At 45.9% G+C, this 72,089-nt stretch overlaps 1 protein-coding gene across 1 annotated transcript; it reads left to right on the top strand.

Annotated features, from left to right (window-relative positions):
• Positions 1 to 56,014: 56,014 nt before the first annotated feature.
• On the top strand, positions 56,015 to 70,792 carry LOC309567419 (uncharacterized protein; the record flags this gene model as incomplete). The annotated part of the gene is made up of 2 exons (XM_082272819.1): positions 56,015 to 56,516; positions 70,197 to 70,792. 2 exons carry the CDS (start codon positions 56,015 to 56,017, stop codon positions 70,790 to 70,792), a joined length of 1,098 nt encoding a protein of 365 aa, XP_082128945.1.
• Between the last annotated feature and the right edge of the window lie 1,297 nt (positions 70,793 to 72,089).

Here is a 72,089-nt window from a genome sequence, read left to right as displayed (position 1 = left end):
TAAAACAGAATGGAATAGAACATCAAAAGACAGTCCCATATACACCAGAACAAAATGGAGTAATTGAAAGAAAGAACAGAACTCTGACTGAAATGATCAGATGTATGCTGACAGACTCTGGACTACCTCAAAAATACTGGGGTGAAGCAGCTATGACAGCTACATATTTGCAGAACAGACTTCTTTCCAGAACAATAGAGAAAACTCCATATGAACTTTGGCACAATGAGAAGCCAAATGTAAAACACCTAAGAGTTTTTGGATGCAAAGCATTTATCTACATACCTGAAGAAAAACGCACCAAACTCCAAAACAGAGCATTTGAAGGTATCTTTGTTGGATACAGTGACAATGTCAAAGGTTACAGAATCCTTGATTCCAAAACAGACAAGGTTACCGTTAGCAACAGCATAACTTTTGTTGAAGATTTCAGAGACAATGTAATGACAACAGTAGAAGCAAGAATAGAAGAGAAAACTGACAATGACCAGCCCATCTCTGTAACTTCTGAACAAACAGTTGAAGTGAGTGCAGACTCTACCAGTACTGAAGAGCAGACACTAGAAGGCTCAGACACAAAACCGAGACGTTCAACAAGAGAAAACATAGGTAAACCACCTGTACGTCTCTCATACAAAGCAAGTACTGCCAGTATCAACAAACCTGCAACCTGGGAAGAAATATCTCAGCTTTCAGAACAAGAAGCAAGTAAATGGATAATGGCTGCTGATGAAGAGATAAAATCCATGCATGACACTAAAACATGGACACTTACAGAACTACCACCCGGAAGGAAAGCCATAGGCTGTAAATGGACTTTTAAAGTGAAATACAATGCAGATGGCACAATTGAGCGATACCAAGCAAGGCTAGTAGCCAAGGGCTATTCTCAAAAATACAGAGAGGACTATGACGAGACATTTGCACCAGTAGTCAAGCACGCTATAATACGGACTTTACTGGCAGTAGCCGTCACAAGGAAAATGCAAGTGAAACATTTTGATGTGAAAACCGCGTTTCTACATGGCGAGCTAACAGAAGAAATTTACATGGAAGAGCCGCCAGGGTTCAAAGATGAACAAAGGCCAGACCTAGTGTGCAAACTTCGCAGGAGTATATATGGTCTAAAGCAAGCAGCCAGAGCGTGGAATATAAAAATAAATGAAGTGCTTACACATCAAAACTTTCTGAGGAGTAAAGCAGACCCCTGCTTATACACAGAGAAATTGGGAGACAGATGGGTCTATATGCTTATTTATGGGGATGATATCCTGATTTGCTTTGAGCAAGAAGGGGATGAATCAGAAATACTAGAAAAATTAAATCAGAACTTCAACACCAAAGATCTTGGCAACATAAAGAATTACCTCGGCATCCAGATCGAGAGAGAGGAAGATGGCAGCTTTCTTCTGAACCAAAGACACAAAATACAAGAAATAATTGAAACATTTGGAATGGAAGATGCCAAACCAGTAAAGTCTCCTATGGAAACCAACTACCTAAAGGAGATGAATTGCCAAGATAACCCATTACCTACTAATACTCAATACAGGAAGGCAATAGGGAAATTGCTATATCTTACCACTGCTACAAGGCCGGACATTGCAGCAACTGTTGGAATCCTATGCAGAAAGGTTTCGATGCCAAGTCAAAAGGACTGGAATGCTGTAAAGCGAATCATTCGCTATCTTAAAGGGACTTTGCATTACAAGTTAAAGTTACCAGCAAGCGATGAAAGCACCTTGACAGGATATGTGGATGCTGACTGGGCAGGAGACACCAGCGACAGGAAATCTACCAGTGGATACTTATTTTTTCTGTCCGGAGGTGCCATCAGTTGGACTAGTAAAAAGCAACTCTCTGTTTCACTGTCGTCTACTGAAGCAGAATACGTTGCTGCAGCACAGGCAAGCCAAGAAGTTATATGGCTGAGACAGCTATTAACAGACTTGGGTCAACCACAGTTGGGACCAACAGAAATCTATGAGGACAATCAAGGATGCATGCGCACATGGAAGGAGTTAATTCAAGAACCAAGCACATTGATGTGAAGTTCCACTTTCTAAGGGATCTTCAAGAGCAAGGTCTTCTTGAGTTACTTTATTGCCCAACCGAGGATATGGCAGCAGATATCCTTACAAAGCCTCTGACCGCTGAAAGACACTCAAGGCTTACAAAGAAGATGGGTTTAATAGACTAAGTCTTAGCTGTTGAGAAGGGTTGTTGGAGATACAACAACTTTAAGCTTAGTCTATTGCAGTTCATAAATAGGACAGTAGATGTCGCTAATGCTAAGTGATATGCTATGCATTCTCTATGATGTGTTGTCATTTCCTGTTCACTGTACTGAACTTGTTGGTTATCTCTTCCTGTCTGTTGTTCTTATTACAATGAGAAAGTGACATCTTTGATTTCTGTGTTATGTTCCAATAAAGAAGCCAGTTCCTGTTTACTCCACAATGACTGATCTGAATGGACTCCGCTGCACCCAGTGATCGCACTCTGCAACAATGTTGTGTTTTATAAAATGTTGCGTTAATATCCTGTGAAAAAAAACTTGGAAATTCCAGTATTTTATTCTCGAGGGTCTCGGCTTTCAGTAAATATTTAGTGTTTGGGGGTTATAACGAATCCTCAGGTTTTCTAAATGTGTGTAAAAAAAAAACACAAAACCGGCTCTGGCGGTGAAAGGGTTAAAGCATCACCTAGTGATCATTTTGGGAGACTTCATTCTCTGCTATTTTATGGGAGCACACACCGTTTTGAGGATTGACATACTTGGTTTATATTTACTTGATACGGCAGCAACTTTTTAAATATTTTTAAATCTGCAGCCTGATGATCCTGAAATGTAGATCCTTGTTCAGGCATCTTCTGTTATATGGTAACATCTCTCAGTATATTTGGCTACCCATGGTCCCGAGAGGGCAGCAAGACCCTCCCTAGGCTATGTCTGTAAAGAACACAAAAAGGAAGGCGCAAGACTGTTATTCCAACAAGGATATACCTACAGAAACAAAGTGAAATATGCTGTAGTAGTCTATATGGGGAGACTAAACTAATCTCCAATCAATAGTCCAGGTAACAGAGATGTTATGATGTAACAGTCTGTATTGCTAAAAGTCCGTTCACTAAGGGCAGCCACCAACATGGATACAGAAGCAGGTTCCAGCAAAAGCTGAGAATGAAACAAAAAAGAAGAGGTGCCTCTACAGTATCTTACAAAAGTGAGTACACCCCTCACGTTTTTGTAAATATTATATTACATCTTTTCATGTGACAACACTGAAGAAATGACACTTATAACTCAACACACAGCCATTAATGTGTAAACTGGCAACAAAGTGAGTACACCCCTAAGTGACAATGTCCAAAGTGGGCATAAAGTGTCAATATTTTGTGTGGCCACCATTATTTTCCAGCACTGCCTTAACCCTCTTGGGCATGGAATTTATCAGAGCTTCACAGGGTGCCACTGGAGTCCTCTTCCACTCCTCCATGATGACATCACGGAGCTGGTGGAGGTTGGAGACCTTGCGCTCCTCCAACTTCTGATTGAGGATGCCCCACAGAAGCTCAATTGGGTTTAGGTCCATCACCTTTTCCTCTGGTTTTTTAGCAAGGCAGTGGTCCTCTTGAAGGTGTGTTTGGGGTCGTTATCATGTTGGAATACTGCTCTTTGGCTCAGTCTCTGAAGGGAGGGGATCATACTCTGCTTCATTATGTCACAGTACATGTAGATGTAAATAACCGCGCTGGAGCAATAGTAGTGGAAGCTGCAGCTATAGTGGGAAACACTAGAGGCAAATATATATTGGAAAGCTGCGCTAACAAATGATAAAGCAAATGTAAGAACACTGGGAATTTGAATACAGTCCAAGTTCATAAGAGAGTATCAAGGTCAAGTGTAATAGTCCAAGGAAGCCTCCAACAGACTCCGAGTTAAAGAAAGTCCACCACCAGAGAGCACTCGGTCAACCGCTGTGAAGCATGCATAAGGGGTATGCGCTTACCAGAAGGATACAGGTTTTAAGCATGGCTATACACCAAATAGCCTCAGAGCCAGCTCCAGCGTAAGTCACTTCTCCCACCGAATGCAATAGGAATATGAACAGCACCAGCTACCTCGTCCTCATCAGAGCCAAGCAAACATATGCAAGAGAAGAGTGGGGCCACAATAGTGTAGATGGTATGCACAGTTTATTGGAAAAACAAATGAAATAACACTCACAATATGTCGAAGGATAAAAAGCATTGAGCAGGATCACAGCCGCCGCCGCCCGACTTCCGGCCGCACAGTAGTGACGTCAGCACGCCTTCCCAAGGCCAAGGGAAGGCGTGCTGACGTCACTACTGTGCGGCCGGAAGTCGGGCGGCGGCGGCTGTGATCCTGCTCAATGCTTTTTATCCTTCGACATATTGTGAGTGTTATTTCATTTGTTTTTCCAATAAACTGTGCATACCATCTACACTATTGTGGCCCCACTCTTCTCTTGCATATGTTTGCTTGGCTCTGATGAGGACGAGGTAGCTGGTGCTGTTCATATTCCTATTGCATTCGGTGGAAGAGGTGACTTACGCTGGAGCTGGCTCTGAGGCTATTTGGTGTATACCCATGCTTAAAACCTGTATCCTTCTGGTAAGCGCATACCCCTTATGCATGCTTCACAGCGGTTGATCGAGTGCTCTCTGGTGGTGGACTTTCTTTAACTCGGAGTCTGTTGGAGGCTTCCTTGGACTATTACACTTGACCTTGATACTCTCTTATGAACTTGGACTGTATTCAAATTCCCAGTGTTCATACATTTGCTTTATCATTTGTTAGCGCAGCTTTCCAATATATATATGTCACAGTACATGTTGGCATTCATGATTTTCTCAATGAACTGTTGCTCCCCAGTGCCGGCAGCACTCATGCAGCTCCAGACCATGACACTCCCACCACCATATAGAAAAATAAGTCGCGCTGAGTGATGTGGAAAAAACAAATAAATGTCCAAACAATCAAATGTCCCAAAATGTCAACTTGAAATGATGTTGAAAAAATGAACAAACTCCAAGGTCTATTAGGAAATGTGCTTACCAAACGACCACTAAAAATCTGCAAGATTCATATGTCGAAGTGTATTCACAGGCCAGGGAGATTAACTGGAGTTCATATGCCAGGATTCTCAACGAGTGGTGTCATAAATTGAACATGAAAGAAAAAATCTCCATAGTGTGATACCGTACAAATAATAAATGTAGTGATCAACTATAAGGATCAAATTAGATTCCACCACCAATCAGTGAAGAATCCTTGACCAAATGTGCAGCAGCTTACCAAATAAAGGAATTAAGCCAGTGAATAACCCAGTGCTGGGAGAAAAAAGATGAAGAGGAAAACCACCACCAATTGTGAAGCCTCTTACCAAATAACAAATAAAGTGAGCAAAACACGGTTATTCCAGATGCACCAAGAAGCCACCACGCCACTCAAGAGCACTGCAAGCCTCTTACCAGATGATATATGATATACACAGTAAGATCACTTGTTGCGCTTCCCCATCATAGGCAGATAGCTCCGGGACCAAATGGTATCAATAGGGATTGCTGTAGAGATCTCAGTACCAGGGTATTACACCGGCCCAAGTAGAAAAGAAAGCGCCAATAGTGTAATAAATTCTAACAAAATTCATTGTATAAAAGAAAGGCACTTACAAACATAAGTAGTATAAGTCACGAAGGATGAGAAGCCGCCGGCCGGACGGCAAAGCGCATCCGCTCCTAAGATAAACTTCCGGGAATGACGTCAGCACGCCGCGACCACCACCATGCTTGACTGTAGGCAAGGCACACTTGTCTTTGTACTCCTCACCTGGTTTTCGCCACACATGCTTGATTCCATCTGAACCAAATACGTTTATCTTGGTCTCATCAGACCACAGAACATGGTTGCAGTAATCCATGTCCTTACTAGTCTGCTTGTCTTCAGCAAACTGTTTGCGGGATTTCTTGTGCATCATCTTTAGAAGAGGCTTCCTTCTGGGATGACAGCCATGCAGACCAATTTGATACATTGTGCGGCGTATGGTCTGAGCACTGACAAACTGACCCCCCCACCCCTTCAACCTCTGCAGCAATGCTGGCAGCACTCATACATCTATTTCCCAAAGACAACCTCTGGATATGACACTGAGCAAGTGCACTCAGTTTCCTTGGTCGGCCATGGCGAGGCCTGTTCTGAGTGGAACCTGTCCTTTTAAACCGCTGTATGGTCTTAACCACAGTGCTGAAGCTCAGTTTTAAGGTCTTGGAAATGTTCTTATAGCCTAGGCCATCATTATGTAGAGTAACAATTCTTTTTTTCAGATCCTCAGAGAGTTCTTTGCCATGAGGTGCCATGTTGAACTTCCAGTGACCAGTATGACAGAGTGAGAGCGATAACACCAATTTTTAACACACCTGCTCCCCATTCACACCTGAGACCTTGTAACACTAATGAGTCACATGACACCGGGGGGGGGGGAAATGGCTAATTGGGCCCAATTTGGACATTTTCACTTAGGGGTGTACTCACTCTTGTTGCCAGCGGTTTAGACATTAATGGCTGTGTGTTGAGTTATTTTGAGGGGACAGCAAATTTACACTGTTATACAAGCTGTACACTCACTACTTTACATTGTAACAAAGTGTAATTTCTTCAGTGTTGTCACATGAAAAGATATAATAAAATATTTACAAAAATATGAGGGGTGTACTCACTTTTGTGAGATACTGTAAGTGTAGGTGAAAATTATGGTTTAATAGGAATAGTAAATGGCAATACACAAGGGTAAGAGTAAATCAGTCACATCTATGTGGAGTAGTATTATCCCAGTGAGCTCTCATCAGTGACGTTTCACTGTCATTCCTCGCTTGTAGGAAGTCGGCCATAAGGTGGAATCAGTTCCAAAACGAGGCTTGGCGGGCATATGGAGGGCAGTGTAAAGTGATGATGTTACTGGGGTGCGACGCGTTTCTGACCTGGTGAACTGTGAATGACCTGACAGTGGCGCTCCTTTTTCCAAGTTATAGTGCAGGGGTGTGGAATCGACTATATATAGCACCAAGGGGAGTTGCCAACAATACAAACAAACAAATCCTAAAGCTATATACTACGAAAATGATTACACACATCTGTATATACACTGAATGAATAAGGATTAATCACACCTTTTCCCCTCGAGCATAACACATATGTGCAGGAGAGTTACATTTTTATCATCGCTCTGTCCCTGTCTCTCATTTGTGTTTCAAAGGCCCCTTTCACACTTGTGCAACTTGTGATGCAAGTTGCACGACATGTCGTTCCCCATGTTTTCCAATTATACCCATTCATATATGCGCAACTTAAAGTTGCAGCAACTTTAAAGTAGTTCATGCACTACTTTGGTCCAACTTTCATCCAACTTGAGGGCCATAGACTTCAATGTTAACCCTCAGAAGTTGCATGAAAGTCATACCAGAATGTTATACAATGCAACTTGTGTGCAACAGTTGTCCATTAAAACTGGTCAAAGCCAAAGTCGTATCCAAGTTGCACCCATCCAAAGTTGCGTCAAAGTTGCACCAAAGTTGCACTCCAAAGTCGGCACAACTTTGAAGTCGTACAAGTGTGAAATAATTGTCACCCTGTCACATGGACTTCTCATTCTTACTAGTATCCATTTCAACATATTTTACACATGCCTTCACCAATACATGTTGTACTGTAACACTTTGATCAGGGTGCTCTGCAGCCTGTTAGGAGCATGCCTTGATTGGCATGAGCCCTGGACTGCAACATGCTGTTCAACCACTTCAGCTCCGGAAGGTTTCATCCCCTTCCTGACCATGCCATTTTTTGCGAATCTGCACTGCACGGCTTTAACTGCCGTCATGCAACGCTGTACCCAAAAAAAATTGATATCCTTTTTTCCCCACAAATAGAACTTTCTTTTGGTGGTATTTGATCACCTGTGTGGTTTTTATTTTTTGCTCTATAACCAAAAAAAGATTTACAATTTTGAAAAAACAAAGATTTTTTTACTTTCTGCTATAAAACACATCCAATAAAAAAATGTAAAAAATCAAATGTTTTCATCAATTTAGGCCAATATGTATTCTGCTACATGTTTTTGGTAAAAAAAAAAATCTCAGTGAGAGTATATTAATTGGTTTATGCAAAAGTTATAGTGTCTACAAACTATGAGATAGGTTTATGGACTTCTTTTCGTTTTGTTTTTACTAGTAATGACTACGATCAGTGATTTTTAGCCGGACTGCGACATTACGGCAGGCAAGTCTAACACTAAAGGCCCGTACACACGTACCGATCGTCGGCATACAAACGTCGGTGGACGAAGGATCTGCCGATTGTACGCGTGTTAGTATGGTGCCTCCGACAGATGTCTGCGCACAATCCGCGGACAAAAGTCTTTCTTGCAAACATGAAAATATTTGTATGCCGACACCAGAACGGACGATTGTTCGCCTGTCAGTACACAATTCTGCCGACACACAGCTACAAATCCCAACACGCATGATCAAACCAAATGAGTTCCCGGAAGAATTTTCTCTAGTAAACTCAACATTTTATTCAGAAAGAACTTTCGGCTCGCGGAAGTCCAAGAAATAGGTGAAATGCGGAGCACATGCTCATCTTGATAAATGTGAGAAGAAGGAAGATGCTGCTCATAATGCCATACTTTTCTAATAAAAAGGCATGTGTTCTGTTATGATGAAGATAATGTTTGTCTATTCTATCTGTTCTATCAAATTTTAGAATTAAATAATTTGAACTCTTCACCATTATTTTTGTATTTTCACACCAAAGATCTAACTATTGATATGACCCTTTATTCTTGTATGAATTAATGTCTAAAACATATTTTTCAGGTTATGCACAATATTAAACATGTTAACAAATTCAGATAGGCCATTTTTTATTTTCAATTTTCTTTATTTTTTGGATCTCAGCAAAAAAAAAACAAAGCAAACATCAATACTTTCCGTATAACTAAACATAAAAAAGGTCCATTTGGACAAAATTAAACTAGAAACTGGCAAACAGGGGTAAAATAAATAATAGGGGGTTACAAAAATTAAAGTTGCTGGTAACTGAAATCAGGTTGCCATGAGGGCAGGTTTGGATCCTGCTGGCCATATTGCCACTGGCCATGTGGCATTTGGCGAGGTGGTGGGTGTTGTGGAGGTGGAGGTGGAGGTGGAGGTGGAGGTGGAGGGCACGGGTGCTCCTGGCATGCATGGCTGTGCTCATTAAGTATGCCGGTTTCAGCCTTTTGCAGCACATCGAGGATGATTTTTCTGGCATACTGACACTGCCTGAGGTCCACCTTATCTAAAATTTTTGCCGTCATGTTGCCGAAGGACTCATTGGCCTCCGGTTTCCGACGTAGGGCTATGGTGGCCTCCTGGATAAACTCGTCGGTGATGTCATCCACGTGCTTCCTCTTTTGCCTCCGTTTGGCAGGAGGAGGTGGTGGTGGAAATAGTTCCACAGGCTCCTCAGGCTCCGCAGGCTCCCCAGGCTCCTGGCTGCAACCTGGCTCCTCCTCAGTGACACTTCCCTGTTGATGAAATGAACAATTGATTAGAATGTTATAGTGAATATAAAAAGTCATGTTTGTTATATTATTGTGAACAAATAGCAGACTTTACATACAGTGGCATATCTAGGGTCTCCAGTGCCCTTGTTGAGGAGCTGTATTTGGCAACAACCCCCCCCCCCCCCAAGATCAATGTAAAACTGTAACCCACCCCCCCAAAAAAAAATTAAAGGGCATTAAAAGTTTCTAATTTGCCCCTTGTTTGCCCAGTGTAGAGCTCTCTAGTGGGCAATCATTGTCTCAGGTGTGAAAAAGAAAGAGAGGGTTGAGAGATAGAGAGAGGGAGAGAAAGAGGGGGTGTGAGAGAGAGAGGAGGGGGTTGCAGAGAGAGAGGGGCCTGAACTTGCAGAGGACTTGATGTAGGGCATTGAGGGTGAAGCAGTACAGGGAAACATGAATAAGGAAGCCACCTGCCTTGCTGACCCAGAGTGAGAGACCAGAGACATGGAAGCAAGGATGGATGGATCATTTGCAGGAGCTGTTAGTTTTGTATTAAAAAAGGTTGAGCCAGAGGAATGCTGAGGCTACAGCAGTGTTTGTTAGGACCAGAGGTGTGCTGGGGATGCAGCAGTGTTTGTAAGACCAGAGGTGTGCTGGGGATGCAGTGAGAGGCAGTCTCAGTCTCCTGGTCTTTTGGCTCAGCTGCTCTCAATGTTTTACACCTGCATGAAGCTGCTCTCAATGTTTTACACCTGCATGAAGCAGCTCTCAATGTTTTACACCTGCATGAAGCTGCTCTCAATGTTTTACACCTGCATGAATCCGCCTGCAAACTGGGGGTTCTGGGGTGTGCAGGCTGAGTGGATTGTTAAAATAAACAATAAAACAATGCCAATGTTTTTGTGACCCACCCCCCTTGGCCTGCGCCCCTGGCGGTTGCCTGTCATGCCAACCTCTTGCTATGCCCGTTTACCTAAAGGGTCAATTATGGTTTAGCTTATAATTTTGTTACATGATTACATTTTAGCAGACAATATATTGTGAAATGCCATACCTGAGTAAAACTCTCCTCCAGGAAATCCTCATCCTGGCTTTGATCTACAGACACTGAGCCCTCTGCCGAAGTCGAAGGCAGCGTAGAAATTGACGGCCTGGATTCCATGGTGTCTGCCAGGAACCGCATGTTATCAAAGTACCACAGCCGTGGTACATATACATTCCGTGCCCCTGCTCCAGACTGGGTGGAATCTTCTATTTTTTTTAACTCCCGCCTGTAGGCAGTGCGAATACTGTTTATTTTTTTGCGGATATAATCAAAATTTGCCCCAGGACAGACGGGCTTGTAGAAGGCCACCAAATGTTCCATGGCCTGTTTTCTGAGTTTTCTATTTTTATAATCTGCGGACTTGACTTGCCACAAACAGGGCAGTTGCCTGAATTCATCAATGAAACTGATGAGAAAGTTGTGGGTGGTGAAATTGTCCACCATATTGCAGGACAGTATATGCCTGCAAGACACAAAACAACACAAAACATATTAAAAGAGCATGTATTTTGGCACATAATAAAGATATTCCTAATAAAAGCTGTATAGGGCCCAAAACACACACTTTCTATTAAAAGAGTCGTACCTTTGTTTGTGGGGAAAAGTCGTGATTCGCCGCTCGATCGTGCTCCAACTCTCGATATGTCCGCTAGCGAATCGTCGGCCGAACGATCTGGCGTCCTTTAAATACAGCGCAGGCGTCAACTCCTCCTCCAGTGGCGGGCTTGTGCAGGGGTGTGTACGTGCCGAAGATCAGGCCTACATGCGACACTCACACCTGAAGCAGAGGAACAATCTTTTAATCAAGAAGAATGTCTGAAAGATCTCAGAGTTCATCAAGTGGGGGCCGAAGTGATTGGGCCACCAGAAAATCAAGGGCTACACCCATGTCAAAGCCAGAAATGGTGGAGATGGTCTCCATTTTAGAAAAAATGGATTATGATGGCAAGTTGGCTAATTACGAGCGGCCCAATGCCAGGAAAGATGGCATCATGGACAAGGTGGTGGCCTGTTTGGTCAAAAAATTCGGTGTCGAGCGATCGAAAGATCAGATTCGGAAACGGTGGTCTGACCTCAAACACCGTGAGCAGGATCAGCTTTCCCAAATCCATCGGATTTTGAAAAAAAGTAAGTTTTATTTTTTCTTTATTTTTTTAATCATGCAATATGTTTTTTATAATTTTGTGTATGTTGTATTAACATGTCTAGATTATAATGTCTATGTAAAAAGTTAGATTACTCATTTTAGTTGTCATGTCGTGATTTGATCGATCTATTGTTGATGTTTTAGTATATGACATTAAAAGTCAGGAAGCCATACTTTAAAATATATGTATTGTGTTGCAACGAACGTTCTTTCCTGCACGAATCTTCTCAGCAAACATTCCTATTAATCACAGATTATTATTCAAACCTTTAAATAGGAGAAAAACGTAAACTCCGTGCCAAACTATGGGAAAGGAGGAGGAGAGGTCTGGCAGCTCCATCGGCAGTTGCCGAACAAGATGAGGACATGGGCACAGAAGGTGGCACAGATTCCACTAAAGGTAATTGGTTCCTATGCACTGTCAAACATTAATGTACCATATTTTTCGTAGATAACCATGTACATGTCTTCATATTTGTTACTAAAAGAGCTATCAAGCAGGGCACCATGTCCTAACAAATGTACCTCTTGTGACTTTTATGATATGGCCAATGTTTTGTATTATGTAGATGAAGACATTATTCCGGAAATAATCCTGGTGGAGCCAACAAGTGATGAGACACCAGAGCAACAAGAAGGTTGGTAGTCACAGATTTTTGTGTAGTGGGATCATAGAAATATGTGTATTTGCAATGATTGTTTAACCTTATATTCTTGTATTCCCTTACAAATTTACATTGCAGATGTTGCATCATGCCAGGATGTGGCATCCCCAGCCAGGTCAGAAGCCCGATCTCCTGGCAACTTGCCAAGCAGCATGGAAGCCAGTTCCGAAACTGTGGAGGAACCAGGACCAAGTGTCCAAGAGCCAATTGTGTGCCCACGTAGGTTTTTGCAGAATGATTTTTATCAGTGTTATTTTTAGCCTCCAATTTACAACACTAGTTCCCTATGGGAGCCTCTTTATTTGAATGGAAGTCGCACCGTAAGTCGGATCAGGATGCTCTGACTTGCGGGGCCACTTGCGTTGTGAAGATTTTTGAGGGGGAACTACACCAAAAAATTGAAGAACCCACCGTGGGTGTCCCCCCAAGTTCACAACCAGGCCTTTTGTGTGTGGTATTGAGTTTGAGGGTATGCCCACAACAAAAAGACAGCGTGGGTTACCCCCAAAACCCCTACCAGACCCTTATACAAGCATGCAGCTTGTCAGGCCAGGAAAGAGAACGAGCAAGCGGACCAAACACCCCCTGGACCACAGCAGGACACATGCCCTCAACATGGGGGGGTTTTGTTGCTTTGGGCCAGGGGGCCTCTGCACCGCACACCCAAAAGCACCTTACTCCCATGTAGAGGAGGACAAGAGCCTCATCCCCACAACCCTGTCTGGTGGTTTTGGGGGGTCATGCGGCCAGGGGGTTCCTAGGACTTTGGAAGCAACCTTTAACAAAGGGTGGCCCCCAGATCCCAGACCCCAATCACTATGTGAATGGGTATGGGGTACATAGTACCCCTACACATTAACCACATAAATGGAAGTGTATGTGAATAACGACAGGAGACGTTTATGAAATGTTCTTAAAGATCTTCATCCGGTCTTCTCCACTCTGCTCTTTGGATCTTCTCCTCTCCAGTCTTCTGCTGTCCAATCTTCTGCTCTTATGTTGTCTGCTCTTTTGCCCTAGGCTCTTCTTCTTCCTCCTGTCCTCCTCCAATGCTGTTGCCGTGCATTCTGCCCGTCTCTGGTCTCTGCATCTTAATATATATACATTACAACCATGCCCTCACAATGACGTCATCATGCGTTCACACCCCTAATGAATATATAGTAAGCTCAGGAGACCGGCAGAATCATCAGCAACAGCATTGGAGGAGGTCAGGAGGAAGATGAAGAGCCTAGGGCAAAAGAGCATAAGAACAGGGTAGGTATTAACTCAAGAGGAATTTAAAGATTACCTGCACACCAAATGTTTCTATATTATGACCTCATGTAGGTGATTCACATTGACTCCGTTGTATTTTATTTTCCAGATCATGTATTACATACTTGCACATTGGCCAAATTGACCCGTGAGGCTCTTCAATGCTGCTCAGACCTCGAGCAAATAAAAGAGACTGCAACGGCATTGCAAGGAAAGATGCGTGATTTTGTGGACATGCTTGCCAAATTTTAAAAAAAATTATTTTAAAATTTTTTACTGTTTGTATTGGGATGTTCCCATTTTTATATAATATTTTATGCCAGTTTTATGACACTCAGATGTTAAAGAGTGTACCCAAGTTTGGGAAAAGCACTTTCCAACACCCTAACCCTAACCCTAACCCTAACCCTAACCCTAACCCTAACCCTGTGAATGTTTGATACTAAAACATTTTTACATTCAACAATGTGTGTTCAATTCTTTATTAGACTTTCGTTGGGGGGTCGAGGTCTAAAGCTGTGTAAAGAAGCACTAAATGTATGATGGCTGTCCTATTCACATATTTACATGTTAATGAAAGCATTTTGGACACTGCCATATGCAAGTTGCTGGAGGTGTCAATGAAATGTTAAAGATACCCCCAGTTTTAACGCATATCACAGTGCGATCTGACATTTCACACAGGATCGGATCACACAAGTTTGAACGACTGTGCGATCCTATCCTGATGCGGCTGAATAAATGCATCATGTGCGACTTTTGTGCGAGTGCAGTGCAAATTGAGCCATACAAACTGTATAGCTGATTTTCGCATGAACATCTGATCGCATGTAATAAAGGAGCAGTGCGCTACGATATTACATGCCATCAGATGTGCAGTGTGAATTGAGACATACACTTTGTATGGCTACATTCGCACTGAACACGCATACAAGTCGCACATGACCCTTTATTTCTGATGTATCTGGATTGGATCGCACAGTGCTTAACACTTGTGGAATACAATCCTATGGAAAAAGTAAGTGGCGGGTCACCCTTATGCAATGCTGGAAGGCTGCAAAGTCGCAGACTTCCCGCATCGCATAAGTGTGACTCAACACTCAAGGTACTAGCAGTCCTAGGATTCAATATGGCATTGATATTGCCAGTAGCAATCAGTGTAGGGAGATCAGTGTAATCTATAGTGTATTGCTTGTTCGTTGCTCTAGTTCACTTTCCATTACCTATATATATACAACACTTTGAGATGAACAATGATCAAGTTTCACATAACACTGACATATCCTAACATTGGTGGGCAGTGAGAAGGATGTCATAAATGAACACAACATAACAGATGTAGGTACTTTGTTAATACCCTAATGTATTATCTGAAATATATAGTATGGGCAACTTCTGGACAATGAACACCAATGTAAGGTGACATTAGATGAACCTTGGGTGTGACCTAGTTCTCAATGTGACAGGGTTTGTGTACATTTTGTGGGGTGCAGAAGGCCCTTGTATTTACACCACTGGCTAAAAAATAACACATGGCCATCATCACTTTGGATCAGCTGGTGAGAGACTACAGTCAAGAAACACACTGATGAATGTATTAACCCTTCCAAAGTCACACATATATAACACATGATTAACCCAAATAATTGTGTTTGGCATATGTGCCCAAATGATTATAATCCACAATACAGAATCATTGCAATTTTTGTTTAATGTGTTGAAAAATAATATATCTCTGACATTTATCTTGTGTGTCCAATCTTTAACAAGATTAATGTGTTTGTGACAGTGATTGCTGCCAGGACACAGCTCCTCTCCCCACGAAATAGTCCAGATATTCCTGGCGGATCTGACGGGCCCTGTGTGATGCCAATGCTGACCGTCCAACTTCCATTGACGGCATGGACTCCACTTGGTTAGAAGGTTGGGCCTCTCCACTTGTACCTGGCATAGCAGGGTCAGTATCCAGTTGCTGCAATACATAATTTTGTGCATTCCTGCGTAGGAAGTTGTGCAAAATGCAGCAACACAAGACCACATTATCCACTTTGTACAGTGCCAGGTTTATGGACGTCAGGAATATCCGGAACCGGTTGGCCATTATCCCGAAAGCATTCTCCACAACTCTGCGAGCTCTGGACAACCGGTAGTTGTAAATCCTTTGGTCTGGGGTGAGGTTCCTCTGAGGGTAGGGCTTCATGAGATGCTCCCCAAGCGCAAAAGCCTCATCTGCGATAAACACAAAGCTCATACCCTCAACAGTTTGCTCCCTGGATGGCAGGTTCAGAGTGCCGTTCTTTAGACGACGAGCGAACTCCGTCTGATCAATAACTCCCCCATCCGAATTGCGGCCATTTTTGCCAATATCCAAAAAAATAAACTCATAGTTTGCATTAACTATGGCTAGCATGACTATACTAAAAAAACCTTTATAATTATAATAAAATGTGCCGGAATTCGGAGGGGGGACAATGCGGACGTGCTTCCCATCAATAGCACCCCCACAATTGGGAAAATTCCACTTCTCCAGAAATTGATCAGAAATCTCCAGCCATTGCTCTGCGTTTGAAGGAAACTGTGGGGAAAAAATACAAAAAATAAAATTAGTGCTTGAGCACATCACATTATTAATTACACACACAGTTGTCTGTTAAATCCTTATGCAACTTGCTAAAAAAATATACAACAGGAAGGCAAAGGTTTGGATATGGGGATGTAACATCTACATACATTTATTTTCAACCTCCTATTGTTCTTATATTGTAAAGGGCCATACACACTAGAAGATTCTCTGAAGACTTTTTCGTGCAGATATACCTTTTCTATGTAGTGCAAGGGCCTACCAGATTGCATAGGATTTGAAAGTGTTTGTTGGACCTCATATTATTTGGTTTTGGTAAATCGGAAGGATAAATTGTTCTGACAATCTTCTAGTGTGTATGGCCCATTATACTCACCAGCTAGAGCTGAGATTTACAAACTACGGCCATCCAGCTGTTGCAGAACTACACATCCCATGAGGCCTTGTAATTCTCTGACATTCACAGACATGACTAGGCATGATGGAAATTGAAGTTCGTGAACAACTGGTGGGCCATAGTTTGAAGACCTCTGAACTTGAGCTTTGGTATATGCTGACTTTGAGATTTAGCATGTGGGTGGGGGATGGGTAAGTAAAACTGGGCATTTATACATCAATAAGGGCTTGTGGTCAGTGAAGGTTTTAACATCATTACATAAACATACAGAATCATAGGTGGGAATGGATGGACTGATGTATTTTAGATAAATCATTAACTAGGTACTAAAACATTGGCCAAGGAATAATTGTTTGAGGGAAAGCAATAAAATTAGATAAATTCGACATACTGTTAACAGGCAATGCGTTTAGGGACACATAGGAGAGAATGGTGGGGTGGTTAGTGGGTAATTTTACAAATGGTTAAAGATAATCTACATCTTTACTACTATGTGCATGCGGACAGAGGGTAGTTTACAAATAATGGCCTGTGTCAATTGCTGTACATCCAAAAACATCATAATTCAGGTGAAACTAGTAATACATGTAATGTAATGTAAAAAATCAAACATACCTTGATATAGTCCTTCTGCAAGACCTTGATGATGGCAGAGCAGGTCTCAGGGATGATGACTCCAAGTGCTTGGGGGGAGATGCCTGTGGTGAACTTCAGATCCTGCAGGCTTCTCCCTGTTGCAAGATACCTCAACGTCGCAATTAACCTTTGCTCAGGAGTAATTGCAAGCCGCATACAAGTATCCTGCTTCAGAATATAGGGGGACACCAGGGCAAGAAGACGGTAAAAGATGGGATCCGTCATCCTCAAATAATTCCTGAAGTCATCAGGATTATTTTCCTGGAGCTCCCTCAGCAAGGACATATGAGAAAATTGATCACGGTTAAGCAACCAATTTTTCGTCCAGGAGGTCCGCTTCTTCTTCCTATTGCTCGTACGTCGTCTCCGAGCCAAAACTCCAACACTAACGACAGCAACGGACGAATTTACGGTCGCCATAATAAATTCTCGAACGATGTCTCGGAAAATAGCGAAATGTCGTCAACCAAACAAATGCTACCGAAATCAGCGCGAGATGCCCAGAAGGGTCACGGCCAAACACTCACTTCCTCTTTTGTAGCGGCGAACGTGCGTGGAACGTGACGTCATTTTCTGTCGGAAGACAAATGTCCTGGGCAAGTTTAGAGCACTTTTCAACAGACAAACAACAAACACACCAGCCGCGAACATTTGTAGGACGTTCCGTCGGCCGACGATCGGTACGTGTGTACGGGGCTTAAGTGACACTTTTTGGAGACCAGTGACACAAATACAGTGATAAGTGCTAAAAGAAATGAACTGTCACTGTATAAATGACACTGGCAGGGAAGGGGTTAACATCAGGGGCTATCAAAGGGTTAAGTGTGCTCCTAGGGAGTGCTTTCTAACTGTGGGGGAGTTGCTGTGACTGGAGGAAAACAGAGATCCATGTTTCTGCTTAGTAAAAACACAAGATCTCCATTTTCCTCCCTCACAGAACGGCGGTCTGTCTTGTTTACATAGGCAGTCCGACGTTCTGCATCTCCTGTGAACGATTGGTGGGCCCCGGCGACCATCACGGCTGCCGGACCCGCTGATTGACTCCCGCTGTGTCCAATCAAAACAGGAGCAGGGCTCCCCAGAGCCAATCAGAGGAATCACATACAGGTACGTGATTTTGCACTTAAGGGCCGCCCTGCCGGAGTATATGTATGTAGGGTGATCCTTAAGCGGTTAAGCCATGCCCATAAAGCACAGAATTACAGCCATGGCATGTGAACAGCCCTGCATGGCTGAATTTCTATGTTTAGGAGGGAAGCATTTTTAAGCAGCTTTTCATTTGCCAGGAGAAAAGGCAACCTGAACAAGTGCTAAGGGCACCATCTTGTGGCAGGCAGTGCACTCACAGCTTTTTTATTTATTTATTTTTACTTTTTTAAATTGTGTCATAAAGAATTTTATTTAATGTTTTTAGCTAAAAAAAAAAAAAAAAAAAAAAGTGCAGTACCTACGACAAGATGCTGCCCTTTGCACCTGCTCAGGTTGCACACTGAGAGCCGGTTCACACATATGCGATGACAGACGTTGCGCACTGCTCTGCAAATCATATGCGATGTCTGTGCGATGCAAATTCAGCCATACATATTGTATGGCTGAATGCTCATCGCATTCGGACCAAACTTGCACAGGACCCTTTTTTGGGTCCGCACCAAAATCGGATCGCATGGGTGTTCACATGTATGCAATCCAATTCATGTCTGAACTGACAGTTCGCACTGCTATATGCGAACTGATCTGGGGGTGTTGTTAACTGTGTATTGACACCCCCAACGATTTGCATATGGCAGTGTGAACTGCCTGCGAGTTGAGTGTGATGCGGGAACCCGCAGTGGATTCGCAGGGTTCCCGCATCGCATATGTGTGAACCGGGACTAAGGGTCCTTTCACTTGGCATGCTCTGCTCCTTTCAGCAGGGGATCAGTGAGCGGATCTCTTGCTGAATTGGACCTAATCCATGCCCAATCAGTGTTTTGTCAGTGGACATTTGCAGACCCGTGTTGGATCTGTGGGCTGCTGGATATAAACTGACTTATGTCCATTTACATCAGGTTTCCTCTTATCCGTCCAACAAAATGGAAAAAGATGTCATTTCCTTTTCGGGACTTGGATAGTCTCAGTGGTAGGTTGATGTAAAGGTGCCCCCTCTGTCTGGCAGGTTACTCTGTTCTTGGTGCCTAGCATAACTCCTCACTCCTACAAGTCCACCTGAAAAATTGTCATTATCCACTTAGCGCCTTCCCACCCGCATTGTACTGTGGACGAGCAGCCGCTGTAGGCAAAGCTATGTACCCATACCTCACTGCCTACTTCGGAATTTAGGGCATGAGCATGCATGCCGACCTACCAGGCTAATGCTGTGATTGTACACAATGGGAGCCTGTCAGCAAGTCCGGGCCAATGCTTCACAGCTGGGACCTGCTGATCTGCTATGTACATTCACAGCCCAGAGCTCTGTGTTGACATTCAACACAGAGCTCTGTACACAGAGAACAATGTCTGTGTTTTTTCAGGGATGAGAGATCAGCTAGTAAACGCGGTACACACATTATATATTGTTAGGCACATATTTAACTCCTTGATCGCCCCTATATGTTAACCCCTTCTCAGCCAGTGTCATTAGTACAGTGACAGTGTATATTTTTAGCACTGAGCACTGGATAAATGTAACTGGTGATGTCAGTGGCAGTTAGTCACTCCCCCCCAGCATCAGTTACTGTCAGATTGCCAGCCGCACTCACAATCCCATTATAAATCATTGATCGCCACCATTTTTAGTATAAAAAATATAAACATTCCAGTATATTTACCATAATTTGTAGACCTTTCACGCAAACCAATCAATGCACACTTTTTTATTTTTTTTCAAAATTTTCAGTCTTTTTTCGTTTATATCGCAAAAAACCCAGTGGTGATCAAATACCACCGAAAGAAAGCTTTATTTGTCTGAAAAAATTAATCCAAAATAGGTTGGGGTACAGCGTTGCATGACCGCGCAAATGGCAGTTAAAGTTGTGCAGTGCCAAATAGAAAAAAATGGCCTGGTCATGAAGGGGGTAAAATCTTCCGGAGCTCAATTGGTTAAAAGAAAGCTCATGTAAAAGGGGCCCATGGCTGTATTACAAAGTGTAGATAATCACTATCTGTGCAAACAGTCAGAAAAAGCTACAGCTTCTCTCTGCCTGTTATTGCATTATACAGGTTTGGTGGCTGCAGCTATCCACAAACCACTGTCAATCCCAGCTGCATCCATATATTCTTGGCGCTGGGATTTTCAGTATGGTAAAATGCAGCATGAATATACTCTAAAGCTGGATACACACTATCCAACTTTTGTGGTTAGATTTCCTTCAGATTTACCTTTTCTATGTAGTGCAAGGGCCTGCCAGATTGCATACAAATTGAAAATGTTTAGGTTTGACCTCATATTATATGGTTTTGGTAAGTCTAAAGGAAAAAGTCTTCAGAAAATCTTATAGTGTGTATGGCCCATAAGACTCAATAATAGCCAAACTTACCAACACAACAGTGTGGTTGTTTTTTGTGTTAAAAGAAAAAAAAAAAAAAAAAAAAAAACAGTAAGTGTACTGCCACATTGTGAGAGTCCAAGAGGGAGGAGCAGGTTGCAGTGCTGCAGGCTGACCTGATGTCTCCAGGCAGGCCAGGTTCCTCCCACTGCAGAGAAGGCATCAAGTGGTGAAAAGGTAGAGTAGGGTGGGCATGCATCAGAAATACTGTGTCACTGCACAGGGCGGGGCAGCAGGGACATTTGGCATTTCGGGCAGGACACTTTGGGGGAAAGTTTGGACCCCCCTATCCCCCCTTTATCTACGCCCTTGGAGGTCAGTTGGCAGGTAGTGAAGTCACAGTTCAAACACATGTGTATACCACCCCTGGCAGCCCCTGTGAATGAGCCCTTGATAATTTGGGTTGCACACAGGGGCGTCCGGCCCCCTAATCTAAATGCGGGGCGCTGGACGCACGGATTCCAATGAGGATTTTTTTTTTTTTTTTTGAAGCACGTTATTAGAGCCAGAGGTTTTAATAGGCTTCAAAAAAGGGTGGGCTTGGGGAACAGAGCACTGCGCCCTGAGCCCACTCAGTTGTGTGACAATAGCGAATGAATATTCGCTATTGTCACACTGACTCTCCTCCCAGCCAATCAGGGAGAGGGTTGTGAGACCCCTTTCCTGATTGGCCAAAAGGAGAAGCAATCTTACTGGCCAGGAATAGGCAGAAGAGACACGGCTGTAGGAGAAGGACAGCAGCTCAGCCATCCAGCACTCCCCGGCTCGGACAGGAGGAGGTAAGGAGGCAGACTGTTGGGGGAGAGGGGAAGAACGTCTCGCCTGTCAACTGACCGGGGGGGAGGGGCATGTGCATTGGTTTGACGCCTCCCCCTCGAATTACCGAGCACCAGCCACAGCTGGTTACACATCTACTCTGTAATTATTATTGCCTGCCCATAAATACACACATTCACACAATGAGCCCAGAAGATATAGCCCATTGTTTTTGTGCTTCAGGAAATGGAAATGGAATTGGAATTCAGTTTTCAGTACTAAAAAACAATCTAAGATGTCACTCTGTTCTTTCCCTATAGATTAATAGAAATATAATACCATGTAATTAAAGTTTTGTTGATTTTGTGACCGAAAGTAAAATGTAAAACTTTAACATGGTAGGCTGATTGGGATATAATTCAAACCTACAAGACGTAAGCGGTACTCTGGGGAAGGAAATCATTGTGTTGCAAACTGATACAAAAGCCACAGGCGAGTTCTTTATTCGGAAGCTGGGGCCAGATTACATTCCACACCCCCTCAGATCAAGCCTAGGTGAACAGGACATGTGGATCTCCCGGGGAATCGTTTCCTGCACAGCAGCTCTTAATACAACACCTATATCATTCACTGGCGATAGATCCTCCTGAGGTCATTAAAGATGCTCAGACACAAGAGGCCAGCAAAGGCTTTGGAAATTTCCTAAAACCACAATGGAATCTAGCAACAATAGTGTTGAAATGAATACTACATTACATCTAATCCAGAGTTTCTGGCCAACAGTGGCCCTTTTCCAAGTCCTTACTTAGCCTAGTATTACAGTCATAATTAGAAGAATTTTCTACCACTCTAATTCTATTGTGGGATCTATATTTAACCACTTAAGCCCCGGAGGATTTGGCTGCTAAAGGACCAGGGGTTTTTTTGCGATTTTTTACTGCGTGACTTTAACAGACAATTGCGCGGTCCTGCGACGCTGTACCTAAACGAATTTGACGTCCTTTTTTTCCCACAAACAGAGCTTTCTTTTGGTGGTATTTGATCACCTGTGCGATTTTTTGATCACGCGCTATAAACAAAAAAAGAGCGTAAATTTTGCAAAAATAACAATATTTTTCACATTTTTTTATATGAAATTCCCCAAAAAAAAAAGTAAAAATCAAAATTTTTTAACATTTTTCGGCCAATTTGTTTTATGCTACCTATGTTTGGTAAAAAAAATCGCAAAAAGCGTATTTTGATTGGTTTGCGCAAAAGTTATCGCGTTTACTAACAAAGGGAAAGATTTTTGTCATTTTTGGTGTTTTTTTTTTTTAACGCGTAATGGCGGCGATCTGCGATTTTTTTTCGGTACTGCGACATTGCGGCGGACAGATCGGACCCTTGACTGACATTTTTGACACTTTTGGGGTTACCAGTGACATTACTGCAGTAATCAGTGCTATACATATGCACTGTTACTGCAAAAATGACACTGGCAGGGAAGGGGTTAACTTTATTGGACAGGGAGGGGTTAAGTGTGTCCTAGGGGCGTGCTTCTAACTGTGTAGGGACATTCCTATTGGTGTAAAAGCAAAGATCCACCGTTCTACATAGTAGAACGGACAGATCTTCACTTTTACACAGGGAGAACTGACAGGCAGCTTGTTTACACAAGCTGCTCTGTCTTTCTCCCTTCACAGGAGCGATCGCAGTGTGACTGGCGGACATCGAGTCCGCCGGTCACACGCACTGACTTGCCTGTGAACGAGCCGCGGCGGGCGCGCGCCTCGGCGGGCGCGCGCCCGCCCGCGATAGGCTCGCAAGTCTGTGACAGGCGAGTGACGTACCGATACGTCACTCTGCCTGGCCGGGGCTGACCGCCGCAGTATATAGTCGTGCGGCGGTCGGCAACCGGTTAAAGGAGCCCTGACCATAATACCTAAAATTGGTCTCCTGTGGAAAAACAGCAATAAAAGGGTAAATAATTAACAAAGCATTCCAGGTATATATACACTATATTGTCAAAAGTATTGGGACACCTACCTTTACATGTACACGAACTTTAATGGCATCCCAGTCTTAAGGCCCGTACACACGTACCGATTGTCGGCCGTAACGATTCGGCCGACGACTGATCGGCCCATTGTAGGCTTGTTAGTATGATGCTTCCGACAGCCGACAGCGCATTTTCGGCTGAACAGAATCTGTCGTGCAAGCATTAAAATTTTTGTTGGCCAACACCAGAACGGCCGATTGTTCGCCAGTCAGTACAGATTTCGGCCGACAGACAGCAGATTTGCAAGATTGGGCATGCTCAGAAAAGAAAAAAGACAAGGAAAGTTAACCATCACATGACATCACTTCTGCAGTCGGCTGTTGTTGGCCGACAAAATTTGTGTGCAGTCTTTTGCACTTTTCAACAGACAAGACAGCCCTCGAACAAAAGAAGGCCGATCGTTCGGCCGACGATCGGTACGTGTGTACGGGGCTTTAGTCCGTAGGGTTCATAATTGAGTTGGGCCCACCCTTTACAGCTATAACAGCTTTAACTCTTCTAGGAAGGCTGTCCACAAGGTTTAGGAGTGTGTCTATGGGAATGTTTGACCATTCTTCCAGAAGCGCATTTGCAAGGTCAGGCACTGATGTTGGACAAGAAGGCCTCGCTCACAGTCTGCAATCAAATTCCTCCCAAAGATGTTTTATCAGGTTCAGGTTGAAAATTCAAAGCATTCTCTGAATGTCACCCATGCTGAGAAGCCAACAACCTATGTGTCCTTTCACACGGAGCGGACCATTTTTTGATCCGCTCCGGCACTTTTTTTTTTTTTTTTTACGGACACTGTGGAGTGTCCGTTCCGTATGTCCGTTTATCATCTCATCCATTTGCGGATGATAAATGGAGATAATGCATGTCAATGGGATTGCGGATGACACCGCTGACATCCGTTTTTGGGTCCGTTCCGTCTTTTTAAACGGAAGAAAAATTGGGTTCTCTTCCGTTCCAAAAAATGGAACTGATAGGAAAGGACGCAAATCGAATATCAGCGGATGGTCATCCGCTGACATTCGCAATCCCATTGACATGCATTATGTCCGTTTTTCATTCGCAAAAAAATGGGATGAAAACGGACATACGGACCGCCCGTGTGCAAGAACCCTTAGTTTACAATGCAGCAGAGCAGTTGCTCAGCACAGGTTCCAGAAGCGAAGAGAAGAGTAGTGAAATAGTGATGTCTACTACAGTGATTTCCAGCTTCCAGGGACATTGTTACATTAATCCAGCTTGGACCAATGTAATTATGTAAAATATACCACACCTGGAATTATTTTTTTTAAATAAACTCTACTAGCAATTAAACTAAATTAATTAAACTAAATCTGCTCCCGTGATGAGGTCCACTGATTAAATAAAAGAATTCCCCCAGGAGGTTTTTAAAAAAAAAAACGCTCTGGCTGCAATACTCACCTACACTCTGTCCCTATCCATGAATTTCTTCTAACAAATGCAGATGTTGCAACCATGTGCCCTAACGATTCTAACACCTGCCCCTCAGTATTGGTTGAAGACCTAAGCCCCCGTTAACACAAGTGCGACTTGTCATGTGAATTGACAGGTCCAAATCTCATGAGAAGTTGCACCCTATTGTCAGCAATGGTACTGTTCAAATGGGTTGATTTCGCGGTGCCACACCATTGGATGTAACAAGCAATATCCTATATAAAAGGGAGGGCAAGAAACCTATTAGTCAGAAACCACCAGACCGAGAACGTAATACTGCAAATAATTTAATGGCCGAAAGCCGCTGTTATAACAGTAGATCCGAAAACCTCAGGCGATTGAAGAGCCACATTCACCCTGTAGTGTCGGATAAAGGTGTTGGGTGCACTCCAGCTTGCTGCTCTGCACACTACTTCTGCCGAAACCTTAGCAATATGCTGCCCAGGAAGCTGCCATGCCTCTTATAGAATGCGCTTTAACCTCTGAGGGTTGAGGAAAGCCCAGAATTTTGTAGGCAATCTGAATAATCTTGACAATCAGAGAAGAGACATCTATAGGTGGCACAGCCATGCCCTTTTTTGGGCCATTGGGCAAGACAAAAAGCTGATCTTGCTTTCGGAAATCTTTAGTTCTGTTCAGATAGGTTGATAAAGAGACTACCAGATCCAGCCTTGACCATTCATCCTCTGACCTGTGCTCTGGAAATGCCAGGAGGACTGTCTCCCAACTCATGTGAAAACGGAAAATTGATATCAAATACTTACCGTAATTTTCCTTTCCTGATGGACTCCATGGCAGCATACGTTCGGGTAGGCTCCGCCTCCTCTCCTACCTCATAGGACCCCACTCCCATAAATCTTTGCTCCCTTTCAGAATCAGTGTTCTGTAACTAGCCTACTCAGGAATTGGGAGGGGACTCCTGCTGCCATGGAGTCCATCAGGAAAGGAAAATTACGGTAAGTATTTGATATCAATTTTCTGTTTTCCTGACAGACTCCATGGCAGCATACGTTCTGGAAATAACTCGCTATACATTCCCGGGTGGGAAGATGCTGAAGAAAGAAAACTTTAATTGGCACTGTCAACTGACAAAACTTGAACGCCAAAGTTAACTGAAGATAAGGCAGCAGGTTCAACACAGTAATGTGTAAGAAAGGTATTCACAGATGACCAAACGGCTGCTTTGCAGATCACATCAGGCGCGACGTGTTTAGACACTGCCCAGGATGTGGCAATGCTTCTGGTAGAATGAGCTGTAATCGCCTCTGGAGGAGCCAAGCCCTTTGCTCTATATGCCCATTGTATAGCCTGGACAATCCATGCAGCCACCGCTCTTGAAGAAGCACGCATCCCTTTCTTATTCCCATGGAGAAGAACAAACAGGAAATCCGATTGACGGAAGGAGGATGTGGCTTCTAAGTATTGACTCAAAGTGTCACCCACATCTAAAGGATGGACTAAGGATTCTTCATTTGTTCTGAAGGTGGGCAGAACTATCTCAGAATTTTCGTGGAAGACAAATGTTACTTTAGGGTCCCAACATAGGGATTAGGACCACTCTGTCCTGAAAGAAGGTCAGAAAAGGTTCTTTGCAGCCCAAATTGTGTATCTCCGAGACCCTCTTAGCAGAGGTGATAGCCACCAGAAATACCGTCTTCAACGTAAGCTCCCTGATGGACATGGAAGCAACCTCCTTTGAAGCAAAGAAGTCCAGGAAAAACGGAAGATCCCATTTCGGTAATCTAGGTTTTCTCTGAGGCCTGAGCCTGACTGCGCCCTTAAAAAACTGTTGGACCAGTTGATGTCTTGCCCACTGAATTCCGGTGAAAGCTGAGATGGCAGAAACTTGCACCCAGAGAGAACTAACCGAGAGGGACAGATCTAAGCCAGACTGCAGGAAACTCAACATTTGTTGAATGGTAGGCGCACCTGCCGGACCCAAACCCTGGGATTGATGACTCAAAAACCTTGCCCAGATTCTCTCATACACTCTGTTGGTGCTAGCTCTTCTTGAGCTCATAAGAGTGGGAATCACTTCTTCTGGACATCCAAGGGCCTCCAGCCTCTCCCTCTCAAGAACCAGACCTTGAGGTGTAGACGTGCAGGGCATGGATGCAGAGTAGGCCCCTGCGATAGAAGGTCTGGCCTGAGAGGCAGAGGGATCGGATCCCTGAAGCTGAGAAGGGACAGCAGAGGAAACCAAGGCCTGTTGGGCCAGAAGGGAATTATCGCTATGACCTCTACTCCCTCCATCTTCAGTCTCCGAAGGAATTGGAGCACTATAGGCACCGGTGGGAAGGCATAGGCAACCTGGAAGTTCCATCTGTCCGTGAGGGCATCCACTCCGAAGGCTCGAGGATCCCTGAACCTCGTATAATACTTTCGAAGTTTTTTGTTGTGTGGACTCGCAAAGAGATTCACCTCCGGTGAGACTCCCAGAGACAGAACCCAATTGAACACCTCCTGATGGAGGGACCACTCGTTGTTGTCCAATTGAAATCTGGACAGGAAGTCTGCTTCCGTATTCAGCACCCCCGGAACAAAGACCGCTGAGAGGTTGGCCAGGTGTTGCTGGGCCCAAGACATAATTGGATCTGTTTCCTGGAGTAGAGTCATGCTGCGGGTTCCACCCTGCCTCTTGACGTATGCCACTGCCGTGGTGTTGTCCATCCTGAGTAACACTGAGGCCCCTTGAGTCAGATGGTAAAAAGCCTGGAAGGCTTTGAAGGCGGCTCGTAGCTCTAGGATGTTGGACACCACTCTGTGACTGGAGAAGTTCCACCTGCCTTGTGCCACTTCTGACCGGCAGTGAGCTCCCCAGCCGGTACTGCTGGCGTTGGAGGTTATCGTCACCCAGGAAATTGGAGCAATTGAGTGGCAGTTGGTTAGATTCGCACGGCGTAACCACCAAGGAAGACACCCTTTCATGAATGGTGTTAGATAAATAATCTGTGACAGGTTCTCTGTCGTCCACTAGTGGAGAAACCCCTTCTGAAAGGGCCTCAGCCTCCACAGAGCCCACTTCACCATGGGCGAGGTAGCCACTAGAGTCCCTACCACCTTTAGACACTGACGAGCAGTGAGATGGGAGGCAGCGAGAGCGAGAGCCACCCTGCTCTGGACGACTGGAATTTTCTCTTCTGGCAGAGATATGGTGCAATTCAACGTTTTGAACAGTGCTCCGAGAAATACCAGGGACTGCGTGGGCACCAGATGGCTCTTCTCCAAATTGAGAATCCACCCGAACTCCCGAAGAGTAAGGATCACCTGCTCCAGATGTATCAGCAACTGGGCCCTGTCCTGGGACAGAAGAAGGAGATCGTCCAGGTAATGATGTAATCTGATACCTCTGGTTCTGATGAGAGCCAAAATTGCCAACAACGTCTTGGAGAAGGTGCGGGGCGAAGTCGAGAGCCCAAAGGGAAGACATGTAAATTGCATGTGGACATGATTGACAGCAAACCGGAGGAATTGATGATACTCTTTTGCCACAGGAACGTGGAAGTACGCATCTTTTAGGTCTATTGATGCCAACCAATCTCCTGGGAGAACCGAATGTTGTATTGTAATTAGGGACTCCATCTTGAATCTCTCTCGACGGATAGATCTGTTTAGATAAGTGAGATATATTACCGGGCGCCATGTGCCGTTCTTTTTCTGGACGAGGAAGAGAGGTCAATATACTCCCTGACCCCTTTCCTCTTCGGGAACTAGTACTACAGCTCGTTGATCCAGTAGGGTATCCACATAACTGAGAAGAACCTTCTTCTTTTCTGCTGTAGAAGGAAGGGAAGTTGCAATGAACCTGGGCTTGGGAACGTTGTTGAACGCCCAGGAGTGTCCTCGGGACACAACATTTAGAACCCAGGGATCCTGGATCGAGGCCACCCAGACGTCCCGAAATTGGAGCAACCTGGCCCCTACCGGAACAGACTGGACGGGTCCAACCTCAAAAGGATTTGGTGGCCTCCCGGTCACCTGACGAAGGGCCCTTGGGACCTTTCTGAAAAGAGGACTTCCAGCTTCTCCCGTAGGATTTCCCTGGTCTGTAGCTGCGCGCTTCCCTAGAGCGATTAGCATTTTGTCTCCTTGGGAAAGAGCGCTTCTGAGCGCTTGGGCGTTTGTCCTGGGGAAGGAACCCAGATATTCCACCCGTGGCCCGGGTTATGGCTGCATCTAGTTTATTCCCAAAGAGGGAAGAACCCTCAAAGGGAATCCTACACCAAGCCTGTTTAGAGGCAGCATCAGCAACCCAAGGCCAAAGCCAAAGGGCACGTTTGGCCGTAACGGAGGCCAGCATAACCCGGGCCAAGAGGCGAATGGTGTCCAAAGAAGCCTCCCCCAAGAAGCCCGCAACCATCTTCAGCTCCTGAATAGGGGAACTTTGGAGCACTTCCTCCGAAACTCCTCCAAGAGTATCTTCGAGGGCATTAACCCAAACCTCCATGGCCTTGGAAATTGTAGCCAAAGCCATTGCTGGCTTACAGGCCATGCCGGCTGATAGGTATGCTCGCTTAAGATCAGCGTCAATCCTCCGATCCGAAGGATCTCTAAATGATGCTGTATCCTCCATTGGGAGAGTGACGTGTTTCGCCAGACGCATCACTGTGGCATCCACACTAGGAGATGACTCCAAATATTTCACCTTTTCCTGTTTAAAAGGATAGAGCTTCGCTACTTTAGTGGTCATGGAATTTTTCCTTTCCACTTTGCTCCACTCTTCAGACATTATGTCTCCCAGTTCCTCTAGAAATGGGAAATTCAAGCGCTCTTTGCATAATTGCTTGAAATATTTCTTCTGTTTAGGAGAAGAGACAGCAGGATCCTCCCAATCAAGGGCCTCTCTTACCGCTTTAACTAACGGAGACACGAGGGCAAACTCAAATCCAGTACCGGAGTCATCCGAATCGGAGTCGGACTCTGACGGGAGAATAGATGGATGGCTGGGTTGGGAAGATTCAAACGGATCCTGAACCGACAAATCTCTGTCAGGAGAGCGTGACGGACCTGCAGAAGTGCTTGGCTTATGCAACTCAGCAAGAGAGTCCTTTAAAACTCTACGCACCACCTCCTCAATATGTTGGTCCATTTTTTCCCTTTCACCCGTAGCTTGGGTATAACATGGTTTGCACAAGGAGGAACCATCTGGTATTAGGGTACGGCAACCCCAGCATTTTTTCTCCTGTGGGCGTTCTGAGCTGCCATGGTGCGAGGAAGACTGGCCCTCACGTCCCCTGCCATGAGAGGAGCTGCGCTTAGATTTAGATGAGGAGCGCCGGTGCTGCGTATTTGAATGACTGTCTTCGCTGCGTGTGCAGGGCTGTTGATCAGACCTAAGAGAGCTGAGACAGACACATACAGGCAAGCCATAAGAAAAGATGAAAGAGACACAGGGCATAAAAACTGTCAAAACCAGCACATACCTAGAAAGAGCAGGCTGGCCACTAGGGGGCGGCGATGAGTCCATAGCTCGAGTAATCACAAATGGTGCAACTAGGTAGGGATAAGTATTCTAATAGGAAGAGGATATAACCATCAGTCCCATTACCTAAAAACAAGACCCCCAGGAGAAGGAATCTTCTTACCTTAACCACAGGACCGGAGTCTGGGGGAGGCTACCGATATACCGACCTTCCCACCAGCTCCGGTCTAATCGCAGGTTTAAATAGACCGCCGGACTGCGACGCGCCGTATTGCGCAACCGCGCGTGACGTCAGACCGCACTACTGCGCATGCGCGACGATTCCAATACTCGGCGGTGTACTGCGCATGCTCAGACGCGCCGGACAACCCGAAAGTAGCGGAAAGGACCGTGGCACCGCAAGTAAGTTTAAACCGCAAAAGTAGCAACACTAGAACGATAAACCGATAAAACAACACCCTAGACACGAGCATAGATAAAAAAGGCAATATACAAGGAAGATAAGCATGAAAAAGAGGAAAAAGAAATGGTCCCATATAAGGGCTTACCACCCTCCGATAGCATAACCGAGTCCAGGAGACGCAACACCGGCTTGTGCCTTCAGCCAATAAAGGGCCACCCGCAGCAGCAGGGCTCTCTCGGCCAAACCACATAGCTCCAGCTAAGGGTCTCTTCCATTGCCCCCTCCATACCCCGCTAAGAGCCAGGGCTTATCGGAGACTCCGAAACTCAGTCTGCCACCGATATACAGGACCAGATAGTAGGAACATCAGACATATGTATGAGGAGGACGAAAAAGGAACACTGATGCTGAAAGGGAGCAAAGATTTATGGGAGTGGGGTCCTATGAGGTAGGAGAGGAGGCGGAGCCTACCCGAACGTATGCTGCCATGGAGTCTGTCAGGAAATTAAGTTACCACCTTTGGTAGAAAACTGGGAACAGGCTTGAGCACCACTCTGTCTCGAAAAATTAAGCAATATGGCTCCTTGGCTGAGAAGCTGCACAATACTCAGATACTCTTCTAGCTGAAGCAATTGCAAGTAAAAATACATTCCCTAATGTTAAAGGAAACAGAGAGCACAAATCAACTGGATAAAATGGAGGGGTTAACAGGGCTCTCAAAACCAGAGGCAAATCCCATTTGGGGAAAAAACGATTTTACTGGAGGTCTGATCTTGATTGCAACCGGCAAAAAAAAACGCATCACCAGAGGATCCAACACCCACCTCCTGTTTGACATAGCAGAATGGGCAGAAGCCTGGACTTTCAAGGAATTGTAGGCCAAGCCTTTATCATTTCACACATACGGTCCGTTTGTGCATTTTTCATCCATCCGTTGATGGATGAAAAACGGATATCAATGCATCTCTATGTAAAAACGGATGACAAAATAACCAATGATCATCCGTCAACATCCGTTTTCATCCGCTTCCGTCAATGTCCATTTTTTGGAACGGATGAATGCCCTATTTTTCATCCATCAAAAAAACAGATCTGACAAAAAACGGATGTAAACAGACAAACGGTCTGTTTTTCATCCGTTTTTTTGCATTGGTAGCGGATGTAAAAAAAACGTATGAAAAATGGACGAAAAACGGACGAAAAACATATGAAAAACATATGAAAAACGGATGAAAAATGTATACATTTTGACGTGACTGAACTGATGAACTGAACGGACCATATGTGTGAAAGGGGCCTAAAGGTGAGGTGTCCTGAAGCTGACCTCTTCTTTTGGGCTTATTTCGTCTTTATCATCCATATTAAAATTTTGATCATGTATTATTTCCTCACAATAGATCTGACTCCCTCATTTATTGCCCTTTGCATCAATGTTTTACAATTAGTGATGGGTTGAACACCCCCCCAGTTTAGTTTGCACCAGAACTCCCAAACATGGAAAAAGTTTAGACCCTAACCGCGAACGCTATTAACAACTATGGGACCCGAACTTGAAAAATCAAAAGTGCCCAAGGTTTATATGCAAGTTAATGGTCATAAAAAATGAAGGGGGCCCGGGTACTGCCCTGGGACACCTGTATCAATGCAAACCTTTTTTTTTTTTAAAGATCATGTACAAAACAGTAGAAAGTTGATTATAGGATCCCACTGGATCTTACCTTCAGGATCAACCCCTTGGATACGGTGGGTAATAAACTGCTGTACTTTAAAGGGAAATTTGGGGAGTTTATAATACAATATATAATTAAGCAAATCTAATCACCTTAGACCCCTAATTAGGATTATTCTCACATCTTTGTAGGCTCCACTATAGGGAGCATATCCCCTCTGTGGCACACTGATACTCTGCGGATCTGTTCATCAGTGTTAATTTTGACATCAAATTTTGATTTCGTTTTAGTTATAGTCTTTTGACTAAAATGCCATTTTAGTTTTAGACATATCTTAGTCATCTGAGTTGCTTTAGTCATATTTTAGTCAACTAAAATCTCCAGTACATTTTAGTCCACTAAAATCAAATGGGTTTAGTTAAATTTGAATGCATTATTTTGTTAGAACTGACAAACATTATATGCTCCTGGAATCTAATCTAATCACGTTTATTATTTATGGTATTAAGGTTTGAACATGCACTACAGACAAAGATTTAGCCGTTGTGATAAAAAAAAAAAAAAAAAAAAAATCAATTTAGTTTTAGTCATAGTCTTTTGGACTAAAATGTCATTTTAGTTTTAGTTGTATTTTAGTCGACTAAAATAGTATTAATTTAGTCGACGAAAATATTTTAGTCGGCAAAATTAACACTGCTGTTCATGATTTTACCATCAAATTTTTTGAAACCTTACATACATCTGGGGTGGAACCATTAATTAGATGTCTTGTAGATATAGGAATGTCATAAGTGTTTGTACAATATTAAAATTTATGTATGATTGCGTCTTATATGGATTTTTGTGGACCATTAGGGTCCTCACTTGTGTAATAATCTTACAATGTTTCCTATTTATCTGTAGTGTTATCAAGTACAAGGCTCTGTAAGTCTCCTGAGGAAGCCACAGTCGCGGTGAAACATGTTGAGCGGAAACCTCTGTACAATGACCGTATGAAATTGTTATGTTGGTTTTTTTAATACTTGTTTTTTAACTTTGAATATTTGATATAAAAAGCTGTTTTTAGCTACAATGTCTAAGTGCCAGTTCACACTGGTGCGATGAAAGACATTGCAAGTGATTCGGACCGCACTGATATGCAAATCACATGCAATGTCTTGTCAGATTTTATGGCTGAATTTGCATTGTATTCACATCGCATTCAAGCCAAAGTTGTACAGGACCATTTTTTTTGGTCCGCACCAGAATCTGATCGCATGGGTGTTCACACCGATAGTTAACAGCGATATGTGAACTAATCTAGGGGTGTCTTTAACTTTGTATTGATGGTCCCAGCAGTTTGCATATGGCAGTGTAAACTGCCTGCGAGTTGAGTGTGATGTGGGAACCTGCAGTGGATTTGCAGGGTTCCCGCATCACACCAGTGTGAACGGGCACTAATTCTTTGTTGATAAGCACCTAAAAAATCCTGCAATGTATTCTCCGAAAAAAATATATAAAGAAAAAAATGACATTTAAATAGATTTTCCCAGCTGCAAGCTTTCTTGAAAAAAAAAAAACATTCCCGGCAAAAAACGTGAAAAAAAAATTGTGTGAGGGGGTCCCCCCCCAATCCATACTAGGCCCTTTGGGTTTCCTATGGATTTTAAGGAGATCTTATATGTATGAGTGGTTCCTGCGCTATCCGAGGTCGTATATGTTTCCCTTCCTGCTGCTGCACCACAATACTGGTACCAGGAACCAGTCAATACAATGTGTGCAATTTGGGTGGGTGGTGCGCTTCAGAAGTGGAAATGTAACTTATAAGGGTGTGGCTTAAAACATGGCTTAAAATTGTGAATATATAAAATAAAGACGTGTTCCTGTGATAAAATTGTGTTATCGTTAAATTATGCCGTGGTGATCAAATAAATTAAAATGTAAATAAACCATTACAATATATCTTCTATACGAAAAAGTGCTGAGTGCTTCAATTTCATAAAAAAACTCAGTGAATAAATAATCCGTTAACAAAGTATAAATATATAGATGGAACTTCAAAAACAATTAAAGGTGCTTTGTGCTTTCTGAAATAAATAAATAAAGTGCACTGTTCAAGGTGTCCATTCATAAAAATCCAAAAGTCAGGTGCAATTCCCTTCAATAGCTTCAAAGAATAGTAAACGTGCTCTCATGCAAAAAATAAGGGTGTTGTGACTTGCTGCCTCCACCAGGTGTCACATCTAGGTGTTCTATATTCTCACCTCAATAAGGTGTATATTGCGCCTGTATATAAAGCTTAGCCTCCGGGTAACATGTAGGCTTTTGCTAATTCCAATCTCCTGTTTCGACCTCCGGGTATTTTCCTGTCCTGTCCTTTCAGCTTTTGGGGTGTTAAGCTTTCTGGCGTCCTTAACTCCTTATCGTAACCTCGGGCTCAGTTAAAATAGAGGGCAATCATGGTGCAGTATATCAAATCAGGTTTATTGTTAAAAACATAGTTGCACTTACAATTTGTAGATCATTCATTCGCAAATAATATATGAATGCAGCGTGGGGAGCGATATCGCTCCGATCTCCAACGTCACTTCCGGTAGTCTGGCGGCTCCTCCTACGCGTTACGTCACATCACGTGACTTCCTCAGGGAGTCACGTGAGGAGGAGAACCCTATGCCAACATTTTTTTAAAAAACAATGTGGCCCCCCCCCCCAAAATTCCTACCAGGCCCCTTATCCGAGCATGCAGGCCAGGAAAGGGGGAGATGAGCGAGTGGCTTCCCCCCTCCTGAACCATACCAAGTCATGACCCTCAACATGGGGTGGTTGCTTTGGGGCAAGCTGGGCTCACCCCCCCCCACCCCAAATCACCTTGTCCCCATGTTAATGTGGACAGGGGGCCTTTTCCCCACAACCCTGGGCGGTGCGTGTGGGGGGGTCTGCGGGCAGGGGGCTTTTCAGAATCTCGAAGTCCTCTTTAAAAAGGGGGCCTCTAGATCCCTCCCCCTCATGTGAATGAATATGGGGTACATTGCACCCCTACTCATTCACCAAAAAAGTGTCAAAAAGAAAAAAAAAACAGAGTTTTGACAGTTTTGCTCCCTTGTCCCCCTCCCTTTTCCTGACCTAAGGGTCTGGTATGGATTTTGGGGGGACCCCATAACATTTCATTTTTTTAATTTTGGCATGGGGCCCGCCTTAAAATCTATACCAGACCCAAAGGTTTTGTTCACATTTTTGCATTGTCGTCAATTTTTTTTTTTTTTCATTCAGTTGTTCTCAGAGAAGCCGTTGTTAAGGATGTAGCAGACTTCAGCCAATCAGGACTTAGAATGCACTGTGCAGCATGCAGTGCATTGTGGGGTGCTCGGCAAGTGAACATCCTGCCAAGCAGCCCACAAATTCGGGTGTTTGGGTGCTCGTCCCAAACCATTCAGCCATCACTAGTCACAATGAAAGCGACCTCCTGAACAAGGCAACATTAGATTGCTATTATTTTTGGTAGGCTTATTTTGCCCTGTCCACTTGAAGGGTTTCATAATCACTCATCAATTTAAACTAGAAGTACAGCCAAAGCTTGTTTGGCTGTAATTCTCCTGTGGATCACAGGAGTGCAGTTAATTTTGCACTCCTGTGACCTGTTTTCAGCAGAAAGTGGGCTGAAGTCCGCTCTCTGCTGAGGTCAGAGTTGGTCCAGGCTCTGGCGTCATCACGACCATAGTATCGGAATCTGCCCACATGCCTGGACCGCTGTAATGGAACCGTCCCAATCTCCACTTCAGTGCTTCCGTCAGTATACCGCTTCCCCCAGTCTGAACATAGATATCAGATATTATAGCGGCACATTGAAGCCAAAAACTAGACGGGACTACCTCAGCTGCAAAACTGGAACTCTTTATTGAACAAGAATACAGGCTTTGTATACACTACACACTCAGGTGAGGCTGATCACATTATCATATGCAAACACAACTGTATACATAAATATAATTAACACTATAAACATTAAGTTAATTAAACAACTAGCCACCTGGACAATCAGGGATCTCATTCCAGGTCAGACTTGCCAGCATCAAGCTAAAAAAGTACATTACACCTTATTACAAGTGTAAACACATCCCCCAACAGTTTGCTAGCAGACAATAGGTGTGTAAATTAGCACAATTAACAATGTGTGGAAGACAAGTGGTTGAGCTGATGTTATTGACATTTGCTATGAGTCTGACTGTGTGTTGCAGTCTCTATTGGTAATAGGGCTGCTAGACCCTAAACAGGGACCCTGGGCCTAGAGTCCCAGAATCTGCGTGTCTTGGGGAGACATGGACTTGAATCCAAAGTAATATTACTCCAAGTGTCTCCCCAGCATACACCTCACAAAGACTAGTATTCCCTTAAAAGTCAGTCAAGAGGCTAGCCTGCAGTCCCCTCCAAAAACCTCTGTCCTGGGTGGGTCTGTCACACTTCTCCCCCATCAAAAGTTGACTAACAAGGTCCCACACCTCCACCTGGTGTGGACATGCGTTATTCGAGCATAGTGAACTCACATAGAGAGTCAACCTGGTTTCCATCCAAGAGGCTAGCCTGCAGTCCCCTCCAAAAGCCTCTGTCCCGCGTGGGTCTGCCACCACCGGCACCCGGCTCAGACTCTCAGCGAGCCACTGAGAGCCTGAGCTGGCCGCACCTGCCCCCTCCACAGCCCTGCACTCCAGTGATCAAGGAGGTGGCAGAGGAGAGAGCTGCTGACTGACACTCAGCACCTCTCTGCTCATGGAGCTGTAAGAACCATATGATCTGCGGTGTATGATTGCTCATTTCTCAGCGTTAAAGGTGCCGGGGGACAGATGCAGCATCATACTTGGTGTGCAGTCATGTTGGAACAGGACGGGACCATCCCCAAACTGTTCCCACAAAGTTGGGAGCATAAAATTGTCCAAAATGTCTTGGTATGCTAATGCCTTAAGAGCTCCCTTCTTTTGAACTAAGGTTCCAAGCACAACCCCCTGAAAAACATCCCCACACCATAATCCCCCCTCCACTAAATGATTTGGACCAGTGCACATAGCAAGGTCCATAAAGACATGGATGAGTGAGTTTGGGGTGGAGGAACTTGACTGGGCTGCACAGAGTCCTGACCTCAACCCAATAGAACACCTTTAGGATGAATTAGAGTTGAGACTGCGAGCCAGGCCTTCTCTCCAACATCAGTGGCTGACCTCACAAATGTACAAGCAGGATAAGAGTTGGCGCATCACACATACCTATATAGCATCAAGGGGTATGCAGTTCATGTATAGTCATTAATCTGGTGTAGTTGATGGCTGAAATAGATTACACTCAGGGCCAGCTCAGCTGCAGAGAGAAGTCAGCTCTGAAAGTGAAAAAAAAAACAAAAAGCAGAGCGCCTCTAAGTGTTATCAGTTTAATTAAAAGGGTAATGCAGGTACAGGAAAACTGCTCACATTTAAAACAGTATAAAATAGCTCATCTGTTAGGTGGTCTGCAGGAACACAGGGGTCCACGGCTGGATGTTAGTAGCTCCAAGAGATGGTGCAGGGGATGCTGAAGGAGGGAGATGTCTGGAGTAGGGATGATCGAACTTTTGAAAAGTTCGGTTCGACCAGAACACCCGAACTTCACGAAAGTTCGGTTCGGATTTCAGAACCCCATTGAAATCAATGGGACCCGAACTTCTGTAATCAAAAAACACCATTTTTAAGCCCTAAAACCCAATAAATGCCCCTAAAAAGTGCCTAGGGTTCTGGGTCATGCCCCAGGGACTATTAATCACACAAAAAAAAGTTCTTAAAAATTGTCGTTTTTGATAGATAGCCAATTATTGAAAAAATTAAAAAAAAAAAAAAAAAGAGATTTCTTTGGATTTAGTGTCTGGGGGGTTTAAAAGTTGTACCTGTGAAGTTTCAGCTCTGTAGCATGTCCAGAACCAGAATTACAGCATACCAAACCTTCAAAAATGACTTTTTTGCTTAACCGCACCTTTCTTTTGCTCCTAATCAACGGCTCAGCCAATGTGTATGATGGGGACATAATGCAGTGCACTGGGAACAAGATTAGAGGTTTTTTTGGAAAAAGGTGCTGTCTCTTTAAATGTGCATATAATTAACGGGTGTATTTCCACAATGGGGCTTTTATTACCAAATGTTTCAAGAAGTCCAAAGATGTATGTAATTGCACTTTATTTCATGTAAAATGGTGTTTGGTGCACTTTAACTTGAAATCTCACAAGAAACAGACATATATGCACGGATACATTGAGGGTTAGGGGTAGGGGCCACAATGTAGTGCAGAGTGAACAAGATTAGAGATGTTTTGGATGAATACTGTTGTCTCTTGACTTTGAATAGAAGTAAAGGATGCTTAAAAATTGGGCATTTGGTGGTGCGGACGATGCCTTGACACCATATCCCTATGAAAGTGCTGGTAATGAAAGCAATAATTGCCTTTGTAAGGAAAAAAATTACAATGATATGCATCTGTGTGACAGGTGCGCAAAAATTGTTGTTTGGGTGTTGGCGGAGCCATACCACTGTAAGCCCAAAGAGCTGGTGTTGAAGAAGGCGTAAAAATTATGAAGGTGTGCACCTGTGGAACAGGTGCGCAAACATGGTAGTTTTGGTGTTGGCGGAGCCTCCCCACCATAACCCCAAAGAGCTGGTGTTGAAGGAGGCCCAAAAATTGTAAAGGTGTGCACCTGTGGAACAGGTTCGCAAACATGGTAGTTTTTGTTTAGCATAGCCTCCCCACCTTAACCCCAAAGAGCTGGTGTTGAAGGAGGCCCAAAAATTGTAAAGGTGTGCACCTGTGGAACAGGTGCGCAAACATTGTCGTTTTTGTTTTAGCATAGCCTCCCCACCTTAACCCCAAAGAGCTGGCGTTGAAGGAGGCCCAAAAATTGTAAAGGTGTGCACCTGTGGAACAGGTGCGCAAACATTGTAGTTTTTGTTTTAGCATAGCCTCCCCACCTTAACCCCAAAGAGCTGGTGTTGAAGGAGGCCCAAAAATTGTAAAGGTGTGCACCTGTGGAACAGGTGCGCAAACATTGTCGTTTTTGTTTTAGCATAGCCTCCCCACCTTAACCCCAAAGAGCTGGTGTTGAAGGAGGCCCAAAAATTGTAAAGGTGTGCACCTGTAAGAACAGGTGCGCAAACATTGTCGTTTTTGTTTTAGCATAGCCTCCCCACCTTAACCCCAAAGAGCTGGAGTTGAAGGAGGCCCAAAAATTGTAAAGGTGTGCACCTGTGGAACAGGTTCGCAAACATGGTAGTTTTTGTTTAGCATAGCCTCCCCACCTTAACCCCAAAGAGCTGGTGTTGAAGGAGGCCCAAAAATTGTAAAGGTGTGCACCTCTGGAACAGGTGCGCAAACATTGTCGTTTTTGTTTTAGCATAGCCTCCCCACCTTAACCCCAAAGAGCTGGTGTTGAAGGAGGCCCAAAAATTGTAAAGGTGTGCACCTGTGGAACAGGTGCGCAAACATTGTCGTTTTTGTTTTAGCATAGCCTCCCCACCTTAACCCCAAAGAGCTGGTGTTGAAGGAGGCCCAAAAATTGTAAAGGTGTGCACCTGTGGAACAGGTGCGCAAACATTGTCGTTTTTGTTTTAGCATAGCCTCCCCACCTTAACCCCAAAGAGCTGGTGTTGAAGGAGGCCCAAAAATTGTAAAGGTGTGCACCTGTGGAACAGGTGCGCAAACATTGTCGTTTTTGTTTTAGCATAGCCTCCCCACCTTAACCCCAAAGAGCTGGTGTTGAAGGAGGCCCAAAAATTGTAAAGGTGTGCACCTGTGGAACAGGTTCGCAAACATGGTAGTTTTTGTTTAGCATAGCCTCCCCACCTTAACCCCAAAGAGCTGGTGTTGAAGGAGGCCCAAAAATTGTAAAGGTGTGCACCTGTGGAACAGGTGCGCAAACATTGTCGTTTTTGTTTTAGCATAGCCTCCCCACCTTAACCCCAAAGAGCTGGTGTTGAAGGAGGCCCAAAAATTGTAAAGGTGTGCACCTGTGGAACAGGTGCGCAAACATTGTCGTTTTTGTTTTAGCATAGCCTCCCCACCTTAACCCCAAAGAGCTGGTGTTGAAGGAGGCCCAAAAATTGTAAAGGTGTGCACCTGTGGAACAGGTGCGCAAACATTGTCGTTTTTGTCATAACCAAAATGAGGTTCTGTGAACGTAAAGAGAATGAGAGGAGGGTTTGAGGGTGGCACCATGGTCCAGGCTTAAACTGAGGCTCAACTGCCACATCACAACGATAGCCTAGTCTACAAGGTCTGCATCAGGTGCATCAAAGCTTGATATCCACGACTGATTCATCTTAATGAATGTCAAACGGTCGACTGAGTCGGTGGAGAGTCTAGTTCGATGGTCTGTGACGAATCCTCCTGCTGCGCTGAATGCCCGTTCCGATAGGACACTGGAAGCAGGGCAGGCCAACAACTCCATGGCATACTGGGCCAGTTCTGGCCAGTGGTCTAATCTTAAGACCCAGTATGCCAGTGGATCGGATTCGTCACATGAAAAGCCCTCTGTGTCACTTTGTGCCCTCACGTAATCGTCCACCATGTGATGCAGACGCTGTCGATGCGATGTGGCAGCTGAGAGGCCTGGGCGGTGAGGACTAAAAAAAGACCGAAAGGCATCCGTCAACCGCACGCCTTCTCCAACGCTCCTCTCGTGACCACCAGTAGAATCCATGGTAGGTTGTCCCCGCCCCTGCACCCTACGGGAGTCGGGGAACATGTTCACCAGATTCCTCTTGAGACTGTCCTCAAGGGATTTGATCCTGTGGACTCTATGGGTGGATGGGAAAAGCTCCGAGACTTTACACTTGTACCGGGGGTCAAGTAGGGTGGCCAACCAATAGTGGTTAGTCTCTTTAATGGCCTTGATTCTGGGGTCCTTTCGCAGGCTCTGGAGCATGATGTTTCCCATGCGTCGCAAATTAGCGAAGGCCTGAGAAGCTGACTCCTCGGGGTCACTCATAACGACATTATCTTCAACGGGCTCCTCCTCCTCCCAGCCACGTACTACTCCAAAGTGTCCCGAGGGAGTCAAACTAGGCCTTGCAGATTGCCGCATGTCTTCCTCCTCCTCCTCCTCAAACCCTGCAAAAGTTCCCGCAGAATCGTCCTCCTCCTCCTCTTCCACCCCTGGATCCTGCTCGGGCCTCTGGGAGCTAGGCATAATGGGGTCAGGATTCTCAGGATAAAGGGGGCCTTGAGAGGCAAGGAAGTCCTCCTCTTCCTCCTGCTGCTCTGCCTCCAGTGCCCTGTCCATAATGCCACGCAGAGTGTGCTCCAACAAAAACAGTACCGGTAGGGTGTCACTGATGCATGCGCTGTCCCGGCTGACCATCCTTGTGGCCTCCTCAAATGGCGAGAGGACAGCGCATGCATCCTTAATCAAAAGCCACTGCCGTGGTGAAAAGAAGCCCAGGCGCGCAGAGCCAGTGCTGGTGCCGTACTCGCATAGGTATTCATTGAGGGCCCTCTGCTGCGTGTACAGGCGCTGCAGCATAGCCAAGGTGGAGTTCCAGCGGATGGGCATGTCACAGATGAGGCGGTGTACCGGCAGGTGAAACTCGCGCTGCACTTCGGCCAAACGTGCAGTGGCACTGTACGACCGCCTGAAGTGACTGCACACCCTTCTTGCCATCCTTAGCACATCCTGCATTCCCGGGTACGAGTTCAAAAACCGCTGTACCACGAGATTCAGGACATGCGCCAGGCATGGCACATGGGTTAACTTTCCCTGACGAAGGGCGGCCAGGAGGTTTGACCCATTATCAGTAACCACCATCCCTGGCTGCAGCTGGCGTGGTGTCAACCACCTCTGGGCCTGTGCCTGCAGAGCCCCAAGAATCTGAGGGGCAGTGTGCTGCCTGTCCCCTAGACACACAAGCTGCAGCACTGCGTGACACCTTTTGGCCTGAGACATAGAATAGCCCTTTGAACGTTTACGTGGTATCTCATCATATTCAAAGGACCATTCTGCAGAGGAGGGCATGGAGGAGGTAGAGGAGGAGGAGCAGGAGGGGGTAGAAGTGATCGATCTACCCGGATCAGCGACACCACCAGCTGTTTGCAGACGTGGGGGCAACACTGGCTGCAGCACCGAGCCCTGGCTACAATCCCTTCCACTGGCAAGCAGTGTCACCCAGTGAGCAGTGACAGAAATGTACCGTCCCTGCCCATGTTTGCTTGACCAAGTGTCAGCCGTCAAGTGTATCTTACGGCTGACTGACTTGGCCAGGGATGACACTACATTGCCTTCCACATGTTGGTATAGGGATGGCAGGGCCTTACGGGAAAAGTAATGCCGACTTGGCACCTGCCACTGTGGAACTGCACATTTTGCGAAGTCACGGAAGGGAGCAAACTCTACCAGGTTAAATGGTAATAGTTGCAGAGCCAGTAGTTTAGCCAAACTACTGTTTAGACGCTGGGCATGTGGGTGGCGGGGAGTATACATTTTTTTTCGTTCCAGCATGTGTGGAATCGAAATTTGGCGTCTAGATGATACAGCTGGTGGTGTGCTGGAGGTAGATGCGACACTGCCTGCTATATCATCATCCCTGCCAGTGGAGGCTGCCAACAGGTGACGAGTGACTATAGCAGGGCCAGGAACAGACTGATGTGCAGGTGGAGCAGGTGGAGCAGATGGAGCATGAGGAGGAGCGCGAGGAGAACTAGGAGGCCGACTGACCAATCTTTGGCCCTTTTGTGGGTTCTTTAAATGCTCCTGCCAACGGGCCGAGTGGTGGGTTGTCAAATGCCTGTTTAGGCAGCTTGTACCCAGGTGGTTGACATTTTTGCCACGTTTTATACCCTTCTTACAAATCTTGCAGATCGCAACTGTTTTATCTGCATGGGATGTCTCAAAAAAGGCCCAGCAAGATGAGGTGTGTATAGTGGCCCGGGAGACAACAGGTGCGGCCTTAGATGGAGTAGGCCGTCTGCTCTCCCCTCTTGCTTGCTCTGCCTCCTCCTCAACCTCAGACCCAACATCTGACTCCATCAAAGACTGAGCATCAGGCCTGGCCTGGGAGACAACAGGTGCGGCCTTAGATGGAGTAGGCCGTCTGCTCTCCCCTCTTGTTTGCTCTGCCTCCTCCTCAACCTCAGACCCAACATCTGATTCTATCAAAGACTGAGCATCAGGCCTGGCCTGGGAGACAACAGGTGCGGCCTTAGATGGAGCGGGCCGTCTGCTCTCCCCTCTTGTTTGCTCTGCCTCCTCCTCAAACTCAGACCCAACATCAGACTCCATAAAGGACTGAGCATCAGGCTGGAGTAGATGGCCGACACTGTGGTCAAACAGCTCAGCTGACTCCTCTGCCATGTCTGAAATTGGGTCTAAGGGAGGACATGAGGTGGACATGGACTCATCTGTATTTGTTCTGACAACTGCAGAAGACTGACCACTTTTCTCTGCCTGGGTCACTGTAGTTGCAGATGATGCCGATGATGAGGGTTTGTTCATATAGTCCACCACCTCCTGTACATACTGTGGACGTATAGCTTGGCCACTGCCGGAGAACAATCCAAATGGTGGCCTGGCTGAGGACTGACCACCACGTCCACCCCTGCCTCTAGACACCCTAGAAGCTGTGCCCCTTTCCGCAGCAGGGCCACGTATGCCTTTTCTTGGTCTACCAGGCATATTTCTCAATGATGCGTTGGCAACTGTGTGCGGTGAAAAACGCACACTGCTATGCGACCCACAGTTGTCGCTGGATACAGCACAGCAGTTGCGGTTCACGCACAGTAGCAAAGCCTTTTGCACAGTGGACCTAACGCTTTGAACAACAGGCGTTAGGTTGTCACTGATGCGTTGGCAACTGTGTGCGGTGAAAAACGCACACTGCTATGCGACCCACAGTTGTCGCTGGATACAGCACAGCAGTTGCGTGTCACGCACAGTTGCAAAGGCTTTTGTACAGTGCACCTAACGCTTTGAACAACAGGCGTTAAGTTGTCACTGATGCGTTGGCAACTGTGTGCGGTGAAAAACGCACACTGCTATGCGACCCACAGTTGTCGCTGGATACAGCACAGCAGTTGCGGTTCACGCACAGTAGCAAAGCCTTTTGCACAGTGGACCTAACGCTTTGAACAACAGGCGTTAGGTTGTCACTGATGCGTTGGCAACTGTGTGCGGTGAAAAACGCACACTGCTATGCGACTCACAGTTGTCGCTGGATACAGCACAGCAGTTGCGTGTCACGCACAGTTGCAAAGGCTTTTGTACAGTGCACCTAACGCTTTGAACAACAGGCGTTAAGTTGTCACTGATGCGTTGGCAACTGTGTGCGGTGAAAAACGCACACTGCTATGCGACCCACAGTTGTCGCTGGATACAGCACAGCAGTTGCGGTTCACGCACAGTAGCAAAGCCTTTTGCACAGTGGACCTAACGCTTTGAACAACAGGCGTTAGGTTGTCACTGATGCGTTGGCAACTGTGTGCGGTGAAAAACGCACACTGCTATGCGACCCACAGTTGTCGCTGGATACAGCACAGCAGTTGCGTGTCACGCACAGTTGCAAAGGCTTTTGTACAGTGCACCTAACGCTTTGAACAACAGGCGTTAAGTTGTCACTGTATTTTGCTGCCTAGCAAGCACGTATACCTGCTGTGATACAGCAGCACTGTGCCACGTGCTCACTAAACAGAACCCTCACACTTTCCCTACAGAAACTAAATTTTCAAATCTAACTAATGTAGTACAAAGTTCCCTAACTACACTAGATATCCCTTTCCACTAAATAGAAAGCTCCATACAGCAGAAGACTGACACTGTCCCTTAAGTTTTTTTTTTTTTTTTTTTTTTTTAACTCTAAGAACCAGCACAATCGCTGTACCTAACTACACTGGCTTTAAGCTAAATACAATTCTGCTATATGGAGCTTTAGAACCACTCGATATGTAGGAAATGTAGTGTAGCAAGCAGGAGTCAGACAGAACTGCTTCAACTCTCTTCAACAGGCTCTGGATAACTGTGCTAGGGGTTAGGCGGGGCCATCTTATATAGTGTGGGGCGTATTCACTCCTGATTGGCCTCTGGTCCCCGTAGTCACTCCAATCACGTTCCTAGGAGACTCCTGCCCCCTCATTGGCTTTTGCAGACGTTTCTGGGCCAATCACGGGCTTTTAAAGCCCAGTTCCTGTCCCAGTGCATTTTGGGCGGTTCTGGTGGCCGAATACCGAACTTTTGCCGCAAAAAGTTCGGTATTCGGCCGAATATCGAACATCCAATGTTCGGGTCGAACCGATGGTCGACCCGAACCGTTCGATCATCCCTAGTCTGGAGAGCCAAGAGACCAGATAGTAGGATGGTCAGCAGCTTCAGGAAGGTGTTCTGTTCCTCAGGGAGACACCTGGTGAGCCGAGAGACCGTTAGGTAGAATGGCTGTCGGCTTCAGAAGGGCGCCCTGCTCCTCAGTACATCCGGCGCCAACAGATAGGGGAGCCCAGCGTGACAGATCCAGCAGCCAAACGCACAACGCGTTTCCGAGCGTGCGCAGTAGCCTCACAGGGCGTGCGCGCTCCTTTCTCAAGTGCAGTGGCATGACACAGAAGAGCTGAACAAGTTTATAGGAAGCCAGCACTCAAGCTGGGTGGATACAGATGGACTTAAAGTGGCCATTGTAAATGGGCTGGACAGTGGGACCACAATACTTAAAGCGGCAATAAGAAAATAAACACAAAAAAAAAAAAGAAAAAAAAAATCGCATACAAATGAAATCGCATTAAAAAAAAAATGGTTATTTAACAAGGTAAAAAGACATACATCGGCTCTAATCATAATATGGTGTTAACATCTAGCTCTTCATTTAAACCCTTGGGTGAAAGTGAATCCAGGGTATAGATCCAAAATGTCTCTCGTTGGCATAATTTGGCAAATCGTTCGGCCTCAGATGGAAGTTTGGGGATAGACTCTATTACCCAAACCTCCAATCCTGATGTGGACTTGTTGTGGAACTCGAGGAAATGGCGTGGTACGCTATGTTGGTCACAACCCTCCTCCACAAACCTGCGATGGTGACCAAATCGTTGCCGTAGTGGGCGGATGGTGCGACCAACATAGAGTAGTCCACAGGGACAGGTCAGGCAGTAGATCACGTAATCAGTAGAACAGTTATAGAATTCTTCCAAACGGTAAGTCTTATTCTCATGGGTGAACTGTTTTTTACCATGTCGCACAAAGGCACATGTTTTACATAAAGGCTTGTTACATCGATACATGCCCTTTAAGGGAATGAGGCATAGTGGATTATGGACTTTTTTAGTTTTGAGACGACTGGGTGCAATTTTGTTTTTTAGGGTGGGAGCCCTACGGTAAGTAACTCTAGGTTTGTGACCTAAACTGGGTAAAAGATGGGGGTCCTGTAATAAAATGTTCCAGTGTTTCTGTAGTATGGATTCCATTTTCCTGTAGCGGCAGTGGAATCTGGTGATGAACCTCGGAGTGGATTCATCATATTTAGCTGTATTTTTGGGGGGTTTACCAGGCAGGAAGGTGGTGTAAGCTTGATTGACCAATTGGTCAGGGTAACCCTTATCCCTAAACTTGGCTCTCAAAGCATCACTCTGTGTGATGTAATCTATATCCCTGGTACAGTTCTGTCTAAGGCGACAGAACTGCCCTTTAGGTATATTGTTTACCCACTGGGGATGATGACAACTACTATAGTGTAGGTACGAGTTGCCAGCGGTGGGCTTGGTGTAGTTCCGGGCAAAAATGGAAGTTCCTTCACTACCCAGCTCGAGGTCCAGGAAGGCTAGATGAACCGCATCACAAACAGAAGTAAAGGTGAGACCGAAATCATTGGTGTTGCAGTGGATGACAAAATCATCAATCGAGGATGGAGGACCGTCCCAGATGATGATGATATCGTCTATGTAAAGGCCGTAAAAAACTAGATATTGAGCAAAGGGGTTGTTGTGCCAAATGAAGGATTCTTCCCAGAAACCCATGGTCAGGTTAGCGTAGGAGGGTGCAAAGTTAGCGCCCATTGCGGTACCATGGGTCTGAAGGTAGAAGTCGCCATTAAAACAGAAGTAGTTATGCCTAAGACAAAAATCGGTGGCATCAAGGATAAAGGTGGCTTGTTGGTTTTTGAGCATAGGATCTTTTAATAAAAAGTGTTGTGTCGCCCGCAGACCTATGTCATAGGGGATGGACGTATAAAGGGAATTAACGTCCAGGGACAACCAAAGAGAGCTATCCGCCCAAGAGTATGGGGCTAAGAGCTCCAATAGGTGGATAGAGTCTCTGATATAAGACTGCAGGGACTGGGCGAGTGGCTGCAAAAATACATCAATGTACTGTGACAATCCGCTGGTGATGCTATCCATGGCAGCAACGATAGGTCTACCAGGTGGGCAGAGGGGGTCTTTATGTACCTTGGGAAGGTGATAGAAATAAGGTGTATGGTAGTATTCCTTTTTAAGAAAAGCGGCTTCTTTGGTATCAAGGACTTTATCTCTAACTGCGTTACAGATCAAAGACTCCACCTCTAATCTAAAGGTGGGGAGTGGATCCTTGGTTAGCTTGACGTAGGTGTTTGTGTCAGACAAGAGTCTGAGGGCTTCCCTGATGTAATCGGCCCTGTCCTGGATGACTATAGCTCCACCCTTGTCGGCCGGTTTAATGACCAAATCTGTATTGTCGGTAAATTTTTTAAGGGAAAGGGTTTCGTTGCGGGTAAGGTTGTGGTGAATTAATTTCTTAGTATTAGAGGGCTGATGACATAGCTGCTGGAGATCAGAAAACACCATTCTGTAAAAAGACTCAATATACGGGCCTTTGGACCTAGTAGGATAGAAAACTGACGGGGGATATAGATTGGTGTGCTTGACAGGGGGAGATGTCTGTAAGTGTTGTGTGTACAAGTATAGGTTGAGGTCAGGGTCATCGGGGTCAGGATCAACCTCATATAAGCTAAAAACATCATCCTCAATGGTAAGCAGTTCAGTATCAGGGGTGCTAGTGGGTATGTCCTTGTCCAGGAGGGGTGTATTGCTCAAGTCCTTCTTGGACTTAATGTTGAAGTGTCTATTGAGGGTCAATTTTCTGACAAATTGATTAAGATCTTTAAATAGGAGGAAAGAGTTGGGATATGTGGTGGGTGAAAAAGAAAGACCTCTGCTGAGTAGGGCTTCATCAGCAGGCGTGAGGGCCTGTGATGATAGATTAAATAATTTTATAGTTTGCGCACCTTGGCTCCTATTTTTGTGTTTGTGCCTTCCTCCTCTACATCCTCTTCTATGAATTTTCTTTTTAGCCTTTGCTTTAGGTGGGGGCTGATCCCTAAAAAAGACACAGAGGTGGAGTGAGGTGGTATATCACCAAGCTGGAAATCACCCACTAATATGGTTGGACCTTCAGTGGGATCCGAGCCAGTGTTCTCATTAAGTGAGTGGGGGTCTTGGCTTATATTGTCTGCAGACGGGAGAGGGACTAACTGGGTGGTGCATGGAGGGGGGCCAGTCGGAGGATTAGGTGGGATGCATTGCTGACTGGTGGGCATTGAGGATGTTTTGTTGAGGGGTGTATTCCCTCTATGGGTAGTGGCAGTAGGGGGAGAGGTGCTCACCTTGTGTGTGGCCAACCCACCTGACATGCTTGCAATATAAGTGCCTACTTTTTTCTGTTTTGGAACAAATAGACTCTTTGGAAGTCCTGGTGTTACTTGTTTTCGTGGGGGGGTCTTTCTGGTCTTATTGTTGGGGTATGGTGGCGGGTTTCTATGAGCAGTGGATAGAGGGGGAGGGCAAATGGGAGGGTGAAGAGGACCAGGGACTGGGTGGTGGGGAGGGGGGAAAGAAGGAAGATCCATGAGGGGGGTTATTAAAGGATGTTGCTTCCAGGAAAAAACCTTATTATGTTGGTAATCACCCAGATCGCGTTTGAATTTGCCTAGCTTTGTGCGGATCATGTTGTCCTCTTTTTTCCGTGTATTCTTTTGGAGGGTGTCGGACCATGAGGAGGGAACAGATTGGTTGAAGGACAGAATATCCTCAACCAACATCTGAATGTGATGCACAGCGTCTTCATATTTGATGCAGCGTTGACTAATGATGACATTCATGAATTTGGAGGTACAGAAATCAGCAATGCCCTCCCAATCTTTGGTATGTGCTGGATCTAAGAATGAACAGGATTTTAAAATACGGAGACCTCTAGGTGTAATTTTGTCTTCTACGTATTTTTTGAGAAAAAAGCTATCCCACCAGTGAGTGTTAGCCGTGTGAAAGAGTCTCTCAAGTTTCTTAAATTTACCACACAGCGTGTAACGAGTGGGTTTGGGCAATTGTACAGAATTATGAAAAAGGTCAGATGGTAACGTGGAGAACAGAGAATCTAGGATCTCATATTTATGGAGTTCCAAATTATTTAGAAAATCCATGGCAAAAAGAAAAAAAAAAAAAATAATAATAATAAAAAAAAAAAATAATAAAAAAAAAAAAAGTGTTTTATATATATATATATATGAATTAAAATGAAAGAAACAAAAAAACAAATATTAGGTACAGATAGATTAAAACATTAAAACATTAAGTTAAAAGATCAACCGCAATAAGCATGGGTACATGAACAAATAAATACAGACTGACATGCTAGGATGTCTAAAAAGGCAAAGTGTCAGCAGCACAACAAAAACAAACTTCAATAAGCACATGAACAAGCAGGATAAGAGTTGGCGCATCACACATACCTATATAGCATCAAGGGGTATGCAGTTCATGTATAGTCATTAATCTGGTGTAGTTGATGGCTGAAATAGATTACACTCAGGGCCAGCTCAGCTGCAGAGAGAAGTCAGCTCTGAAAGTGAAAATAAAAACAAAAAGCAGAGCGCCTCTAAGTGTTATCAGTTTAATTAAAAGGGTAATGCAGGTACAGGAAAACTGCTCACATTTAAAACAGTATAAAATAGCTCATCTGTTAGGTGGTCTGCAGGAACACAGGGGTCCACGGCTGGATGTTAGTAGCTCCAAGAGATGGTGCAGGGGATGCTGAAGGAGGGAGATGTCTGGAGAGCCAAGAGACCAGATAGTAGGATGGTCAGCAGCTTCAGGAAGGTGTTCTGTTCCTCAGGGAGACACCTGGTGAGCCGAGAGACCGTTAGGTAGAATGGCTGTCGGCTTCAGAAGGGCGCCCTGCTCCTCAGTACATCTGGCGCCAACAGATAGGGGAGCCCAGCGTGACAGATCCAGCAGCCAAACGCACAACGCGTTTCCGAGCGTGCGCAGTAGCCTCACAGGGCGTGCGCGCTCCTTTCTCAAGTGCAGTAGCATGACACAGAAGAGCTGAACAAGTTTATAGGAAGCCAGCACTCAAGCTGGGTGGATACAGATGGACTTAAAGTGGCCATTGTAAATGGGCTGGACAGTGGGACCACAATACTTAAAGCGGCAATAAGAAAATAAACACAAAAAAAAAAAAAATCGCATACAAATGAAATCGCATTAAAAAAAAAAATGGTTATTTAACAAGGTAAAAAGACATACATCGGCTCTAATCATAATATGGTGTTAACATCTAGCTCTTCGTTTAAACCCTTGGGTGAAAGTGAATCCAGGGTATAGATCCAAAATGTCTCTCGTTGGCATAATTTGGCAAATCGTTCGGCCTCAGATGGAAGTTTGGGGATAGACTCTATTACCCAAACCTCCAATCCTGATGTGGACTTGTTGTGGAACTCGAGGAAATGGCGTGGTTGACCTCACAAATGTAGTTATGGAAGAATGTTAAAACATTCCCATAGACACACTCCTAAACTTTGTGGACAGCCTTCCCAGAAGAGTTGAAGCTGTTATAGCTGCAAGGGTGGGCCAACTCAATATTAAACCCTATTGACTATGATTGGGATGCCATAAAAGTTCATGTGCATGTAAAGGCAGGTGGCCCAATACTTTTGGTAATATAGTGTATATGATAATGTGTGTTTTAGGGAAATTGTACATATCGATCATGCTAACATATCCCAAGATTAGAAAAGATATACAAGGAGTAAATGAGTCATATGTGTATGATCTAATATTGCAGCCTTAAAATTCCCATCTACACTCCTACTTCCCACATTGAGAATACATAGTAAGTGGCCCTCAATTGAACTTTATGATCAAAATATGTTTATATGATATACAGTCAGGTCCATAAATATTGGGGCATCTACACAATACTAATCTTTTTGGCTCTATACACCACCACAATGGATTTGAAATGAAACAAACAATATGTGCTTTAACTGCAGACTTTCAGCTTTAATTTGAGGGTATTTACATGCAAATCAGGTGAAAGGTGTAGGAATTATAACAGTTTGTATATGTGCCTCCCACTTTTTAAGGGACCAAAAGTAATGGGATAATTGGCTGCTCAGCTGTTCCATGGCCAGGTGTGTGTTATTCCCTCATTATCCCATTTACAAGGGGCAGATAAAGGTCCAGAGTTCATTTCAAGTGTGTTATTTGCATTTGGAATTCTTTGCTGTCAACTTTCAATATGAAATCCAAAGAGCTGTCACTATCAGTGAAGCAAGCCATCATTAAGCTGAAAAAACAAAACAAACCCATCAGAGAGATAGCAGAAACATTAGGTGTGGCCAAATCAACTGTTTGGAACATCCTTAAAAAAGAATGCACCAGTGAGCCCAGCAACACCAAAAGACCCGGAAGACCACGGAAAACAACTGTGGTGGATGACCGAAGAATTCTTTCCCTGGAGAAGAAAACACCCTTCAAAACAGTTGGCCAGATCAAGAACATTCTCCAGGAGGTAGGTGTATGTGTGTCAAAGTCAATAATCAAGAGAAGACTTCACCAGAGTGAATACAGAGGGTTCACCACAAGGTAAACCATTGGTGAGCCTCAAAAACAGGAAGGCCAGATTAGAGTTTGCCAAAAAACATCTAAAAAAGCCTTCACAGTTCTCGAACAACATCCTATGGACAGATGAGACCAAGATCAACTTGTACCAGAGTGATGGGAAGAGAAGAGTATGGAAAAGGAAAGGAACTGCTCATGATCCAAAGCATACCACCTCATCAGTGAAGTATGGCAGTGGGCATGTATGGCTGCCAATGGAACTGGTTCTCTTGTATTTATTGATGATGTGACTGCTGACAAAAGCAGCAGGATGAATTCTGAAGTGTTTCAGGCAATATTATCTGCTCATATTCAGCCAAATGCTTCAGAACTCATTGGATGGTGCTTCACAGTGCAGATGGACAATGACCCGAAGCATACTGCGAAAGCAACCAAAGAGTTTTTTAAGGGAAAGAAGTGGAATGTTATGCAATGGCCAAGTCAATCACCTGACCTGAATCCGATTGAGCATGCATTTCACTTACTGAAGACAAAACTGAAGGGAAAATGCCCCAAGAAAAAGCAGGAACTGAACACAGTTGCAATAGAGGCCTGGCAGAGCATCACCAGGGATGAAACCCAGTGTCTGGTGATGTCTATGTGTTCCAGACTTCAGGCTGTAATTGACTGCAAAAGAATCACAACCAAGTATTAAAAAGTGAAAGTTTGATTTATGATTGTTAATCTTTCCCATTACTTTTGGTCCCTTAAAAAGTGGGAGGCACATATACAAACTGTTGTATTCCTACACCTTTCACCTGATTTGGATGTAAATACCCTGAAATTAAATCTGAAAGTCTGCAGTTAAAGCACATCATGTTTGTTTCATTTCTTTTTTATATACATTTTTATTTTCCTTTTTACATACAAAATCAGACAAAAAATATACAGCAGTGTTAATGCAGCTAATTACTTGGGTCAAACACTCCAAGGCTTTGCATAAATAGACAACGAAGAAAAAAAGGAGAAGAACCAAAAAAAAAAAAAAAAACACGAAAAAAGAAACAAAAAAATTAAAATAAACACCCAAAAAAAAAAAAAAAACAGAAGAAAAAGGGGGGGGGGGGGGATTTGAGATTCAGGATTCAGCCTGAGCCTATCTGGGTTGCAACCCTTTATGTTGCCAAAAAAAATCGGCCATGTCCCTAGAAGAATACCATTCATTGAATCTAAAAGGGCGTATCATATCTGTCAAGCTCTCTTCTGAAAATGTATATTCCAGAAATGATCTCCATCTGGTAAGAAATCTCGGGGTAGTACGTGAGTTGGAAAGCATAACGTCAAGTCTTTCCAGTTGGCATAGGGACAGCAAAGATTGTTGGACCTGTAAGAGATTTGGTGGGGTGGGGTTAATCCAGTTAGCCATAATCATTCTGCGTGCTGCCAAGAGGCAGAGGTGAGTCCATTGTGAAGAAAAGGATATGCAGTTAAAAAGGCAGGTAGTAGGAGTCTTAGGTACACCCATACCCGAAATAAAGTTGATGTAAAAGTGTAGGACGTGTGACTTTACACCATGGACATTGCTCTTGGGTAGGATCATCTGGGCAATGTCGAAAAGGATGCATTATTCTAAATTGAGTTTCCCGACAATTTTCAGAAATAATATTAGAATGTATTCTTTTATAGCTCTTAAGAAGCTTTTCCGGTAATGTTTCATCCCCCAGAATGTGAGACCATTTCTGGAATAATACCTGTTGAATCCTACCCAACGAATGAGACACTAAATGCTTATATAGAATAGAAATAGAATATTCTTTTTGATGAAGCACTACATCGATAAAGGAAGGTTTAAATGGGAGAGGCGTGGCTACCAGCGCGGGAGATGGCTGCTCAGTAAGCTAGCTCTGCGAGCCACCCGGGACAAACGCCGCAACGAGGGCACCTACCGACCTGCTGACTAGCGGTACCGCTGCACGAACGCCCGCTGACACCATCAAGATGACCCGCAGAAAGAAGGAGACCGGACAACTTAACAAATTGTCTGGTTTCTTTATCTCCCAGGCACATGGACTCTGCCAAAATGGCGCTGGTGGGACGGGACAAGCACACAGCTCCAGGCAGGGAGACGGATCGCTCCCCAAGCTGCCTCAGCTCCCGCCACCGCCTCAACAGTACAGGATTATCAGGAACCCCGACAGTGGTCAGTCTTCGGAATCACCTTCACCGCCATCACCGTCCTCAAGAAGTCCGGCTAAGCATAGGCAAAGGAGGGACTCGCCGCCTGGATTCATGGGCGACTCAGGTATGGAAGTATCTCCCCATCACTCAGCCCCAGCGATGCAGCCATTGCCTATTAGTGACCCATCAGGAGCAACTACCCCGGGGGGAACCCCATCTCAGAAGCTACCATGAGGGATATGTTATTCTCCCTGAGGGCCTCCATGCAGGCTGATATGTAGCAGCACACAAACGGCATCACTGCAGAGATCTCTGCTTTGGGGTGCAGGATTGATCAAGTGGAACACTCCGTCCATAATCACGCTGAAACCATTGATTCTGTAATTGACAGACTAAACACTCACACAGAGGAAATCTCATGGCTAAAAAATAAGGTAGCAGACCTGGAGGATCGCTCCAGGCGAAACAATATCAAGCTAAGGGGTATATCTGAATCGATCTCTCCTGATCATCTACAACAACATGTTGCATCTCTCTTCAAGTTGCTGGTTCTATCCCTGTCGGACTCGGAACTTCTTATAGACAGGATTCATCGACTGCCCAAGCCCACCTTCCTAGAGGGCAATGTGCCACAGGATGTACTGCTCAGGGTTCATTTTTTCACCACCAAAGACAAGATCATGCTGGCTTCAAGACCATATGGGGCTCTACCAGAACCTTATTGCAACGTACAACTGTTGCCGGATCTTTCCTAACACACGCTTCAATCTAGGCGCAACTTATCCACCATCACCAAGGCCCTGCGCAACCACCAAATACACCATAAATGGCAGTATCCCGCGACTCTCCTGGTAACGCAAGGGGGTTCTATGACGGCTGTCAAGACACTGGATGAGGGACTTTCTTTGCTCAGGAGATGGAACATCCTTCCTGCTGACCAGGCTGCAGCTGCGGACTCTCCACCCTTACGCTCACTGGACAGCGACTGGCATGTATCTTCCCACAAAAGGCCTTCTCGGCCCTCTTCCACCCATCCTAGCCCCAACCGCAATTGACCACCACATATGTGTCTCCGGCCTCTGAAAGGTGCCCTTTCATCTGGCCCTCCTCAAGTTTTTTCGCGAGTCCTCTCGCTCTCGGGCTGTCGAGACGGCCCTTTTTTTAGTTCTTTTTTCATTTTATTTTTTCCGTTTATGTTTCTCAACCTTTTTGAAACTCAACGCTGACTTTATCACAGATGACATCGGCTTTATCTCGTTCTCTTTCCTGAGACATGACCATTAAGCTGTTATCGATAAATGCCAACGGCCTGAACCACCCGGCCAAGAGGAGATCCCTCTGGAAGGAAGCTCTAACACGCAGAACTGACGTATTGGCGGTTCAAGAAAGCCATTTTCAAGCGGACTCATCACCATCCTGAGGTCACAAGAACTACCCTCATATTATTTTTGCGTCCTGTGCTGAAAAGAAGAGAGGTATGATGCTGGCCTTTCGGGATACCCTGACGGTTCGAATCCATAAGACGGTCCTAGATCCCGAGGGCAGATATATCATGGTGACTTGTGATATTAACGACCTACCACTTACCTTAGTGAACTTATATGCTCTGAACTCTCATCTAGTCCGTTTCGTGCGCAGGATCCTCAAGCAAGTATCAACACTTCATTATGGTCATCTTTTAATGTGTGGGGACTTTAATGCGGTTGTTGACCCCGGGTTGGACTCTTCTGCGTCCCCCCGGAGCCGACAGCAGTCCTTGGGACGGGTGATGCATGAGGAAAAGTTATTTGATGTATGGAGATGCCACCACTCCACGGAGCAGGACTACTCATTTTTCTCCCCCAGACATTGTTCGTATTCCCGCATAGACATGTTCTTTGTTGATCTATTCTTGTTGGACAAAGCTTCCTCCTCTGCTGTCAATGACATAACATGGTCGGACAACACGCCTGTAGAATTGACGATAGAGGACGCAGTAAAATGTAATAGCTCTTACATCTGGAGATGTGATGTTCATATGTTGCAAGATGCGAAGTGTCAAGCTCACGTTTCCCAACAACTGCAGGACTTCCTCCAAATTAATGAACCCTCTGTCTCCGACCCGTGGGTGCTGTGGGGTGCACAAAAGGCCTTCATAAGAGGAGTGTGCATCCAGCAGCAGGCGCGGCTTTGGAGACAGAGGAAGGATAAAATCTCTCTGTTGACACAAAAAATCCATACTCTGGACGCTGACAAGGCTAACCCTACTGACTCTAGGTCACAAACATTATTAGACTGAGGCAGGAACTTAGCCTCCTGCTTTTGGAACTCTCCAACAGACATTTTCATTACCTTAAACAAAAATATTACTGTCAAGCAAACAAAGCGGGTAAGTTTTTAGCATCCCAGGTTAGGCGCAAACAGGCGAAAATCTCAAATCCCCTACCTACTCCGCCCCACAACAACATCTAAAATCACCCATCCGCAAGCCATTGCAGATGAATTTGCTGAGTATTACAGCGCCTTATACAACCTCAAAGATAATGCATCTGAGATTCAGCCATCTGAGGAGGAAATAAATGGTTTTCTCCATAAGGTGTCCTTGCCCTATCTCTCTGAACACCAACTAAGCATCCTAAACTCCCCGATCACGCGCACGGAGGTTTGCTCTAGCATTACCTCCCTGTCGAAAGGCAAATCACCCGGCCCTGATGGGTTCTCTAAAGAGTTTTATCAATTATTTGCCCAATATCTCAGCCCCACTATGACAGATGTCTTTAACAAGGCCATATAGTGCCCATATAGTCACTCTACCTAAACCAGGTAAAGACCCCACTACACCCGCCCCATTTCCCTGCTGAATTCGGACGCAAAAATCTACGTATCCTGTCCAAGCGCATACAGGCCATGCTACCTACACTTATACACAGGGATCAAATGGGATTCACTCCTGGAAGGCAGATGTCGGATGCCACCCGGCGACTCCTGGGCATAATGCACCAAGCGCAATCCTCTAAAACTCCGTCTGTATTACTCACCCTGGATGCCGAAAAGGCATTTGATAGGGTTCATTGGGGATATATGAAGGCTACCCTGCAAAAGTTTGGCTTCTCTGGCCCTATCCTATCTGCTATCATGGCTCTCTACTCGTCCCCGTCGGCGCAGGTGTACACCTCAGGCATATTGTCTAAAAAATTCCACCTATCAAATGGCACTAGGCAGGGCTGCCCCTTGTCCCCCACAATTTTTAACCTGGTAATAGAGCCATTAGCGGAAACAATCAGATCCAAACCCCTTATCACAGGATTCAAGCTACCGACATATCATCACAAAATCAACTTGTTTGCTGACGGTATAATCATGATGCTCACCCGTCCAGACAGATCCTTACCAGCGGCTTATAACACACTTCAAAACTATAGCAGAGTTTCATTCTATAAACTTAATGCATCTAAATCCACTGTTCTTAACATGGGAGTTCCCGCCGGAATCCAATCTAGCATTCAACAGACCATCCCTATTCCCTGGTCCACTGTGAGCATCCATTACTTACTCCCAGCCAACCATCTTAAACTTCTGTCCGTCAACATTAATAGATTATTGACCAAAATTAGAAATGACATTTCCCACATGCGTAACCCCTATTTCTCTTGGAGTGGTAGAGTCGCAGCCTATAAAATGTTTATACTCCCCCAAATGTTATATCTCTTTAGAGCGCTTCCCATCCACTTCCCGGCGACACATCTCCAAAAATTCTCCAGATTAATGTCGTCCTTTATATGGGGTGGCAAAAGGCCTCGTTGTGCTTTTTCACTTTTGGTTAGGAAAAAGCAATTTGGAGGGGCCGCAGTTCCTGATATTACTACTTACTATAGGGCCACAATTCTGGCGCAGCTGAAACAGTGGTTAACTACCAAAGAATCGCCCATATGGGTGGATCTGGAGAGAGATGTGGGACCTGAGAACTCTGCTCTGGAGCGATAGGTGGATGGAGTGGCGACTTGCCCCTCTGTCACCTACTATGCAGGCGGTGCTGAGGACATGGCGCTTATCTCCGGCATCACTGAATACGAGAGACATAACCGCTATCTCATCACTACCTCAGACAGTACTTACTCACTACTTACCTGATATTCCAGTTCACTTACTAGATAGGGTGTGACCTCTATCAATTCCTTCTATGACAAGGGATCACTCACCCCCATTGAAGACATGATTCGAAGGTACGGCCTTCCAGGGTACATGTACTACCATCTTCTGAGAGAAGCTCATTTCTTACTGGCTCACCCGCTGCGGTCTATCTTGGTGGATGGTGGTATATGGGACCTCCTCACACTTGATGCCCCAACAAACCCCAGGCTATCGCATTTTTATGACGTTCTGTTGGACAATGCCAAATTCTACAAAACCTCTTCTATGTTTAAATGGGACAGGAAAATAGGCACTGCATTCTCTATTCCACAGTGGCGTTCTGCCCTCACCAATATATATAAATATTCGCACTGCGCAAATCATTGGGAGATGACCCAAAAAATTCTGAACAGATGGTACTATACCCCTTACCGTCTCGCAGGCTTCTCTCCATCTTACTCACAACTTTGCTGGAGGGACTGTTCCCAGGTGGGGACTCTGCTACACATCCTGTGGTCCTGCCCTACACTGACGAGCTACTGGAACAGAGTATTCACTTATGTGTCTACTCACACGGGTTGTATACTAAAGCCATCCCCGGAGCTAGCCCTTTTACACATAGGAATATACCGTCTACCGGTCATATATAGGCCCTGGGTTACACACGTGTTATTGGCTGCTCGGACGATCGTTCTCCGTAAATGGAAGACAGCAGAGGCCCCTAATTTAGAAGAGGTGGTTCAACTCCTGAAATTGAACTACCACTTCGAAAAGGCCTTGGCGATCAATAGACTGCAACTGCAATCCTTTACCGCTCACTGGAACTTTTGGGCTGTGACAATATCCTGATTTTGCTGTGTTCTTCTGTATCTTGCTGCCTTGCTGTTTAGCTGTATACTACTACATAGCTGTTGGTTAAAGCAAAGATATCTTTATGTTGTGAATGATTCCACTTGAGATGTTACTGTATACTGCTTATATGTTGAGAATACCCTGATTTTCTTTCTTTTCCTTGTTGTGTTCCAAAACTTGAATAAAAATTATTTGCAAAAAAAAAAAGGAAGGTTAAAATGGATTTGTTCCATATCTGCAGCAAGTCCGCAAAAAGGAAGTCATTTGTAGGTAGAAAAAGTAATGAGAAGAGGGCAGATTAAATTCCTGTCTCAGCACTTGAAAAGATTTGAAATGGTTGGTAATATTGTCATAAAGCGAGGAGGCTTTAGTTAGTCCCAAAATTGCCCACTGCCTGAAGGTTGCTTGTGTAGTAGATGGAATGAACATGGGATTGCCTTGAATAGTAAGGTAGCTAGAGATACTGGAGGGCAAGCCCACCATCCTCCGTACCTCCCTCCATGCCACCACTGTATCTCTGATAACAATATTGTTTTTAAGATGGGGTGGTAGCGCCCTGAGAGAGGAGTGGAGGATGGCTGGCGGGGTATATGGAAATACCAGCGCTTCTTCAAGCTCGAAATTAGAATATTGTGATGCTCCTGTGAGCCAATCAAGACCCTGTCTTAATAAGCATGATAAATTATAAAGGCGAATATCAGGGAGACCCCCCCCCCCCAGACCTCGGGAGAGAAAGTTTTCGTAAAGCAATACAAGGTTTTTTGATGTTCAATGCTTTATTTATTCTCTGCACATCCGAGTGCTTCAAGAGTAAAGGAAGTGTCTGTAATGGATATAAAAGACGCGGAAAAGATACCATCTTAAATAAATGACATCTCCCGAAGAGTGAGAGAGGGAGGGTCGCCCAGGTCTGCAACTCAGGGACAATTTTACAAATGAGTGGTGGAAAGTTAAGGGTGTATAAAGATGAGGGGACCTTCCTATGCGAATGCCAAGGTACGTTATATATTGCGGCGCCATAGCAAATTGGCATAGTCTACGCCAGTGAGCGGACAGTTGAGGATGTAGGTCTAATACCTCACTTTTATCGAAAAATGTATCCGTTTTTTTTCAAATCCATTGTGGTGGTGTAGAGAGCCAAAAAGATTACAATTGTGTCGATGTCCCAATATTTATGGACCTGACTGTAGGTAAATACAACTTATTTTAAAATAAGTCCCCATAACAGTCCCATCTTATCAGATTATATGTATTTCACTGAGCTACTAAGAAGATATAACCACTTCTGGACCGGAGGATTTGCCCCCCTAATGACCAGGCCATTTTTTGTGATTCGGCACTGCGTTATTTAACGGACAATTGCACAGTCGTGCGACGCTGCACCTAAATAGAATTGATGTCCTTTTTTTCCCACAAATAGAGCTTTCTTTTGGTGATATTTGATCACCTGAGCAATTTTTATTTATTGCGCTATAAGCAAAAAAGGGCAACAATTCTGGAAAAAAAAAAACATTTTAACTTTCTGATAACTAACATTCCCCAAAAAAAGAAAAAAAATCCCAATAAGCATATTTTGATTGGCTTGTGCAAAAAAATGATCGTGTTTACAAACTAGAGGAAAGATTTATGTAATTTTTTTATTTTATTATTCTTTTACTAGTAATGGCGGCGATCTGCAGTTTTTATCGGGACTGCGACATTGGAGCCGACAGATCAGACCCCTAACTGACATTTTTGACACTTTTGGGGGACCAGTGACATTACTACAGTAATCAGTGCAAAAATATGCACTGATACTGTAATATTGACACTGGCAGGGAAGGGGTTAACCCAGGGGTAATCAAAAGGTTAAGTGTGAGCCTAGGGGAGTGTTTTCTAACTGTATAGGGGAGGGACTTGTGGAATCAACACCGAGACCTGTGATCCAAAATAGGAGGAACACAGGCGCTCTGTGATCATTTCAGAGAGAACAACGGTCTGCTGTGTTTACAACAGCAGATCGTCATTCTCTCTCCACGGGGGGCAATCACAGGTGCCCGGGGGCAATTGTGGCCCCATGGATCGGCCTCCCTAAAGCCTAATGTGGGCGGGCACGGAGTACAGGTACGGCGGCTCACGCAGCTGAGCCAACCTGCTGCAGTATATCTGCGGCGGGCGGTCGGCAAGTGGATAAGAAAAAGTGGATTCTCTTACCTCAATAGCGATCAAAGAACTGTGCATGCAAGAAATGACCATATCAAGTCTCCATACAGATGAGTATGCCCCTTACAGAATAGGGGGAGCTATTGAAACCAGGTAGTAGTTTGGGGTGGTTGCTCAAGGGCCCATGTGTCTCCTTAGCTCCCTATATATAGGGGGGAATGTCCATGTCTTGACACAGCGTGCTGTGCATGCGCACGCAGCATCGTCGCCCAATTCACTGGATGGTTTGGTGCCAAATTGCGGCATCCCACCAGTGTAATGTTAACACTTGTCTGGCATTTTAAAACTGAATTTTCAGATGTTTACTCATCTTTTTACATTCTATATTAATTTCATCCTCCCAAAGAAAATAATCAAGGAAGCCTGCATCCAACCATCTTGGAGCCCAAATTATAGCAGAATTAAACCCAAAAGCAAACATTTCTTTTATTGCAGCTTATCAATTCTTAGATGTGATGGCTGCATTCGTTTTCTTCTTTTAGGCTTTCTTTTTTTTATATTTTCCTCTGGTGATTCAGCCTGTAAGTTTGTTTTCCAAAGGAACAAGCTTTCTTGCGTTCGTATTAGTTACAGGGATAAAAAAACCAATTATCACTGACAGGGATGCCTACAAAGATCAGTTTTTAGTTATTTATGTAAAACCTTTATCCTGAAAGGGAAAAAAACTATTTGCTGTAACTGCTTGTAAATTATTAGCTGGAATTCGGCTTCAATTTGTTTGTGTATCGAAATCTGCTAGTCCAAAACTCAGAATTAAAAAAATAAGGGATTTTCATGGTGCCCAAAACCTCACAATTTTAGTATGGCTTTGAGTTTTACTGTTGTTTGGGATAACAGCACTGGAAGGTTCAAGAATTGTATGGTCATAAACAGTCACTATTCAGCACACCTTTATCATATTGCGGCATTTTGTCCATTATTTTATTCATTTCATGTTTTTGACATTTTCAATATACCTATATCTATGGTAATACCTTATTTATTCACAATACTGTTGCCTCTATGTCTATACATGGAGGTAACAGCATGTAGTGTAGTGGTCATTTCAGTCATGGGGGTAGCGCTGCACCATCTATTGATTGTAGTTTCACTTGTATAGGCTCCAAGGTAGATGCAGAGGCAGAAAACAGCGGCCCAGCACGCAAGATGGGTGTCAAAGATGGGTAAACCAATTATAGGTCTTACACCATGCAGTATTTAAACAAATCTCTTCCACAAGGTAAGGAATGTGACAGCAAATCTGTAGGGCTCATTCACACATTGAATAAAGTTTTTTCCACACTGGATAAATACCAGTCACCGGTAAGGTACATAGAAAGCAATTTTTTTTTTAAACTTTACATTTTTATTTAAGTATCAAAAATATAACAGAGCTTTTCATTACATTTCCATTACGGACAAGAATATAAAACACATATAAACAGAATATGTAGGCATAAGCATAACAGACATATCATTAATTACAGGTTTATGCTGAAATAGTTACCGTACTCAACCATTGGAACAATAAAACCCTATTGACCCCATTGGGACTATACTGTCAATAGGAGTTATTCCTATTTAAAATGGGGGAGAAAACCACAAAAGTATGGAGGAGGAAGCTACTGTAACGCTCTGGGTTCTTAGTTCAATGGGGCTGGATCTACAGCTGCAGAATTCCACTCAGTAGTCTTGTAGAGATATGTTAAATCACCTGATCCAACACTCTTGACTCATCACAGTGGTTCAGCCTGATTCAGTATGCACATACACAAACACTCAGTTAATGATGTTGCAGGAGTGATAGGTAATTATGCAAGTAGCAGTGAAATGATACACTGAAGGTATAGGCTTTGAAGAGTGACAGTAGATGATGATAAGCACTCAGATAGTGATGTTGCAGGAGTGATAGTAGATGATGATAGGTAGAAGTAATAGTTACAATGGATAACACAGGTATGTTAGTCTCTTTGTAGGTGTGTGGAGGTAGGTTGGTAACTGATGCGAGAATCGGATATAGCTGGTAACCGATGTGAGAATCGGATAGGGCTGGTAACTGATGTGAGAATCAGCTAGGCTGGTAACCGATGTGAGAATCGGATAGGGCTGGTAACTGATGTGAGAATCGGATAGGGCTGGTAACCGATGTGAGAATCGGATAGGCTGGTAACCGATGTGGGAATCGGATAGGCTGGTAACCGATGTGAGAATCGGATAGGCTGGTGACCGATGTGAGAATCGGATAGGCTGGTAACCGATGTGAGAATCGGATAGGCTGGTAACCGATGTGAGAATCGGATAGGCTGGTAACCGATGTGGTGTTCAGAGGTATGCACAAACAAAGTTGCAGGGTAACAGATAGCAGAAGACACAAGAGCTAGCAATCTAGTTCAGGAATGCAGGGTTTAGTAAGCAGTAGGCACAAGAGCTAGCAATCTAGTTTAGTAATGCAGGTGATAGATACTAGAGAGCATGTATCCTAGAGCTAGCAACAGTTCTGTAATGCAGGTATTAGTTAGCAAGTGTTGTTGATAAGAGGGGGTCCCCTGTGGGGTACTTATCAATAGCCAGTAGTGAGGGAGTGCAGGACAAGGTAGCGAGGCTCCGGTCAATACAGGTATAGGGTATGTAGCTGGAAGATTCGGCAGCGTCAGGTTAGGCAGGTATCAGGAGCGGTTGCACGAACAATGTGTGAGTGCAGACCGTCAGTTGAAATAGCCACTCAGTGCGGCGCCTGATGATGATGTCAGCCCTGTTAAAGGAATACACACCTATATGCGTTCCACCTACCTGAGTGGTGGAACGCAAACCGGAAGTGAGGTGATAGAAAGGCACTGAGAGTACCAGGATCTTACAGCTACCTTTCTTAATGTAATATGTAGATAAAGTGTATTCAACCCTTATTAAAGCGGAGTTCCGCACTCAAAATCGATAAAATCGATTTTGGGCCATCCGCTTAATAAGGGGAACCTGAAAAAGAAATGGATACTGGCGATTTTTTTTTTTTGGTCACTTACCTTATTATAGAAGAAAATATACTCACCTTCCTTCCACTTCCTCACTCTGCGGCCGCGGCCCGCGCCGTCACTTCCGGTTTGCGATGATTCCTGGTAGCTGAACGTCATCACTCCCAGGAATCAATGCGCCTGCACCGGCCCCGCTCGTCACTTCCGGTGCAGGCACAGCATTCACTGCTAAACAGCTTCTGGGCATGCCCGGAAGCTGTGCAGGGATGCCGCGCCTGCACCAGAAGTGACGAGCGGGGCCGGTGCAGTGCATTGTGGGACTCCGACATCACGAAGAGGACACGAAGAGGGACGCTGCAGCTTCAACTGCCCACACGTGAGATGGCAGCGCTGGAGAAGAAATTTTCTAGGTAAGTATTTCTTCTTACAGGTAAGTGCGACTCGGGACAGTTTAGAGGCTATCCATTGTCGAATGTACTAGCCCTGACTGTCCCGGGGGTATTTTTAGCTCAAATTGACCCCCAATGCCGGAACACCGCTTTAAAGTCTTTCATGTAAGTAGAAGCTTGTGGTGGTAAGGTTCTTATTAGCTAGCATCAGTTCATAGTGAGTATGCATATTTAATCTCAGAATAACCTCAGAGAGGTTAGGAGCTGCATTGGATTTCCATAACTGAGCTATGGTGAGCCTTGCTGCTATTAGAATGTTGGCAACAATAGTTCTATAACAAGGTGAGTATATATCATGGTTGATTCCCAGTAGGACCATTGCAGGTGTGAGAGGGAGTAGGTTACCTGTGAGTGATGTGGTAAAGCAAGGCCCGAAGCGAAGAAAAAAAAAAAAAAAAATAGCGCAGGGCAGACATGACCATGTGAAGAGGGGAGACAGGGCAGGTGTGAGTTAAATTAAATTGTTTTGAGTTGGGGGGTATTCAGGGATTGGTGTATCAGGTTTGGGAGGGGTTGAGGTACAGTTAGGAGGGGTGGCCCCTCAGATTGGAGGTCAGTGGAAGTTCAACGGACGAAGGAAGAAGAAGCTTGGTCACCCACCTTTTTCACTGCAGAGCATCTCACCTCAGCTCCCCTGGTCTGTGATGGCGGATTTGGACGTTTTGCTGGAGCAAATCAAGGCCGCTGCTGCGGTGAAGGGGACTGAGTGGCTCCGGTCCCAGGTCTCCACGTTGATGGGGGTTCAGGACTCTGCACAGGATTCGGAGGGGCTTGCGGTCCCGCGGGCTCGGCGGTCACGGCCGCCGGAGCGTTTTTCACCGGACCCTTCCCCTCGAGCTCAGCGTCATCCTAGGAGCCCCGACAGGGACCCTTCAGGGCCGCCGGCTAAGCGTTCTCCTGCTGCGGCCGTGCGCGCCTCTGGGAGGAATCCTCTGCATGGACGGAGCTCTGGGGGTAGTGGGGGGAGGCGGCCTTCGGTCTCTCCCCGTCCCTCTCGCCGGGGTGCTGCTGGACTGGCGGGCTCCCCTACTGGCGATGCTCCGGTCGGAGGGGTGCCTCGGCGTGGGAGCGGCTTCATGGCGGCCGGTGGCAGCAGTGATCGGCGGGACTCGGAGTCGGCCTCGGCTGGGCGCAGAGAGATGACGCGGCGGGGCAAGTCACGTGGCCGGGTCATCGGAAGTTCGGCTGGTTCACAGAGGTCTCCGTCGGGCGGAGCTGGAGTACGGGGGCGTGGACGCCTGTCGCTCGGCTCTGCAGATGGCGGGAGTGCGACACCTGGTGGACGGATGTCGGCGGTGCCCGGGGACGATCGTTCGGAAGGCGAGGTGTCCGGATCGGATGTGGAAGAGGATGTCGGTGGTCGGTCGGCGACGAGGGAGGCTGGATCGGCGGCTGGGGGCGCCCCCCCTGGGCAGGCAGGTGAGGTCACAATTCCTTCTCTGGCTTTGTCTGATTTGCGGGGCTTGTTTGATGTGGGGGGTGGGAGTGCTGGAAGGGCTCGGGGGGTGGGGGTGTCCCGGCCAGTGGGGGCGGGGACCCCGGAAGGGGGTGATGATGGGGGTTTGAGGGGCTTCCTCCTGGGTCTACGGGACCTCTTGGGGCGTTTGCCCCCGGGGGACGGGGGCCGCTTGTCTCCAGCGGCGGCTTGGGTGCCTCCGGCGGGGGGCTCGGGCACGGAGCCGGGGGGGGCCCCGGGGCTGGCGGGGCCGTCTTCCACGGGGCTAGTTGCGGGGGGGGCTGGGGCCCCTCCCCAGGTTGTTGGTGCGCCGGCAGTGGTGGCAGTGACGGCCGGGGCGGCGGGGGACAAGACCGGGACGGCGAAGGAGGGGAAGGCGGACGCTGTTCGCCTGGACGATTCAGCGAAAGGTGAGGTATATGTTTGTTTTGAGGGCCCATTGGGGGCACATTTGAAGCAGGAAGTCCGGGAGAAGATCTGGAAGGGTGAGTACGTGGAAATCTTCACGCTGTTGCCCCTCGAGAAGTTTCACCTGGACAGGGTTAAACCGGAGGAGCGCAAGAAGGAGGACGAGGAGGCGCGACGCTATCGGCTTATCCCTCGGACCTTCGCCAATTGGCTGCAGGCCTTTGCCATTCTGGCGGGCGTCATAGGGGAAAAGGCGCCGGAAAACTGCTCGGCCCTGTTCTGCTACATGGACGCTGTAGGGGAAGCCTATCGGGTTTACGGGGGGTCGGCCTGGCTGCGGTACGACGAACAGTTCCGGCAGCGGAAGGCGGTTAGGCCGTCCTTGCGGTGGGACCACAAGGACATCAGCCTGTGGATGCGGCTCATGTCGTCTGCGAAGGCTCCGAATCAGTTTTTTCCAGGGGGGGCCGGTGGTTCTGCGACCCCGGGACAGCCGGCCGCAAAGAGGAGGGGTTTCTGCTGGCAATTTAATGAGGGTTCCTGTAAGTTCGGTGGCACATGTCGCTTCAAACATGAATGCTCCGGTTGCGGAGGTTCCCATTCCTTGGCTCGGTGTTTTAAGTCCGGAAAGGGGCGGTCCGGAGAGCCTTCGCACAAGGGGGACGACGCCGGTGAGGGTGGAAAGGCTGCGGCCTTTTCTAGATAGGTACCCCGATAGGGCGGCTGCCCGACTTCTGGGGGAGGGTTTTGCGGTGGGTTTTCGTATCCCTTGCTCTTTGGCCTCGGTGCCGCCGGTGGCGAGGAATTTGCGTTCGGCATTGCGCCACCCTTTGGTGGTGTCGGATAAGTTGCACAAAGAAGTGGCTCTCGGTCGCATGGCGGGCCCGTTTTCGGAGGTGCCGGTGCGTGACTTGGTGGTTTCGCCGTTGGGGGTGGTTCCCAAGAAGGAACCCAACAAGTTTCGCCTCATTCACCACCTCTCCTTCCCAAAGGGTGGGTCTGTGAATGACGCCATCGACCCGGATGCCTGTACGGTGTCTTACATTTCCTTTGACGCCGCGGTGGCCTGGGTGCGACATTATGGGCGGGGGGCCTTGATGGCCAAATCGGACATTGAGGCGGCGTTCAGGTTGCTCCCGGTTCACCCGGACAGTTTTCGATTGCTGGGCTGCCGGTGGCAAGGGGCGTATTATGTGGATCGCTGCCTTCCTATGGGCTGCTCCATATCGTGCGCGCTGTTTGAGACCTTCAGTTCCTTTGTGGAGTGGGTGGTTCGGGAGGTTTCCGGTGTGAATTCGGTGATCCACTATTTGGACGACTTTCTGTGTGTGGGCCCGCCCTCTTCCAACGGGTGCGCGATCCTGCTTGCCACGTTGCAGCATGTGGCCGGGAGCTTCGGCATTCCGTTGGCCCCCGACAAGACGGAAGGCCCGACCACGGTGCTCAGCTTCCTGGGCATTGTCGTGGATTCGGAGGCCATGGAGTGTCGCCTACCGGAGGATAAATTGGGGGCTTTGAGAGCTGAAATTGAAGGGGTGCTGGGTTTGCGCAAGATTCAGTTGCGCAGCTTGCAGTCGTTGCTGGGTAAATTGAATTTTGCCTGCCGCATTATGCCCATGGGCCGGGTTTTCTGCCGACGGCTGTCGGCGGCGACTTCGGGGGTGAAGTTGCCCACTCACTTCGTCAGGCTCAACAGGGAACACAGGGATGACTTGCGTCTGTGGCACGGTTTTTTGGCCACATACAATGGTAGATCCTTGTGGATGGCCGGGCCGATCAGCAACTTTGATTTGGAACTGTTTACCGATGCTGCTGGTTCGGCGGGGTACGGGGCTTTTCACCGGGGGGCGTGGAGCGCCGCCCCTTGGCCGGGGGCATGGCAGGCAGCGGGGCTGGTCAGCAACTTGGTGTTGCTGGAACTGTTCCCGGTGGTGGTGGCCCTGGAGATTTGGGGGGCGGAGTTCAGGAACCTGAAGGTTCGCCTCCATTGCGACAATCTCGGGGTGGTTCAGGTGATCAACCGCGCGTCGGCTTCGTCTCAGCCGGTGGTGCGCCTCCTTAGGTATTTGGTTTTGCGGTGTCTACGGTTGAATGTTTTCCTGTACGCTGTGCACATTCCGGGGGTTAAGAATGATATTGCTGACGCGCTGTCTCGTTTTCAGTGGGACAGGTTCCGGGAGTTGGCACCGGCAGCGGAGCAACGCGGAGTCACGTGTCCGGAGTGGCTATGGGGGATTGCCTTGGGGTCCTCGCTGGATGGATCAGGAAGTCGGTGAGCGAGTCCACGTGGTCGGCTTATTGCAAGGTATGGTTGGAGTGGCTGGAGGTGTTGCGGGTGGCATCGGTGGATCCTCTGGGTCCGGAGGTCAGGTGGGTGTTACTTTCTTTTGTCTCTGATCATTTTGAGTGGGGCGCGTCGGCTTCCACTGTGGCTCGCAAGTTGTCCGGCTTGGCCTTTCTGTTTAAATTTCTGGGTTGTCGGGATTACACGAAGGACTTCGTGGTGAGACAAGCGTTACGGGGCTATTCCAGGGCTTATCGGAGGAGGGACACTAGGCGCCCGGTGTCCTTCGCTCTTTTGCAGGACGTCTGCCGGCAATTGGGGGTGCACTGCGCCTCGAGTTACGAGGTGGTGTTGTTTAAGGCGGCCTTTTCTCTCGCTTTTTTCGGGGCTTTCCGGATTGGGGAATTGGTCAGCTCCTCCCGGACGGTGCCGGGGGGCCTATTGGGTCAGGATGTCTCTGTCGGTCGGGAGGGGGTTACTATCCTCCTTCGACGGTCCAAAACGGACCAGAGTGGCAAGGGGGTCCGTGTCCGGTTGTTCGCGGTGCCGTCTTCACCGCTGTGCCCGGTAGGGGCGGTTCGGGATTACTGGGCAATCCGCCCTTCGCGGCCCGGTTCATTTTTAATGCATGCGGACGGGTCGTCGTTATCCCGTTTTCAATTTGTATCGGTGTTCAGAAGGTGTGTGGGCTCTTTGGGTTTGGATGCCAGTAGGTTTGCATCTCATTCCTTTCGGATCGGGGCGGCCACTGAGGCTGCACGCTGGGGATTGAACGACGATGCGGTCAAACGCATTGGGCGCTGGGAGTCTAGGAGGTTCTTGTTGTACGTTCGTCCACAGCTGTTGGTGTAGGGCATGTACGGGGGGTGGTTTTTTGTCGCTGGGGGGGGTGTGGGCCCGGCTGGTTATCTGATTATTGGTTGGTTTTCTTTTCCTTTTGTCCCCTTTTCTTGTAGGTTTGGAACCCTGCCTTGTTTGGATCGTGGGACACTCGTATGTTTTCTGGGGGGCCCGGAGAGCTGATGTGCGTCCTAATGGTAGACAACTTGGTTTTTCTCGGCACGAGGCTTGTGTCAGGTGGCTGGGGGTGCCGGGGCTTACTTGGGGCAGGGTCCTTCCCGAAGTGCATCGTTTCGCCCGGTTGGACAGGCAGCCAGATGTTTTGGTGCTGCATGCCGGGGGCAACGATTTGGGGGCCAGGTCCGCGCGGGCCTTGATCAGGGACATAAAGTTGGATTTCCTTAGGCTGCGCACGGCTTTTCCGGCGCTGCTTGTAGTTTGGTCGGATATGGTGGCCCGCACGTCCTGGCGCATGGCCAGGTCGGTCGCGCGCCTTAATAAGGCTCGGATTAAGTTGAACAAGGAAGTGGGGCGCTTTGTGTGTCGGAATGGGGGGTTGGTGGTTCGCCACCTGGAGTTGGAAGTGGACACGTGGCGGTATCTGCGGGATGATGGAGTCCACCTCAATGCGGTGGGTATAGATTTATGGGCCCTGGGATTACAGGATGGGATCCAGCGAGCCTTGAGGGTTTGGAGGGGCACGCAAGGGTAAGGTGTCACCCTTGGGTGCTGGTGGCGTTTTGTTGGTCTTTGCTGGCGGGGGAGGTGAACAGTTTAGGATAAGGGTATGGTTGGGACTCATCGTTGGTATGGGTCCCTATGGTGCATTCCATTTAATGTCAGTTTAAATGGAATTCAAAATGGTGGCACTGCGGGGAGTGGTTTGTCTCCGAGCCGGTGACGCGGCTGGAGGCCTATCAGGGCACAGGTCCCGCAGTGCAGGATTTGGAATTATTTGGAGGAGCCTCAAAGACCAACAGGCCTAATGACTGATTGTTTTATGTTTGTAAGGAATGTTTTTTCTCCTTATGTTAATTTTAAGGTAAAAGGGTTAATAAAATGGCTGCTGTGGCCAATTAACTCCAAGCACGGTGTGGTCTCAATTATTTAGGTAAAGGGAAAGGTTTATGGCATGGGGGTGGAGCCTTTGGCTTTAAGCAGCCTAAGAGTTTGGGGGTGACATCTATTCTACATTGGTCAAGCAAGGCCCGAAGCGAAGAAAAAAAAAAAAAAAAATAGCGCAGGGCAGACATGACCATGTGAAGAGGGGAGACAGGGCAGGTGTGAGTTAAATTAAATTGTTTTGAGTTGGGGGGTATTCAGGGATTGGTGTATCAGGTTTGGGAGGGGTTGAGGTACAGTTAGGAGGGGTGGCCCCTCAGATTGGAGGTCAGTGGAAGTTCAACGGACGAAGGAAGAAGAAGCTTCCCACCCACCCTCCCTAATTTCTGGGACTGTTATGGTTGATTTTGATTCATGTCTTTTGTGCTTTCTGTCCTTTCTGGGGGAATTTTATATTGTCATGGCAGCTGGGCGTTTTGTTGGTCTTTGCTGGCGGGGGAGGTGAACAGTTTAGGATAAGGGTATGGTTGGGACTCATCGTTGGTATGGGTCCCTATGGTGCATTCCATTTAATGTCAGTTTAAATGGAATTCAAAATGGTGGCACTGCGGGGAGTGGTTTGTCTCCGAGCCGGTGACGCGGCTGGAGGCCTATCAGGGCACAGGTCCCGCAGTGCAGGATTTGGAATTATTTGGAGGAGCCTCAAAGACCAACAGGCCTAATGACTGATTGTTTTATGTTTGTAAGGAATGTTTTTTCTCCTTATGTTAATTTTAAGGTAAAAGGGTTAATAAAATGGCTGCTGTGGCCAATTAACTCCAAGCACGGTGTGGTCTCAATTATTTAGGTAAAGGGAAAGGTTTATGGCATGGGGGTGGAGCCTTTGGCTTTAAGCAGCCTAAGAGTTTGGGGGTGACATCTATTCTACATTGGTCAAGGATAATACT

Source organism: Pelophylax lessonae, assembly GCF_965119305.1.
Source record: "Pelophylax lessonae genome assembly, chromosome: 11".
NCBI classification, from domain to species: Eukaryota; Metazoa; Chordata; class Amphibia; order Anura; family Ranidae; genus Pelophylax; species Pelophylax lessonae.
Note: the sequence above shows the minus strand (reverse complement) of the source record. Positions and strands in the feature narration are given on the sequence as shown.